Source organism: Halictus rubicundus, chromosome 2 (genome assembly GCF_050948215.1).
Source record: "Halictus rubicundus isolate RS-2024b chromosome 2, iyHalRubi1_principal, whole genome shotgun sequence".
NCBI lineage: Eukaryota > Metazoa > Arthropoda > Insecta > Hymenoptera > Halictidae > Halictus > Halictus rubicundus.
Genome location: NC_135150.1, coordinates 15,440,644 through 15,512,732, shown reverse-complemented (window position 1 = coordinate 15,512,732; position 72,089 = coordinate 15,440,644). Strand labels below are relative to the sequence as shown.

General features: G+C 46.4%; 1 protein-coding gene across 2 annotated transcripts; it reads left to right on the top strand.

Moving 5' to 3' along the window:
• Window positions 1-20,973: 20,973 nt before the first annotated feature.
• Window positions 20,974-66,778, top strand: LOC143365396 (uncharacterized). 2 transcript variants are annotated; one of them, XM_076805522.1, is made up of 3 exons: window positions 20,974-21,658; window positions 35,267-35,344; window positions 64,138-66,778. In XM_076805522.1, the coding sequence occupies exons 2-3, from the start codon at window positions 35,267-35,269 to the stop codon at window positions 65,326-65,328; spliced, it is 1,269 nt and encodes a 422-aa protein (XP_076661637.1). In that variant the 5' UTR covers window positions 20,974-21,658; the 3' UTR covers window positions 65,329-66,778. The 2 variants fall into 2 exon arrangements, with proteins under 2 accessions (XP_076661637.1, XP_076661638.1); XM_076805523.1 differs by lacking the exons at window positions 20,974-21,658; window positions 35,267-35,344 and adding an exon at window positions 53,443-54,604.
• The last annotated feature ends 5,311 nt before the right edge of the window (window positions 66,779-72,089 follow it).

Sequence of the window (72,089 nt, the reverse complement as noted above, 5' to 3'; positions counted from 1 at the left end):
AGACACCTTGAGTCATATGTTGCTTGACGAACCCAGGATTTCTATAAGAGGGGTATTGAAAATTTGCAGGAAAGATGGCAAACTATCCTTGAAAATGATGGAGATTATATAATAAATTAAGAAATAAAAACTTGTATTTACTACAAAGTTTGTTTTAGATTTCAAAATAATTGATTACATATAGGTTCCCGTAATAATTCCGCCAACCGGAACAAGCCGCCGTGCGAACGAGTGCCAGCGACGCGATCGTTATAATTTTAGAGATGAAACGACGCAGAGGCTGACGTAATTACTCCCGCGCAGTAAAATTGACGAGACAAGGAGACTCTCGACGCTCGAACAGTCGATTCAAGACCACGAAGCACCGGCGTGATTTATAGTCGAGCAGTCGAACGCAGTCACTCCGAGGATCGAGCATCGTTTCCGAATCGAATTGTGCGATCGCTACCGCAGACGACGACAATGGAAATTCGAGAAAGTGCTGGTCAAGTCGCAGGCAGGAGGTGCGGATTAGCACGGTCTCGAGGGAAAATGGCAATAACTGGATTTCCCTATTCAGCCGTTCGGCTAATCCGCTTAGAGCATTCCCGCCGACTTGTGGGAGGAACATTTTCACGCGGAACTGGTTCACACCGATTACGCAATATGGAGGCACGGACGACTTTATACTACGTTAATCGGATAAGCCGGAAGGGTTTAATGAAGATGTTTGCCAACAGTAATCATTTGACACGCGCTCGCAGAACCCCAGCCTATTTCCGGCGAAATGTTTCATTCAACTCCTAGAGACACTGAAATCAGTTAACGAGAAGCAATCAACATGGGCTCAGGAATTTATCCGAATCATCGTTCGTGTATCAGATGGGACATTCGTGTAGGCCAACATTTATTTTTAACAGGACGATCATCGTATTTCTCGGTATTCTACTTTCGAAAGTAATCCGGTTGTCCTGAAATCTGATTTGAACGGATGAATAATTTTCGAATTTCCGCAAACGTTGGTCAGGCCCCGTTTGAACCTGGGAATCGTACGACTTGTACTCCGTAATATTAACAACTCGCTAGAAAATATTAGACAATTACCAGATATACTGTCTGATAGCTTGTTATTCGTTGTTCCTTAATTAGTTGGGTGTGTATTCCGGAGCCGAGTGGAATTTTTTAAATAGATGATAATCTGCTTAGATTTATTAGAAGTTTGTGGGATCGCTAGTTTTGATAGATCGGATTAGCCAAAATGATTTCTCCACCTTTCGGCCTGGCTGATTTGCAAATGCCTGGTTTAGTTTATTACGGCACGCGAATGAAGTATAGTCCAAGAGATGTTTTTGGACAACCTTGTGGCTATTAATGTGGCTCTTTCACTTTGTCTAATTAAAATGTGGAAGCTCTTCTAAAATGTGGAGAATTTGTAATGGACAATTTTGAATAGATGTCTACGAAAGAAATGAATGCCTAATCGAGAATTATTAAAGTTGCTTTTTCATGTTCAGAACAAAAGTGAAGTTTTGCTGTTTAAAGATAGAAAATTAGGAATATGGGAAGCCATTAAGGTAATCAAGAAATCAATAAAGAATTATATAAAAGAAATAAAACGACAGAAATAAAAATTAATTTTCATTTGGCGTTCGAATCAAATAAATTATATTCATGTAATAAAATAGCAAATGATTTCACCTCAAGAAAAGGTTATCGAAGTAACTACAATATTTATTAAATTTACATATGCTAATTTCTGTAGCTTAACGATTAAGCCTTAACTGCATTCGCTTTTAAAATTGTTAACGCATTTGCCGAAGTCGGCACAAAACTAATAGAACTCCGGAGATTAGGAATGATTTGATCAAACGAAAGACGAGATGGAAAAATTATTTGAATGTCATTTGAAATTCAAATAATGAAATAATTTCGAAAAAATTATTTGCCTGTTCACATAAATTAGCATATGATTATTTCACATGATATGTAGCCAAATAAGAGAATATATTATCTTAACGATTATTTTCCAAACAATTTATTTGGATAATGTCCAAGCCTGCGATGTAGGTATAAATTGGAATAATTTGTGCTCGAGCTTCGTTCGAGGATATACGTGTCTATAAGGAAACTGGATGTCCAATTGAGGACTATTAAAATTCCCAAAATCTATTAAAACCGTTTCCAAATCTGTCGAAAATAGGTCACAACTTTATAATTCGAGGATAGAAAATTGAGGTCATGGGAACCCATCGAAGTAATCGAGAAGTGGACGACCTACAGTTTCGAATAGTTCGAACCCGTCGAGTCCAAAGAAATACGTGTCTACAAGGGGACTAGGTGTCCAATCGAGGCCTTCTAAAACCCCTAAAATCTACTAAAATAGTTTTTTAATTATTCTGAGAAAGAGTAAAGGAATTCACAATCGCAGACTTTGGAATAATTGGTCGAGTCGGAACAAATCGGTGTCTACAAGGGGACTAGGTGTCCAATCGAGGTCTTCTAAAACCCCTAAGATCTACTGAAATAATTTCTTAATTATTCTGAGAAAGAGAAAAAGAATTCGTCGAAGTTTTCAAGGAGTGGACAACACAGAGTAATTAAAAGAATAATTGGAGCTGTTGGAGCCGGAAGAAACCGGTGTCTCGAAGGGTTCTAGATGTCCAATTGAGTTCTTCTAAAACCCCTAAAATTTACTGAAATAATTTTTTAATTATTTCGTGAAAGAGTAAACATGTACAATTTAAAGGTAGAAAATTGAGAGCACAAAGTTGTGCACTTTGCAGTCGCAAAGTGGACAACACAGAGTTTGGAATAATTCAAGCTCGCCGAGTCCGAAGAAATAAGCGTCTACAAGGGTTCTAGATGTCCAATTGAGGTCTTCTAAAACCCCTAAAATCTGCAGAAATAATTTCGTAATTATTCTGAGAAAGAGTGAATAAATTCACGATCACAGAATTTTTGAATAATTGAAGTCGGTCAAGTCCGAAGCGATAAGCCTCTACAAGGGTTCTAGATGTTTTCTAAACTCTCTAAAATTTACTGGAATAGATTCCTAATTATTCTGAGAAAGAGTAAAGTCTTACAGATTCATGCTAGAGTTCGCCGAAGTTGTCGAGGAGTGGACAACACGGAGTTTGGAATAATTCGAGCTGGTCGAGTCGGAAGAAATCGGTGTCTACAAGGGGACTAGGTGTCCAATTGAAGTCAAGGGGGCCCATTCACCTTGAGAAAACACGGGCCCGACACGGCGTCTACATAACCGCTCATACCCTATCGCCGAGAGGAATGCGTTCACATCGTCCATCTTCCGTCCAGTTTCTCCCGTTCCCGCGTGACCATCTTTGGCGTGGAATTCGTCGCGTGAAAAGAGAGCCACCGGATACAAATGACCGCGGCCTGAGAGACGGGGCCCGGCAGTCTCCTAAAGGGAACCACGCGCTCGTTGCGACACTCTCGCATCCGAACCCCACTTCCAACCTATCGATACGATCTCGAGATTAATCGAGAGCTAGGAGCGTTTCTCCGACACCTAGCGAAAATACATCTTCGCGAAGACGAAGAGGAGGAGGAGGAAGAAGTAGAAGAAGAAGAAGAGGTATCAATGCTTGAGCAATTCACGCACACAGGTGCGTCCCGTTAACGCGATTCCCTCGGCCTCCTCACGGCTGTTCCTCGAAGCGATACGTCCTGGGCCTGGTGTCTTCCTCGGGCGTCTGTCGTAAGCTGGCCCAATTTCTATGGTGGCTCGCCTTATAAATCGCCGTGCCTTTTTTACGACCTTCGCATAAAGCGCCTGGACGAGTCCTCTCTCGCCAGAGGTAACGAGCGCTCTTCTCCATCTTCTCTTTTCACCTCTGCCCGTCCATCTTCCGCCCCCCTAACCCCGCCTCGACCTGTCCCGGTCGATCCGAACGAATTCGTGTGTTCCAGCTAGCGATGGGTCCAAAAACATCGCAAACGGTATCGGCACCACGTGCGCCTCGATGAGCTTGTTCCTGTGAAAGTGGACGAGCACCGTTCCGCTATGTTCATGCAAATTCCGTGCCTAAATAAGCACGGGAGACGTACAAACATTTATTCGTTTCGTCTTTCGGTTCTTCCACGAGTGCAATACTTTGTCGAGTTTACTCGGGCCTTTTGTACGCGTATGCTTACTTTCTGCTCACTGATTTTTAATTGGACTCCAACACTTTTTGTACGCGCGGTTCGTGCTTATGGATTGTGCCAGCATTATGACAAACTTATTTCAAGATGCTCTCAATCGATCTTCCTGTTAACGAACACTGTCGTACGTATTTTTATCATAATTTCATTCTAGTCAGGATGAAGTCTCAAAGTTCATCGAAGTCTTAAATGTTATTTAAAACGACTCTGATAGTACAGGATATGTGTTATTAAAATTAGAAAAATTGGGTCTATTCAGAACGGAAATGAGTTTGTATGTCACTCCAGTTTGTTGCAATTTAGGTGGAATGATTTTTATTTTGCATATAAATCCGAAGACTGCTTATTGTGACTAAACAAAATGCAAGATTCAAGCAATCCGACGAACCATTGCGGTATTTAAGTCAATTATTTTAGAAAAAAAAATTTTTTTCTTCTCTCGTAAGAAACTCACAGCAAGTGACGATGATTTTATTCGACGACTGAAAATGCACTGCCGATTGTATCCATCGGATTAAGTCCGACTCCAACAATTCAGTATACAAGCCGTCCGAAGAAACATTGCATCATTCAAGTCAATATCTGTCGGAAAGAGTTTCTCTCGGAATAATGGGAAAAAGTTGATAGTCCAAGTACCTAATAAAAATGATTTTGATGAAGAAAACTTCGTTTGGAGTATTCGAGGTCAAATCGGAGGCCAGAGAAGAAAACGTTGGAGTTGGTCCCATCGCTAGTCGACGGGGCCCGATTCCCCAGAGTTCGACGATGTCGTTAAAACCGTTTCGGCCAGTCGCGAGGACACTCCCCGGCATTTTTATGATTTCCATCGTGTCCGTATAAAACGCCGGGAACAACGGCCTGTCACTATTAAACACCGGGACGCGCGCCGGGCCCCAGTGTTTTCGTTTTCAGACGGAAATCGTATTTAACAGTTTTCAGGAGGAGGGAGAGAGGTGAGGGGGAGGGGGATCTCGGCGCTTGTACCTCGTAAAAGTGGTTCTGGATGTTCCGTTAATTATCTGCTCGGTGTACTCGCAATCGTAAAAGCAATTATATTACTCGGGTCCAACGCGTGTTGATTCATTTTTCTCTTAATTTCTCCTCGCCCGCCCGTCTCAACCCCCTCCCCGCCGCACCCCCGTTTCGCCACCGGTGGATTTTTTTGTGTACACGCCGTTCGTGTTTTAACTCGCGAGTTTTATTGATAAGCAGGTGTCGGATTTATCGCCTAACGCAAACGATTTATGGGACAGTTGTTGCCTTCGGGATTATCCAGGTATTATTTAAATTTATGCGGGCTTGTAGTGTTGCTCGGCTGTTAAATAACGATAGCAACGGCTACCGACGCTCCGGGCTTTTGTTCGTCAGTTGTCGCGGGCCGGCCGTTTAGTATCAATAGTTGATAGAGATAGATATTAATTGATATATGTCGTAGCTAATGCCGTTGTAAATCTACCGGGAAACAAGGCAGCCACGTCTGCGAACGGTTTCTCACGTATTCAGAGATCCTGCGTCGTTCAGCAATTTTTCAACTTCATAATATATTCAATCACATCCTGAAAAGTGGAACTCCTGACTCTTCGCATACATTTTGTGATGCCATCGGCAACTCCAGTTCTTGAAGCGACGGTCTAAAGAACCATAAATTTGATTCTCGTATGAAAAAATTCGAAATGAATTTACTTTGATATTTTTGATTAGTTTCCTCTGTTCTAATCTAAATAGAAATAGTATTACTACTATTGCCATTAGGCACCGGATTACGAATATCACTATGCCAATCAAGTGCGAAGCGTTAAAATCAATATTTTATGAAACCCACAAACAAAACGAGTTCACGCATCCAAAAATTAAATTACCCACAGGCGACTGTAAGGCACCACTAAAAATTGCTGTATCACTATCCAAAATATTTTTTACATTATTAAATTTATTTGTATTTAATAAATTACTAAACATCTCAATATTGTACGAGTAAATTGTACCATTTTCGTATGTATAACATGAAAAAAAAATATATAGAAGGGAAATATTCTAGGTTGGAAGAAATGTTTCGTTTTAGAGTTAAAATAGCTTCGAGTGTAAAGGGTTAAAGTAACACAGTAAGCTGTACATTGCAACCCCGAGGCATCAAACGTTCCAGCAATGATGAGGGTACCGAATGCGGGTCAAAATTGATCGCAACACGAGATCACAGATCTTCGACATACGCGCATATAAAACAAACCGTTTGCATTGGATTCGTTCCTAATTGCTAAAAACGTTGCACGCGAATTAAGCGGAATTTTATTCATACAGGTTGCAATTTGGAACGATTGCTAACTCTATCATGATGGCTACAATCGCCTCACCTTACTGCGAACAAGGGTTGTTAGCAACAGCTGCAGCTGGTAGCAATCGTTTCTCGATAAACATTTAAATTTAGAAATTAAAAAATGGAGGATGTAGTTATCCTCACGTTGAGTCTACTAAAACTTGTTAGAGTACGTGTGCCTCGTCGCTATCTTGGAAATAAATTGCTCGAAAATAAGTGATACATCTACTAACAAACTCCTACACATTTGGATAAATGAAAAATTTAGAAAATAGTATATTAATAATAACAACGCTGAGAACAATTGCCATATCCTCTTCCCACAAGAATAAAATGGTGCACGAATTACTCTGACCTTACATAGGTTTAGAATTGTCGCAACTTCACAATAGTATACCTAGCAAACTGAGATTGACCAACGTCCCTAATCGACAATAAGCACGTTAAGGCTTCTTTCGGCGTTCGCCGATCAAACAGCAGATAAAGCTTCCCAGAATTTTGGAAACGGTCCTCGAGGGAGCAGACTCTCGAGGAATCGGGTGTTCACTCGTGAAAGCTGCCGCTGGTCCGATAGCGAATTGTGAAAAAAAAAAGTAAAATAGGGAGGAAGAGAAGGAGATCCAAAGGGCCGGGCAACTCCCCCAATATTTTGACTACCGTGTCAACGAGCCGGCGTACCCGCATTCAGCATGCTCGTCGGCCCGTAACGCCATTCATTCGGCCGCGTTAGCGTCCTCGAAGCAGATTTATCGAACGACGTGTCGCCGGTTCAACGCCGGCGCGTCCATGCGGTTAGATTTGTGGCTGTTGCGGTTTTGTCCCGCGGGATGAAAAGGGCCCTGCGCGCCAAAAGCCATGGCAATTACCGAGCACGGGCCACCGTGGCACAACGTGCTCCCCACGACTCGATAATTTCCTCGGATTACCGTTGCTGGGAATCTGTTCGCGCTGCCATCGATGCCACTTTACGGATTGTATACGACGAGCTGCCAGCCGGCTTATGAACACGCGTACGACTCAACTTCGCGATCGATCCACCGGCTTCGACCGGTTCTTCTCTTTACTCCGCGGCTTAAGTCCTCTGCACCATTAACGGACGTTACGTCCCTCGAGAAACCTCGGGATTTTTTGGCAGTTTCTTAAAATGTGCCTTGATCATATTCCCTGAGAGCTAATGCAAGTAAGGATCTTTCCATCTTTCAATCCCTAAAAATTCATTTCGTCTATGAGCAAATAGAATTTCATTGGAGTTTGTAGGATTTCTTCCAACTTAAAAGAACAAGTATAAAAATCAGCTTATACTTCGCTTTTCTAGGAAAAGGAGGCACTGTGATCATACTTTTTATTTTACGATGTAATTAACACTAGGTGCATAATGAATGAGGTACAGCATAACTTAAAAAACAGACACCTTTAACCCTTTGCACTCGAGTGGTGACTCTGAAGCACCACTAGAAATTATTGTGGCATTATTTCAAAGAAATTACGAGAAAGTTTACAAAATATTTGTTACATTACAAAATTTGTATTTAATAGATTACTAAACATTCAAATATTGTATGTGGAAATCGGATCAGTTTCGTATGAATAAAATGGAAATATTCTAAGACGGAAGAAAAATTTAGTTTTAGAATGAATATAAGCGCCGAGTGCAAGAGGTTAATAATCCTCTTGATAAGGGGCATAAAAAGTAGAAGAAAGGTACGTTAGCACGTGTAAATACGATTCTGTTCGAACTTTCTAACCCATCGTAAACGGTCAACGTATCGGAAGACGAAGTGTCCGCGAGAGCGTGCTCCAAAATATATGTCAACGACGCGACAGTACGATCGAAGGAGAAATGATCGGAAGATTTGCTCTGGGAACGAGATCGCCGCGATAAAATCAGGATCGACCGTCGATCCGACGTGTACGCCGGTCTCGCCGATCGAAAGCGGTAATTATCGATTCGTTCGCGTTCGGTGATCCTTTACGGGAATTCATTAAGCCTCTTTGTTCGCGACGGGGTTCACGGACAGCGGATTCTGAAAGATGGTTCACGGGCAAGCATAAACCCATAGACGCGTGGGGAGGTCCGAGCGCGAAGGTCGAGCGATTTTCTGTAATTAAATATGCCGGGCCCCGCGAGTGGGCGGTAGGCGGTGGGCAGTCGATTTATCGCGAAAACCGCGAGGACGCGATATTAAATTTCAGATAGGGTCTGGTAGTCCCCTGAACACCGGCGGATTGCATTTCAAGACTCGTGCCGGTCCCACCGCGATTCTGTATCGACGCTCTTGTTTTCAGCCTGGTACCGTCCCGTAAATCTTCATCGATCCGCCATGATCGTAACGTTGGGAACGATTGCTCTTCGTTGCGATTTTCTATCGTGCTTCGTTCACGGATGAATTTTCTTGCGCCATTTTGAGAGCTGCTTCTATGTAAGAATATGGACAGAAAAGTTTTTCAACGTTTAACGTTAGGGGCACCCATAAGTAATCAATTATTTGCAAAGAATTTGTTTTGTCTTTAGTTCTCATAAACCGTACTCATTGCTCCCTCTGACTATCATCTTTTCAGATCTCTAGAGAGGCACCTTGAGTCACATATTTTGCTTGACGAACTTCTGTAAGAGGGGGATTGAAAATTTGCGGGAAAGATGGCAAACTGTCCTTGATAACGATGGAGATTATATAATAAATTAGGAAATAAAAACTTGAATTTACTACAAAGTTTTTCTTTACATTTCAAAATAATTGATTACTTATGGGTCCCTCTAATATTTTATGAAGACGGTGTTCCAGTCTTGTGAAAGATTTTTATTGATTGAAGAGCAGCTCCAGTCTTGCGGAAAATTTGTATTCAATATAAAAATGGGCAGGTAACTATTTCATGAAGGTGCAGCTCGAGTCTTGTAGAAAATGTGTAGTAATAGATTAAATAGTTTGGCAACTATTTCACGAAGCAACTATTTCATAAATAATTTAAAGATTTGTCTTATATAATGTTGAGGATTGTGTCAATTAAGAGTGACAACTCAATTTCTCTGAGACCTGCATTTAATAAAGTTCTCACCGTGTCGAAAGATAAAAATCGAGGTCTCTCTGGAACAACTCACTTCAGAAGATATTCGCAGCCGCGGTGTATATAGTAATTTTTCTTCTCTAGGAGGATGATGTATCCTATCATTTTTGCGTGACCAACGCGATCACCGTCGAGACAGTGTCGGTTGCACCGTGGATGGGCCTCGTTATCGCCGGGAAAATATTCATGACGATGCAGCGTGGTTGCACGGAGGGTCGCTAGGAAGCCGCTACAGGGTGCATTTTGTACCGAGAAGAAACAATGGGGGAGCGAAATGATAGCGGAGAGAGGCTGATCGGTTGAAAGCGAAGGAGCACCGTGGGGCCCCCCTTCGTACCGGAGGAACGTTCAATCGTGCGGAACGATATTCACCGTGTGGTTCCGTGTTATGTACTGGCGCGGCAGTTTATAGTTGTCATCCATTAAGCGTATTTAGACGCAGGGGTTTCTCGTCACCGGCAGGACGGGTCATTGCTTCCTGTCGTCAGGAAAGCGGGCCGCTCGCTACACTGTCCTCGGCGGTCGTGAATCTCGTTGGATCGATCAAAATAGTCGGCGCTTATAAATCACATCGTTTGCCCGCTGCAAAAGGTCCTGCGACCGTGAACCGAAAGCTGCCACGGTGAAATCGGAAACCGTTGTCGGATGTTTCTTTTATTTTCGAGCACGATCGAGAAGATCCTCTGCGTCCCGAATACCGAGCTAGAAGATTTTGGAGAATTACTGCAGATACGGCGGTAGTGCAAGACTTTCCTACAGTGTAATTGTCCGACTACGAACTCGATGCCTTTACGATGAAAATGGCTAGGTGAAATCTAACACAAGCGTGCACAACGATCAAAGGGGGTGAATTGCAATTCCGTCCGGATTCATCGGCTTGCACCCTCGCCGACCATAAATATCCGCTGATTAGGGGCGCAATACACACCGGTGAAGCGAGTAGTTACGCGTATCGAAACGATCGAATCCCCGGTTACCCAAACAGTGTTCTCACGAGCGCAAGCAGTCCGCCGATTCGATGCAAGACGCGCGCCGATTCGACGCGCTTTGAGAGCGCATCGCGCGTCTCTCGCCACTAGACTCTCATTAGCGGTATTCAACAATTATTCACAGAGGCGACCTCGGAGGACGGCTGCGCGCCGCGGGCCGATCCACTGCACGGAAAACCGTCCCGTGACAAATCGAACAGATGTCGGGGGGCCCTAGTTAGGCCCCGGGCCACTTTGTCACCGACACTCCACTGTCACGATCGATGTTAATCATCGCTGATCATTGTTGATTCGTCATCTGAACGCGGGGAATCGATACCCTGCGAGTCATCCCGCGTCGAGTGCCACTTCGTTCCGCGCCGGGAAAATGGCATCCGCCCGTTCGACTCGGTTCGTCAACAATACATTTTTCCGGTCCTTCGTTGTGTTGGATCTTCATCCCTCTTGTGCGAATTTTTCAGAGTATTTTTTAAAGAAAATTAAGGAAGTTTCCGGTTTACTCGATTCCTGAATCATTGTTAAAATTGGTCTGTCGAAATAGAAATCCGTAATTTAGTAAAAAATTTAGTGATTTAATTGGTTTGAACTGCCTCAGGACGAAATACTAGTTGAATTGAGAAGAAATGATACATTTACCACTTCTATTATGTTATACATTAATTTACAAGCACAAATATTGAAATCACAATTAGTAGATATTTTACTTTACGTGTTTCTAACAAATGAAAAGTAAAGAAATCGCCTGGCGAACACCTCGAATGAAGCCCTCGAGTAAGGTCCGTAGAGAACGCGGAGTTTATTCCTAAGCGTTCGCCAGCTGGGCAAGAAATAATCCCGGTAATCGCAATTAATTTAATCCACATCGTCAGGGGCGCGAGGTCCCGAATCAATCACGGTTTAATCGGTATCCATCATCGCGGTTAAGAGAAACAAAATCCCGGCACGGCTCCGAGTCGGTTGTGGCCGAAAGCCGGGGTGTCTGCGGGATATCGGTAAAAGGATTCAGCGAGTCCACGGAATCCTGCACGGTTTCAGCGAGAGGATTCGATCCAGCCGTGCCGTAGATCATTGAAACGTATATCCCACGGATCGCGCGCGGGGTGTATAGTACCTGTGCCCACCTTCTCTCCTGCTTCTTCGGCGTGCCCGTTGGAAGGACACAAAGTAGATTCGAGATACCGGCACACGGTGCACTCCCAGTTCCCGTGGGGTCGTACCGGTCGTATATGGCCGCCGGTTGACTTCCAGTTGCTTTCGAGATCGAAGATTCGCCTACGCCCTTTCCCGCGGAAGGATCCTCGCCGAAGGACACGCGTACGTTCGAGATCCTGTTTCCAGCGGATCACTCGAAATAATTCGTCGTTGTCCACCGTGAAATCGATACCAAGCCGATGCACGACGCCCGCTAACGTTAGGCTCCCCTTCGTTCGTCCTTTTTCCCCCGGTGACAGAAGAATTATTCCTCAGGGGGTGCAACGGTGACCGATAACTCTGCCGATCGCGCACTGTCCCCGGTTGATAGCGATGCTCGCGCTGCTGGGAACGGGCACCCAGGCATTACTATACCAAGCATTACTATCGCCGTCTTCTTGCTCCTTTTAGCATGCGCGCTGATACGAGCCGATAGAAACCGGAGCTCTGCTATCGAGGTAATTGCGCGATCGGGTAGCCACGGCATTTTCAAATTTACCACTGTCTTTCGCACCTGTTGGAACGACACTGCTATTCCAAAATGGTACTGCCTTGGAAAATCTTCTGAGAGGCTGCTGTCTCTCTAAACTCCTTTGTGCTTGAGGTTTGGGTGATCCAGGTTGTGCAACCTACGGCACAATTATCGCAATCATTCCGGAATGATCCGTAGAGTTAGCAGGAAAGTGTCTTTCAGTATACTGACTTTGAGACTTTACATAAAAATGAATTGTGACTCGTATTCTGAAAACTGAGACCAAGTTTCATTCTGTTCGTATAGTAGATATATTTAAAACGTTTTACCATTTCTTGATAAATTGCCAACCATGTCAAAGAGGAGACACTGTCTTCACCAGTCCAACATTTTCTCTTCCATTAAATGAACATCAAGAAATAAATTGTACACTTTACAGGACAAACTTGAGCAAACTAAGCATCTGCTAAAAAGTCGCAACCAAGGACGCACTCTTCGCTAAGTCACCCAGCGCACAGATTACTGGCCTAGCAGATTAAACAAATTTCACCGAGCATAAGCCGCCCCCGAAGAAAAGCAAATCTCGAGGCGGCACCGAGAGAGCAACAGCACAACACAGGAAAGATTTGCCACGAAAGAAGATCAGTAGTTCGCAACGAATTCTAAGCCACCGCCGCGCCGCCCCTCGCTCACAGTCGGTAAGCCAAAGTATCCGTTACGCGGCGATTTGCGAGGACGTTTCGCACAGAGAACGCTGTCAACTGACAGCGCGACGAAAAAGACGCTTTAACGAGTCCTAATAGGATTCGTACTGGCACGGAGTTCCTTGAAGAACTCGGAGGGGATAACGGCGAAAACGTCGTTAGTCGAGATCGAGCATACAGCACGGCCATTTTTCGAGACTGGACTCGTGACCCGGTGGAAAAGGGTCCTTTCGCGCAGGACCTCCGCAACGGTAGGTGTCCTGCGTGAATGGTCACTCGAGAGCCGGCCTGTTCGGTGACTAAACGATGTTTGCCCACAATATGATAAACGCGTTTCGACGTTGCCCGGGCATCCCTTTCTGGGGAAACGGACCATTACCGCAGGACCATTTTTCATCCCGGACCACTTGCCGCTTTTGTTTCTGCCTGCTCCGGATGTGTTCCGATCTTTTCTGTGGAATGATCTGCACTCATATTTCGTCGATTAGTTCGCAATAATGATTACATTACCATTTTTAACAGATTTTTATTGCCACAATTTTTACTTCAGCAGACACGCAGAGGGGCACTGACCTTTGCTCTCCGATTTTGGGCGTTGATTGTTCAATCATCAAATATAAAAATTTTACGCAGACAAGATAGTTAATGAAATAAAGATTTTTCTTATTATATATTAGAAGTATTATAAGTATACATATACTAAGTATTATGTATTAGAGTTCCCTTTGATCCTTTCAATTATTAAATGCAACGAGCCTCCTTTATCACTTTGACTGCCAAACTAGGAACCTGAAAAATTCCATAAAATCAGTGAGTCATTTAAAGAAATACAAATTGAAGAAAATTAAATGTATGATATTGAGTGGTCCTCCAACGTCCTTGTACTTTACAGATCCTAATAAAATTTGTTACAATGAACATATTAATGTAAAAATTCACTTTAAAACCTGGACAAATCCGTCACCCAGATATGGGTGACATGGCAGTCAAGGTCTTATGAAATATTAAAACAACACGGTACGGTACGCTGTGACCATAAGTATCAAAGTGCATAAAACTTACCCCTCGCACTATACCTTATTGAGTCAGACCCACGTTGTATTCAAATACCAGATTCTGGACACATGTGTGACGGCGGTAATGAACGCATTGAGGGTTCAGGATCTGAATTTTCACACAGGATTAGCGGATTTTAAAATTGTTGGGGGGATCGCCCGGAGCGTCAAAGCAGACAATCGACACCCGAGTCGATCTCTCACGACTCCGCCATCAATCTTCGCGGGGGGATTACAGTCCGTTGAAATTCAGGCTATCCGCGAAACTGAATTATGACGTTCGATCGTGGGTCGAGCGGGGATCGCTTAGGTATTCGCGAGGTTTCAGGAACGCGGGGACGATTAATTGAATTCCGCGAGCCGATCCGCCGGCAGCGCTGAAAACTGGCACTCAATCTCATTAATCGAAAGCGCAGCGGAATGTCGTAAGAGCCGGCGGTGCAAGCGGCGCGAACGGTGTTTCTCAGTGCGAATCGTCCTCGTCGTCGTCGTCTTCGTCGTCGGCCGCGTGTGTATATGCGAAACGCCGCCGCCGCCGCCGACGCCGTCGCGACGTCCGGTCGTCGTCACCGGTAATCGATTACCACGGCCGGATTATTAAGCGTCCAGCTACCCACGAGCGAAGAAAACGCATCGCACTCGCGAGGAGGTCAAAGGGACACGGGACGAGACGCGACTTCTCGCTGCGAAAACTCTGCGAAAGATCTCACGGCCTGAACCAGGCACCGTCCGTGTTGCAGTTCAAGCTTCCAGCCAGACGAATCCGCTCGGCTGTCTAGACAGCTTCGTGGAAAATTTAAATCTAAATTTTCTTCCGGCTGCTAGAAACATCAGCCACTTGCCATTTCCTTCTTTCTCTCATTATTTTATTCAGTTGAAATTAATGCGGGGTGCACCTGGATCAGCTAAAATGTCTCTGGGCACAGTCTGACCCACAGTTATAAACTATCTACATTCTAATTTTTTAGTAACCAGTTCAAATCATTGCCTAATCATGACTAGGTCCAATAAATCAACGTTGATCATAAAGTAGTGGGTTTAAAAATGTTAGTCGAAGAATTGACGAGGGTTTGAATAGAATAGTATTGCGAGGATTGCGAGGTGAGTTTTTGATGGCAGAAAAAATGTTTTCTGTGCCTTGTATATACTGCATTCATATTTGTTATGGATGTATAAAATCCGCAGTTTAATAATTCGTAATACTAAGAAAGTTCTCAATTAGAACGTAATTACATTTAGAATATTGTTTTTAAAAAGAAACTATTCACGAAGAACAAACAAAACACACTGCCTATTTAAAACGTTACACAAAAATGGTATTAATCAGTGTGTTTCGACATTTCATTTAATTGGTCCAACGTCAGCTGGTTATACGTACAATTACAGTGTATCCCAAAAAAATGTAGACTCAGTTTCAATCATTATGACTTAATATTTAAATTGCAAAAGAACCTGCATTAAACAGTGTATACGTTTTTTCAGGACACTCTGTATGTACAAACATTTCAGTTGGAAATGCTCAAACACTGACCTCATTTTCGCTTTTTCCATAAAAATTCCAACGACCCCTCTGTCCAAAATCAACCAACCCTGTATGTAAAATCCTCATCAACACTGTTCCCATTCCAGTGTCTGCAAAAAATGTCCAGCTTGAACCCTGCATAATCCAGCGTCGTGCGGTCCAGCTGAGACTATGACAATGCCCTGAATGTTTCATTAGCAAAATTACAATGGGGAAGAAAAGTTCGCGTTGACAACTGCAACGACCCGGCCACTCGAGGATCGTTGGAAGAAGCCGTTTGACACCGTATAAGTAGGAGAGAGAGAGAGAGGTGACCGTTCACCGTCGAGAGGACGATAAATCTTGTTTCCTTCCGTGTCGATGGGCAGACACCTTCGTGCACTCGAAAGAATGAGTTCATATCTTCGGGGGCAGAATCGAGTTCATATTAGCCCCATCTGCCTCCTCGGCGGAGGGTTTCTGCACGAACGAGCGCGCACACAAGGACGACACGGCGACAGACAAAAACGAGGAGGACCAGCGGGATCGACGGACGGCGCGAAAGTAAATAGATCCGGATTACGTTCGGCCAATTGATCACGAATCTGACGACGCTTGCCGCGCCTCTCTTGTTTGCTACACGTCGACGGACACACCGTCGAGTTTGCAGGACTTTTTCACGTCCTGCCGATAGACGGAGAAATTATTTACGACCGCGGGAAACATGGACGAACTGTCGATATTTTCTGGCGCGATGGACGAAGTGAGCATTAAAATATATTAGGTCGTCCCATAAATTCGTGCCGTTTACTCTTGTACCATTTAAATTCCAAAAATAAAATCACCCTTTCATTTCACGACCTCTTCTGACCTTTTTGGCAAAGACATCATACCGTCACTATAAAATGTCTGCGGTTTTTCATTAAAATACTTTTCAATGGTGAATAATATAAACATATCCACGGCACGAACTTATGGGACGACCTAATATTAACGCTAAATCTACCAGATTAACAGCATTAACACATTGTTGACCGGCAATTTTACGCATAATCTCATGTCGTCAGCTATTATTTCGTAATTGAATGTGGATGTGAAACAATTTAAATAAACTGCAATAAACTTTATTTATCTTTTATGTAACATTTCATATTCTTTTTTGGTACGATATTGTCCCGACAACGTTTCGGCACGAAAACGCGAGTTAACTCGTGACCGGTTAACAATGTGTTAACAGCATCTGGTAAATATTGCCTTATAAAAATGGCAACTCTAAACTCATTGAGATTGCCTGACATTTTCAATATAATAAATACTTGGACAAGAAAATTTATTCCATTATTTTCCATAAATGTATCTTTATAGTTTCAATAATTGGAAAATAGAAAACCGGTCGTTTTGACCGTGGTAGGTTTAGTGTTAAAATAGTTGAAAATATTTTTGGATGAACAGCGGGATGTCCCGGAAAAAGTCGGAAAAACGAAGGGGTCATCCTGAGGTGATTCTAGGCAACATTTTCCTTAAATGAATGGAGCCGATTTAGGCCTTTTTTATCAAAATCCTTGCTTCTGTGATCCATTAACTTTTTAATTAAAATATACAACACGGTAAACGTACAGCTAAGTAGATTCCGGATTTTATGAACTCGATACAAAAATGAATGAAAGAAACACTAAATGGAGGAAACATCAGAAGAAAGGACTATTATATTATTTTAAACGTATTCAAATTCTTACAAGAAGAAACACATTTTCATCTGACCTTGCTGCATCTCATTGATGCAAACTGGGAGTTTTATATGTTTATGACAAAGACAAATGATGCGAACACAAAACAGATAAACCACCAGGAAGAGTACTACCACGTTATTCCCGACTTACTAAAATTATTCAGAGAAGGAATACATATTTATTTGAACCCTGCTGCTTCCCGTCGCTGCAGACAATTTTAATTTTGCATAAATATCCGCAGTCTGATCACAATCGTACATCAATCGACGATATTAATTGACTCTAGAATCGGACAGACTGAAACAAAGAACGTAGAATTTAAGGAAAAAATGACGAAGCAATAGCTGGGCAGAAAAAGCGGGAGAAGAAGCGCATAAATAAACGCGAGAGGTGAGATGAAACACCGTGATCGGCGAGTTAATGCAACAATTAAACTAAATCCGGCGAGTTCGAAATGAAAAACACGTTTAAACGAATACACGCGAACAAAAAAGAAAAAAACAAACAAAAAGAAAACAGAAAAGGAATGATCGATGCGACGATATCAATTCGGTTTCTCGACCCGCATTTTTTGTCGCGAATAAAACGAGGACGGCGGCGCGCCGCAATATGAATTAGCGATGTAGAAACATTAGTGTTTATTTAGAGGAGGTTACTCAACCCGATTTTTTATCAGCCGCCTGGACATAAATTTACATGAACCTTTAATAGAATAAATTTCGCCGCGCTGGAACAAGGTTCCGATCGCCTTTACGATCCATTACGAGCCGGACGACGGTTTCGATCGATGACGACCGGCCGAGGAGGATCGGAGGATCGAGCGTTAGAGTGACGCAATTCTTACGATTCCCGATTCCAAGGTGTGCGTACCGTATACCGTGCCGGGTCAACCGACACCATCATCATCGGCTATCTGGCTCGTAAAAAACCAGCGAAAGAGAGGGAGAGAAAGAAAGAATGAAAAGAGAGAAAAGAACCGTAGGATCGGGTCGAACGTAGCGGACTTTCCCAGATTTGTAGCCGCTTCTTCACCGGGCATTATCTCGATAAAATGAAATCGGTCGTTAAACGAGGAAGCGAGAGAGGAGCCGAGAGAGAAAGAGTAGACGCGCCACCACACCACAGAAAGCACCGGGCTCCGGGAGGATTCATAGGGTCACGGGGGCTGGGTGGGGACACGAAATCAAACGAAACGAAACGAAAAGCAAGGTGGTGGCCTGGCGGGGTGACGGGGGCGAGAGAAGGATCGGGAGCAGGAGGAGAAGAAGCGTTTTACGTTCGAAACCAGTTTCTATGGTTTAATTTTTACGGGTGGACATCTTCTTTAATTTATGGCGCCGTCCAACCCCGTCCTTCCTGCCCTCCTACTCTGCTCTGCGGACGCCTTTCGACATTTTATTGGGTCGACCAGTTTCTCTAACTCGTCGGAATCCGCTCGGAAACGTCGCTCCGGCTGGGAATTAGACGCGATCCAATCGACGGACATCATCTCTACCCCACCTCCCTTCGAAATCGCGTCCCCCACTCAACCTCGCGGATAGCTTTGTCTAATTACTCGCGATTTCGCAAGATCGAATCCCCGTTCCCAGCGTCCGTCAGGGGAAGCGACAAGATCGACGGTTCCGCGCCTCCGTCCGACTCGGTTTCCCCGCGCCGCGTGTTTATCGGATCTGTACGTTAATTGAACCAGCGAGCGGGTAATAGCTATCATTACCAGCGCTTACGTCTTCCAGGCCAGCAACTAAATTATATGGGCGAGCCCCGGTACGCCTGGACGATGCGCCACGGACTTTGGCGTGCGCGTGCAGACTGTTGTCGGGCCCAGGATTTATTTGTTCCGCAGGATTCGGGCCCGAGATGCTCGGGAAAATTCGGAAAATATATTTGGGCTGACGAGGTTAGGGTATATTGGGAGGCTTGATAGAAAAGTTTACTCGATATATGTCCAAAACACGGATCTGGCCTGGGACATATATCGGCCAGGAGATAGTATTCTTTAATCTACAATTTTTTCTTCTCTCGAGCTTCGTGACCCCTCACTGGGTATACCCCGCGGCAGTGGGGACAGTTCTGGGACAGTTCTGGGACATATATTTCTACATATGAGTGTGTTTATTCTAACACTGTATTGAGAATCACGATCTTTTTAATTACGCACTTCAGTAATTTTAGGATAGTTGTAAATGCCCTTTAGACATTAATGCTAGTGGTCGTTATTAAGTTTACGCAAAGGTCTAGTCTCTCCTTCAATTTTCTTCCATTTATACTCGACACACGAGATATGTTACCAGTCGCTAATTAAGTTAGATGATTAGACAGAACGATAGTAAACAAACTATTGCGAAGGCCGAAGATTGTAATTATAAACACTATAATCGTATGTCATTATTAGACTGCTGCACTTTTTGCATTTATGGCTTATAAAAACTTTCGAAAAATCCGGGAACATAAAATACGATAGAATTTAGTACGATTTTTACGCATTTCGGATCTGCGAAGGCTATTCCCACTAAAAATAAAATTTCATGTGATTCAACTTTCTTAAAACTTGTCTACAAAATTTGAAAAGTACATAAACTTCACAGTCTTGTCATTATGCACGAACGATTACAGAAGATTAGACCCTCTGCATACACCTGATAGTTTCAGAAATATATATGTGGTACTTCACACTTAAGTCTGTTATGAATACGACTGTAAGTAAAAAAAGCTCTAAATTCGTCGATCATGTAATCTAATAATTTATTCTGCGATTCTGGACGTGTTGTGGAAGGGCATGTGTACACAGAATCGCGTATTCGCGAATTGAGTACAAGTGTTCTTAATACGCGTTCAATTACGCATTCTATTCTCCGCGTACACGGATATAGTGATCCGTGTATATTTTAGTATTGTCTCGTAACGCGGTACTCGCAAGGAATGCGACAGGAATTCGCGAAGAAACCATCCGATTGGTCCGACGCACACAGTCGAGTCGCACGCCTCTCGCTATTCGCCGAGAAGATCACCACTACTGTTTCAGGTGTATCAACCGTGACGGTGAACTTCGCTCTCCACGTCCCTCCACCGCCCCGAGTACCGCGTTATGAGACTCGGACTGTTGCGTTTGTGTTTTTCGATCGGACTCGTGTCGATTGTTGATGTTAGACGCAAGCGAGACAGGAATAAATTCGCTCTCAACTGTCCGACGGTATATGACCTTGCATCGCAATACACGCGTAACGTAAACACACGAATATCGTTGAAATTAAAATACACGGGTACCCGTCGCTTCCAGTAACCAAGAATTCCTACCTGAAAATCAATATTCAATGTTTCGAGATACACAAACTGTTTAAAAAAAAGGATCCAGATAGAGAAGGTAAAAAAAAAATAGAATAACTAGGGTCAACAGAAAATTGAATACACTTCGGGATCCATCGAAGAAGGCTGTTAAATATTCGTCAAAAACGGAGCAGGGAACAATAGGAACGACAGATAAACAGAGGTTCCCGGGATCATCGCGAGAATTCGAGGTTTCTCAGGGAAGATCGGCAACGATCGAGCCGGCGATCGGCTCGCAACGGGAGCTTCGCCGGTACAGAATCTATCTAGAGATACACGAGGAACGGTAGACAGCGCGAAGTGGAGGAGCGAGTAGTCGGCGAGAGTGGGGGACGAATGGGTGGCACTTGTCTGTCCAGCGTTCTGGGACCGAATGTCGCGCGATTGGTCGAGCGGTCGGGCCCGATCGGTACTGATTGGCTGTCGGGCAGGCAGGCGTGCACCGATGGGAAGTACCTGGTGGCTCCCTGCCACACGGCGGAAAATCGGATCCCGTCGGTAAGCCGTGGCTCTCCTTAGGCGCCTTCGATGCAGTCGAACAGGTCGCAGCGATCGCGAAGCGCCAGTCCTCTCCCGTCCATCGACGTGGCCGCACCGTGACTCGTGGATGTTCGACAGAGACAGACAGACAGATAAATAGACAGTTGGTCGGTCAGTTGAAGGCTGAGGAAAATTTAGTCGGGGAACGGCTCTGGTTGGAGAGATAGAGAAAGAGCACCGCACGAACAGATAGAAGAGGGACACAGCTTCTGCCGGGACTCGCGCGGATCGTCGATAGTGATCGAACCGCTCGCGGGGGATCTGCGTCGAAGGGAACGGGTCCACCAGTGTCCTTCGAGGGGTTGAGATCGGCCCAGTCGAGACCGAGGTGAACGATATTCCGCGACTGCGTTGACATTTCCGGGTATGCGCGAGGTCGCGGTGCACCACGCCACGTGACCACGCAACAGGACCGATCTACTCGAACAGTGTGTGCCGGGGATCGGACGATTTCTTACGATCGAAGTTCTCGCTCGCCGAGGCAGCAGAAACAGTTGGGCATGGTGTGTTGTAACGTGTGACAGAGGACTTGGACGATCAGTTTGTTCCGGAGCCGAAGGTTAATAATAAGTTTGTTGTGCGGACGGGACACCGGTTGGCCAGTTTGATTTGGATATCGTCTGATTACGAAGGTGAGTGAACGCGTTTTGTAAATTACCTTCCCGACGACCTTTCTTGTTCGGGTATCGACGTCCCCCGACGTCAACGCCACCGAATCGTTGATCGAGCATCGTTGACAGTGTCGTTGACCCCTCGGACCGACGTGCACTTCTTCGCGCGCGCGCTCGCGCGAGCTTCTGTGACGCAAGCGAAGGAAAGCGACGGAAATTCTGGTCACAATGCGCCGCGTTCGCCGGCAGCTCGCGTGAAAGGATCGAGGGGATGAAAAAGACCAGGCGGCTAATGATGGTTATAAAAACTAGAGAATAAATCACTCGCGTTCAGGCGGTAATCAACGGCGTTTCGTCAATCTTACAGCCCATTCACCGCTCCATTTATCCCTCGTAAATTAATGTCTACATCCGAAGTGGCCGCGTTTGCTCGCGATTATACTCGCGGCGTGAAATTGATAATGCGTGGTAATTGCGGCGCGGGGCCCCGCGTGCCCATTAAAAATGCCCAGCCGGCTGGTGAATTTCGATTGGAATATAATTACGCGGTCGTTGCACCGTTGTTGTTGGCCCGTTGCCGGGAAAGTCCCTGTCCCCGGTGGGAGGCTGCGACAAAATCTGTCACCCTGCATTCTTCGGCTTCGTCCGAGACCCCATTAGCGATTCAAACGGCCTCGCGAGATCGGCGTTTCCATTATACGATTAACACGGGATTAGCTTTTTACGCCGAAGTTCGACGCTTTCACGAATTCCTCCGGAGAAAAGGCTCTTCCCGCGACGACGAAAAAGAAGAAGAAGCGTCCGCGAGAATCGTGTCTTCTCCCCGGCCGATATGAGATCGGCGACCGCGATTCGCGTTTTCCCCCCCGGTGTCACAAGCTATTCCAGGCGTGTTTTTGTTCGCGACTCTCGAGTACAGCTAGGCGACCCTACGCGAGTGGAGCGGTCGGTCGTGGGGTCGCTCGCAAATGAAAACATTACCGTCACCCCTCGCGGCCGCCTGTTGCTATAATATTTGCCTACTGGCAGACAGTGCCGTAATTCGGGCCGCACAAAGGCCCGCACTTTTGTCGTCGCGTCGCATAAAGGCGAGCAAGAGTCACGGAAGCCAGAGAGCATACACACGCACGTGTGCGACACGGAAGGAGCGAGAGAGAGAGAGAGAGGAGAGAGGAAGGGAGAGGAGATAGACGGGACGAAGCGTTACAATTATTATGCATAGCTGCCCGACCGGATTCTCCCATGTCAAAATATATTTATTGCCCCCCACCTCTCACCCCGTCACCTCTCTCTTTTTTCGCCTGGTTGCGGTGTGTCAGCCACCATTGTTGCCCTTTCATACGGTTATTACCCACTTGTACGTCGTCGGAGGCCCCGAGGTCCCTTTCCCGACGTGTAAAATGGTAGCAGACTTGCTCGTCCCCGCGGCGATTTCTCCGTCAGAGGATAAATCTATTCCCCGTGGATCCGGCCCGAACGGCAATTTCGAGGATGACACGGTCTATTAACTAATTTTAGGAGAAAGTCGACGAAAATCCACAACGTCCGCGCGCGAGCCAACCTCGAAAAGGATTACTTTGTAGGAGAAAGCGTGGGCACGAAGAATAGGTTCGAATTAGCATCGATAAGAGGAGGACGCGTCTCCTGGAGAATCGACGGCCGTTTAATTAACCTTCGCTCGTACTTAGGAGAGTACAGTTTCGAAACTCTCGTTTGTATCTGTCGAACAATCAACGGCCTAGGAACCCTTCGTCCCCACTCGGTTTCTCCGGGCGAGCCGGCCCGGAGAATCGTCGGTTCCCGATTTGCATATTAACCCTCGCGGTCCTCCCCGGGGCCCCGGGGACTCACTCTGACTTAACGCCTTTTTGCTGTTTCACCCTTCGACGCGCGGGGCCCTACGAATCGTAAAACTCCCGGCAAATACGCGCATTATCTCGGCTTTTACGATACCTGGCGCGGGAAACGGAAGCGTCGTCGGTTGAGCGGTCCCCGCGATGGGGGCCTGTCGGGCCCATCGGGTCACGCCGGGTCGAGACCTGTTCCACGGCCGAGTTCCAATCGACGTCCGCGAAAAACGGTGCTCGCGGAGACGCCAGGTTTTCCAGCCGAGCTTTATCTCGATGCAACGTCCCGCGAGACATGCATTTAACGGTACACGGGCCCCCACGGACCCGTTACTTTTCTAATCGGAACCGATGCGAGCCGCTTCGGGCCCCGATTACCCGCGAAATACAAGGAACCACACTCCGACATGCATCCTTCCGGTCGCAGTTTCCGGGGAAACGACATGGTTCGCCGATCGAAGCTCTTTACACTATCTTGTCCCCCTTCAGGGATATCTTCATCTTCTTCTTCTTCGTCAGTCAGATATTACATTTTAATTGCGGATTTCTATGCAATTTCCAGTGTTTACTGGTTGCCTCTTAAAAAAAAAAATAGTTAAATCGAGCTCATAAAACCGTTTTCTTGTATTAATCTGATTTGCAATGCATAAAGATTCGAAGCCTGTATCGTTGTCATTTCTGCTTTGTCAGAACGATTCAGCCTTTCGATAATATCAAATTGTATTTCTCTGTGCAGTTAAATATTGTTCTGTTAGCGTCGAACATTTGGTTTTCTACAATGTTCACGTAGCGCGACGCAATCTGTTTTGTAGTCAATTGTCATTTGCAGTGCTCACGTCTTTTGTCGTTCTAGATAGTAGTCGCGCCACTGATTTGGAAAATAACTCTTGACATTTTATTGCAATCAGGAAGCACACGAGTTACATTTTTGTTCATCGAACGCTCCTCCGTTTTACCAAGAATCGTCCAGACAAAAAGTATTCGTTACGCCGTCAGCATACTGCATGAGCCAGCGTGGCAATTATCATTCTAGAAGAGAACATTCGCTTCATCTCGCTGCAAGAAACGAGGAATTAACGTCGCAAGAACTAGAATTTCCATATGCTTGACCCCTTCGCCTTATGATTTGTTTGGTAATCACGCTCGCGAGAGTTGCATTATTGTTAATAAATTCTCCGCCGGACAGAGAAATCGCGGGTCCAATTTTAGGTATAAATTTTCTGCGATAGGTGCGCGAAGATCACTATTCGCTCACAGTTAAACAAAATTCGATCGAACAAGGGGTTGACAAATGACAGTTCAACTTTTTTTATTTATTCGGATACTGCAAGTGGTGCGGTGATTACTGATATTACGAAGTATAGGACTAAAATTCTGTATAATTATTCTCAGATACTTTCAACCCCTTGGAGCTACTTTAATTCCAGAACCAAATATTTCTTCGGACTTTGAATATTTCCATTTTCTATTTCTTTCAATTTATAGATATTAAACGTATGTAATATCTTATACAGCACTGTAATGTTCACTAATTTATTATATGCAAACGAATTTGATATTGTGAAGAAAGGGTATAATAATTTTTAGTAGCGCCCCAGAGTCGTCACTCGAGTGTCAAGGGTTAAATATACAATTTAAGACTAATGCAAATATTCTAAAGAAATTAATGAAATTTGCGATTATTGTATAGTTCAGAAGCGAAAGTTAGTGTGCAGTAATTTTGTAGGGGTCAAGACCCGAGTATAGCAGTTAAGGGGTTAAGAGTGTGCGCCATATTCTGCAGACACGAGCGCCAGGAGAAAAATGAGAGACTGGTCGGCAATTTTGACGCTGCCGGTCTTGAAGAGCGAGGGATTCGAAGACGACAGGCCGGAAGATATACGGCGGCTTAAGGGGTTCTTTTATTTCCGAATTCCCCGGCCGATTTGAATGAGAACATGAAACCGAGAGTCCGATTCTCGCCGGTCGATATCGCCGCGGGTTTACGATATTATAAATCTACGGTGGCGCATTTAATCGTCGTCTAAATGGAGATTAAATCGCGCGACGCGACGCGACGCGACGCGACGCGACGTCTCGCGACGGCGACTCGGTTGCGCCGGCGGAAAATAAGCGCGCGCATAAAATCCGCGCGACTCTCCCTCGCGGGAACAACGCGCGATGGCATATAAATCGGCGCGGCGGGGCGGTCGGAACCGTCGAATTGTAAATCACCGGAACGCGTAATTAAAGCGGAATTAACGACGGTGAATTATCGGAACAGGGCAATTTATTCGTGCATAAAATACGACCGGGTATTTCCCAAATCGCGATACACGCGTCCACGAATCGTCGGGATACGTCCGCCGCGGAGAGTTACGATGTTAACCCTTGCCGCCCGTAAAAAGGCATGCGAGAAAACCCACTTTTTGCGAACGATGCGCTCGTAATACAGTGAATAGTTATTAGTGTTTTGCGACGGTGGACGCTGCAAACGAGGCCGCGACGCGTTCGCCACCTCGATCTAACCGATCGAGCAAAAACCGCGCTTGTCGTTCTAGATTACGTGTAATTTATGATCGATGCTCGATATTGTCCGGTTTTATTTTTCGTGCCACCTCACCGCTGGGTGAATAATAAAACTTTGCACCGGCGCGACTGCCAGTCGGAAACGCGGATTCGAGCGACCTCGCAGCGTTTCGCATACTCTCCCGGACTGAAGCGGACTCGGCAATTCGGGCGACACGCGCGCGATTCTCTTGGAAGTTTTCGAGGTACGGTTGATTAAAAAATTCGTGGCTGTAGAAACAATTGCAAGACATAGGTTGAGTTTCAATTTCAAGGATACGTTGGAACTGAATCTTTGATTTCTTCATCGCCAGTAACTCGAGGAGCGTTTCTTCCCCTAAGTGTTCGCGGGCATAGCGAATCCCGCGGCGGATTCCCACAAGTGGCAAGGGTTGCCGTTGGTCGACCTCGATTAACTTGGAGTGGCTGAGGAAAATGGTGCGTGCAGAAGGGGGGAGGGGATCGTCACAGTTAAAAATCGGATCGGTCACGGGCCGAGGAGCCGAACAATGCCGGAGATCGGTTCGCCGGAGGACGATCGCGCGCGGGGTCAGGTGGTGCGTGTATGCGCGCCGAGCGTGTGTGCGTGCGCGTGTGTGAAGGCGCGGCGAGAAACCTGGTTCGCCTTCGTGGGGCTAAACTGTCGCGATAAATGATCCTACGGAGGGTTATTAATTGTCTTTGACTCCCAACCGGGCGCTTTGTGGATCGCGAAAACATATTAACCGAAAAGGAGCTGCCGTGGTCTACCCCCGGGCGCATATGCCCCGTCGAATCGTCGGTGTTGCGAGATCGGTCCCGACCGTGACGCCCGACCATACTCTCGAGTGTCTGCCGTATACAACGATCTGGAGCATCATTTTTCAAGGTCTCGATCGACGCGCCGGGCCGCGCCACGCCGCGCCTCGCCAGGCCATCATCCATCAAACCGATCGTTAAAAACGCATCCAGACCCGATACAAATTGCGCGACCTGCATACCCAGCCGCATTCTCGAAACAGCACTCCAGTTTCCCTTTCGAGCTTTCCCGAAATCTTTGCCCCCTCCCCCCTCTCTCGCGCTCTCTCTCTCTCTCTCTCACCCCTGCCCGACTCGCTCGCTTTTGCCGGGTTGACGACGACCCGCGGCGACCGGCAACGAGCGGGCGTCTCGGGTCCTCGGCGACAGAGAGACAGCCTCGCTGTCTCGCTTTTTAGACCCCATGGCGGGAAATGGATCACAAAGGAATTCGCAAGTAACCGTGGCTGTCTAGCCGGGTCACCTTTTTACCGGTGTCCCCCGACGTCCTGCGATCCTCTTTTTACCTTGTCCCGGGAGACCGTGCTCTCGAACGATTCACGCCGATTTTCTTCCACCGGTCACTTTGGTCGAAAATATATTGGCTTCTATATTTCATTCCTCCGAGTGGCCTGGACAATGCCTCCGCGTTTTCTCCGTCGATGTGCTGCGCAAACATAGAATGGTCGGTAGGCTGCGACAAATTTATTTCAAATTTAGAGAACAGTACCGGCAGGTGTTACAATTTTATCGACAGGAATTCAATAAAATTCGATTAGGTGTTTCATTGATGAGGGTTTCGTAGTGGTTGCTCTTGGAAGGAGCATAATGCCTGGCCTCAAAGTTGTCAATCATAGATTGCAGAATATTGTGATTAAGTCGTCAAAATATTTCAGGATTTCGTGTACGTAATAATTACAACTAGACTACGTATTGTACACATTTACAGCAAGAACTATGCACTATTTGATGCTATACTCCGCCCAACGGGACGAGGCAGTGGTGCACTAACATGCGTCTTTTGCTAACTATCTAAGAAGGGTAAATTCAACTCTGTTATACTTGAGTGATATCGTGATTAACTCGTCAAAATACTTCAGGAATTGATTTACGTAATAATTATAACTGGACTACGGATTGTACGCATTTATAGCAAAAGCTGTGCATTGCACTATTTGATGCTATAGTCGAGACATGTCCAACATGCGTCTTTTGCTAACTATCTGAGAAGTATAAATTCAACTCTGTCATACTTGAGTGATATTCATGTTTCCTGCCTCCTCTCGTAGGATGGACTGCATAGATATATAAAATTGAACCCAAATGGTGCAACAAAATTTCTTCTTTCTGAAATTAAGTCGTATTGTGGCTTACACAAATACTCTGCTCACTAAAAAAATTAAATTATCAATTACTGTAACTTGTTCCAACATAGCCTCTTGCACAATCTAATAAGTTAATGCACTCGTATCTTATTAAAATCTTGAGTACACCATACAAAGCACAGTCTAACCTAACCAAAGTGAGCCCGCTTTCTTCTCATTTTATTGGCCGCGATTATCCACGAAAGGAACAGAATACGAATCAAGTTTCTCTAAACACGCTCATAAAAACGTAACATTGCATAAATTTTCGCGTTCTACCAATAGCAGGCTGCTTTCGCAATTCCTAGACCCGAGACATTGATATCGCAGGTATTAAAAGTGAACGTGAAAAGAAAAATCATCGGTAAACAATTCTACCAGTCGTCGGTAGCTCTATAATGTTTACCGTTCGCCTCGATGGTGAAATTGCCGAAGGATCTGCTCGCAGCCGAGTCAATATTTACGAAACAAGTCTGCCATGAGGATCCGCGAGGTTCTCGGATGGTCGACATTGACACCGTTTTCCACCCTCGATCGAAGACTGGCGCGCGTCGATCGCGTCAAACGATCGTCAGATTATCGTTCCATCGGAAAATAGCGGACCGGTTTCGTTCATGTCGGGCTGCTCGATTAATTAATCGCGAGACGAAGCGAGATGAGGCGCTCGCGCGCGACAACCGTGGACGATCCCTTTCATAGGACGTCCCGTGAACCTTCGGGACGAAAAACCGAGCGCGAGATAATCGGCCAATTAAACGGTTCGAATAATCTTTCGTCGATGGAGAGTTTCCGCCGCGAGCGGGCCGGTGCAAAACGAGTTCTCCGCCTCGCTCGGCGGCGATTCACGAGCGCGTTAACTGCAATTACTCGGTTGACAGGGCAAGTCCGGCAGCGATTGTTACAATTCCCCCGGACCCCCCTCCCCCCGACCTCGTCTGGTCACCCGACTGGGTCTCCCGGCTTCGCTTCTCAGCGCTAGAGAAAGCGTTGCGCGATTTAATTAATTGGCGGTATATTAATTCGCGAATTTATGGCCGCATTAAGAATGACCGCTTGATTACCCGGCCGGGAACCCCCGTGATATACGGCCGACGATTTTTCTGGCTAAGTTAATGAGTTAATGAATCTACTCGAAAGAGGGAGTCGATATATCACCGGTGTGTAACGCCGCGTCAAGGGAATTTCTTCGCACGAAAGTTAACCGACCACCGGTCGCGATCTTATCGTCGCGTAGTTACGCGTTCGGACTCGCGCGAGCGCGCGCGCACTGCCGCGTTTCGCCTGTAACAGGGCTTAAAATATACGGACGATTACAACCGTTTATCGCCAATTAGAGAAAATGAACGGACCGCGCGAGAGGGCACCTCGTCCCGATTGTAATTGTGCCCCGCGCGCGCTCGCGCCAGCCAGCCTGCGTGCAACACGATCGCTCGCCGATCTTCGGATTATATTATTCCGGGGGTGTGGAAACTACTTGGGGATTCCTACGCGTAACTGGCTCTCTTAAAACCCACCTGATTTATACCAGTTCTTGCCGTCTTTGAGGATTCTCCAGCGGGAAAAGATTATTCTGTGATACTTTCTTCGGGGCCTGTAGACTGGACTGGTCACTCTTCTGCTTTTATGGTTTGCGAAAATACGCGAGGAATGCGAGCCGGGTTCGGTCAAAATCAAACTTTCATTTTCTTGGATCTTTAGGTTATCAGATTTCTGGGTTTCAAATTTACTAACTTTCAAGTTTTAAAAGTTTCCGATTTACTAGGCTTCGAGTGTTAAAGGTTTCAAATTTATGGAGCTTCCAAGATCCAAACTTTTAAATTTAATATGTTCGAAGATTCAAACTTTCAAAATTTCAAATATTAGAATATACTAACTTGGAAGTTAACTAACTTGGAACCTGGAGGTTTCAAACTTTCAAATTTCCTATGTCCGAAGATTGAAACTCGAATTTGCTAGCTCGCAAGTTTCCAACTTTCAGACATATCATCTTAAAAATTTCAAATATTCAAATGTACTAACTTACAAGCTCCAAACTTTCAAATTGACTATGTCCGAAGGTTGAAACTTTCAAATTTGCTAGCTCCCAAGTTTCCAACTTTCAAATACCCTGGCTTCCAAATTTCGGATATTCAAATATACTAGCTTCCAGGTTTCCAACTTTCAAATCTACTAGCCTCCAAGTATCAAACTTTCAAATATACGAAATTTCTGATATTCTATATTTCAAACTGTTAAACATACAAAATGGAGGTTTACCTTGTAAAATCTTTCGGATATGTGAAAAACGAATCAAACTTTCAAATGTACGAAATTGCAGGTATTCTAGATTTCAAACTGTAAAACATATAAAATGGTGGGTTACTTACTAAAATCTTTCGGATATGCGAAAAAAGAATCAAACTTTCAAATGTACGAAATTTCAGATATTCTAGATTTCAAACTGTTAAACATACAAAATGTTGGTTTACCTTCTAAAATCTTTCGAATATGGGAAAAGTGAATGAAACATTCAAATATACGAAAAATGAATCAAACTTTCAAATGTACGAGATTTCAAACAGTTCAATCTACAAAATGGTTACCTTCTGAAAAATTTGAAGCTCCCGAATTCCTCAAAGCTGTACTCTCGAGAACCGAATCAGGTACGTCCGACTACATCATCAACATCGTGCCCGAGTCGATTTCTTTCTCACTACTCTAGGCCTTTTTAACGCCTGTCCCACATTCTCCGGCAGGCCGGGTTCACAATGCGGTCCTGTATCTTCCCGAAATCTTCCTCGGACCTCGCTGCGCACCCTGTGATCTCGATCGTTTCTGCCCCCTCCCCGTTGGAACAGGAAGGGTTCCTAAGAAGTCGCCGGTAGGAAAAGGGTTGCCGGGGTGCCGTGGTACAATGGCCGTGGCAGCCGGTGGGGATCTCGGTAAAAAACGCTCATAAAGGGATAAACGTCAGACGGGACTCGAGTTTAATGGCGCGTAAAGTTCGACGTGCCCCTGGACCCGGTGAACACGCGCGCGCTACGAAGGAGCGGGACGATGACAGGAGGGGTTTACGGGGGCCTTATGGTCCCCCATCAGCCGATCCTTGTCTGTGCTGGTCGTTTTGGCCGGGCCGAGGCGTCGGAGCGGTGTAAGCCGATATTTGGAGCAGGTCGATCGACTTCATTAACGCGTCCCGTGGCAAATATTGACTCTGGAAACTGGGGTACGAGGTGCACGCGTGTACACGAGGCTGCCCTGTGCCCTCTCCACCTCTGGTCTCTCTCTCTCTCTCTCTCTCTCTCTCTCTCTCTCTCTCGGCCCGCTATCCTCATGAGCAGATTATAGAGAGCCGAGGAGCTCCGTTGTTCAGGCTTCACAGGCATTTTTTGCATATCAATGGAAGAGCTGCGCTGCCGCGGCTGCCGGTCTGGTAGTCGCCGCGTTATCTGATGCTTCGTGCCCCGTGATAAGCGTCTCGGTTGCGGTGAAACTGCAATGGCCGCCGCTCGAGAACCGTGTCTAAGCCCGCTTGGGAACGGGAATTCGGTGCTCGGCTGGAATGTCCCGTGAGACGGGCACTCCGATCATCGGAAACGGTCGAATGATCTAACGAGGCTCTTTACACGCTCCCCGATAATGCGAGTCTTTCCCGAGCGAGTCCGACACGCGGTGGCAGCGCACGCCTTCTCGGTTTCATGAACGGATCGAATTCCTATCGTCGAATTGGAAACGCCACGAGCCCGTTGCCGTAACACGAACCACTCTATCCCCGGCCGGTCGAGGCGCATGAATATTCAGAGAGCGCTATTAATCACCGGGGGGGGGGGAGGGTTCTTATCGAAATCCGATTAGGGAAACCAGAAACGATTGTGAGCGTGTGTTCCTCGAAATAATCGATCGGGGGGGGGGGGAAGAGAGACGAGAGGGGGACACATCTGAACGGCCACACGAGTTAAAAGATTCCGATTAGCGGTGAAACCGCGGCGGAAACGGCGGCAACCGATTTCACGGATCGGAGGACAGTTTAGGGCAGAGAAATCGATCTCTCGCCGCGGCGGTGCAGCCGAGATGCAGCCTTGGCCCGAATTAACCTTCGTGGGATAGCATCCGATATCAGTCTCCTTTAGCCGCACGTCTAACCCGATCCTTTGTAAAATCAATAGGCTCGGCTACTTAAATGGTACCGTTCGCTGGTTATAGTCACCGGTCGCGAGATCGGCTACGGCCCCGCGGATACGGTTACGAAGGTTGAATCGATGCGCTCCGTGATTTACTGTTAATCGCGAGACCACTCTTAATCAACGTCGACCCGCGTGCCGCGCCGCGCCGCTCGCCAACCCGGTCTCGAACATACGCGTTCCGCCGGGGTTTCCGACCATGTGCATCGATGGAAACAACGTCCCGATATTAGCTCTCCGCGCCCCGTTTTTACGCCGATTAACCTTTCCTACGGCCGCGTCCTTTCCGGCCAGAACCTCCCGCTCGATTCTCACGCGACCGAACCCTCGCTTTTAGGTGAATTTTCACGATTCCGCACCGGTGTACGACTAGCCGAGCACTGTTTTCGTCGACTGCACCCTCCGACATTTTTTCGCGACGATTTCCTGGGAAAGATTACCGTGCGAATATTTTTAACGTTGTTTCGCTTGATTTCATTGTCACGTTCGTGTTATTCTCGAATAGGTGCCACGATGATTTACTAGACATTGTTAACGATGATCACGATTCGGTTTTAGTGTGTTGGGACCGTGATTTTTGGTTCTGGAGATTTTTTTGAGATTGGTTATGTCTGTTCAATGTTGTGTTAATATTATGAGGATAAATGTCTCGACGTATTGGCGAAACCATGTACTTTTGAAAAGTCGTTGAGAAATAGTAATTTATTTTCTTCCTTCAAAGTTCTCCAAACTTTATTATACGATCTTGTTTTTTGAAGAAAATCTTTTCAATATCATCACTAAACCTACCACAGTCAAAATGACCGGTTCTCTGTTTCACAATTATTGAAATTATAGAAACGTTTTCGTAGGAAATTACTGAATTGACTTCTTTATTTAAGCACACGTTATAATGAAAATAGTACTAAATGTAAATAAATTCAATCTTCTCCCTCCTACAAGTCGTTTCACTTTTATATGTTTTGTGCTTGGTAGGTTCAGTGTTGTCAAAAAATCCACTTCCACAAAGAATTAAGCATACATTCTTTGTAATTATAAATTTTTCTGCGACCAATTTTCTGTTAGGATTGCTTAGTAAATTCTACCTTTGAGAATAGAAACTAGAAAGTCTACAATAAACTGCACTCGAAGAGAAAATGAATAAATTGTTTAAAAAATAATCTGCAACTGTTCACCCGTTTATGGAATATTCCATAACGTAAAGTACAGTGAAAAAAAAATTCTAACAAAACTTCCCCGACGAAAAACAAATTGGAGTCACTGTAGTATAGTTTCACGAGCACCGTCTATGCGAGCGTTGAAGTCTCCACCGAAGCAAACGAGAAGTTCCTCGAAAATCTGTAGAAAAGACGGCTGTGTCATTGTACGGAGGTCGGTTGGTCGGAAAGGGAGTCGGACGAAGGTGAAAGAAGGAGTGTAGATACCTGTTGTCCGGTTCTTCGGAGGGAAAAGAGGATGGTCCGTGGCCTCATAAGCAAGCGGAATGAAAGAAAGAGCGGGCGTCAAACAACTGTGTCGAGAAAAAAGTTGGAAACCCTAACGAACTTGCGGTCTCTTTCGTCTCTGTTGTGTTGGCTTCTCTTCTGTCTCCGTCCCCGTCAGATCGTTTCCTTTTCAAGAACAATCGCGAGGGAACGATTAGAAGGGCTCGCGCTCAATCGCGACATAATTATACTCGCTTTAAATTCTCGTTAAGGCGTTAATGGCGCCTCAACACGAGGATCTATATGCGGTGGCTGGCACCCTCGCACGGTACATTGAACTCCGTATTTAACGGCATTGGTTGCGAGGCAGGTTTTTAAATCGACGTTCGAAAGCGATCGAAACTGGAGCAAGCGTGAATCATTTCGAGAGAAAGAAATGATCGAGCTGCGGTTCTTTGTGCAGCGATTTATCAGAGATCTCGTTGGAGTAAATTGGACGCGACAGTAATCGGTGAGGACGACGTCTGACCGGGTGTCTTCCGCTTCGATGATCTTTGAATATATTAAATTACAAAAGAACAGTTTAATTCTTGTCTTTGTTCAGCTATATTTTAAGTTTCCGAGCCTCTCTTATGCTTCGCTATATTTGTTCGTATTTATTTCGTTTTTCCTGTTCAAGTCTAATTACAATCGTTACCACTATAAACGCTTTTATCGTTTCAAAAGGATCTCCGAGCTGTCACGCGTCCTAACGACCACGTATAATTAATATTCGTACCGTTCGCTCGTGCGAACGTCACTACTACAGACGACCCGTTTTATCAGATCGCCGATGGTCTAATTTCATTCCCGTTTACCGGAGAAAAGCCGTTTCCCCGACACCGCCCTCCGTCAGATGGTGGTTTTTCCGTAGATAGCGTTGATTTACGGTTCCCTTGTTCGGGACGGACCCTAGAACAGAAAAAGACACTTGGCCACGTCCGGAAAGGGCTTAATGGTCTGTCGGAGCCTCGGGCGGACGACATTAATTTATTAATTGGCCACGACGCGACGGGGGGAAAAACAAAGGGGAAACGGGTCGCAGCCTGGACAAATCTGTTCCCGGAGTTAACGATCGAGACGAGAGGTCGGATACGGCGGCGAGAAACGAACGGAATCGATCGGGTTCCGATGCTCTCGGATGCCTGAAGCATTACTACACGCCGGTGAACCGTGTCAGGGGCGATAATGGCCGTAAAAAAAAAAAAGAAAAATAAAAAGACGAGGAATAATTTTTCAAGCTCTACCCATTCCCGGTAATCCAAATAGCATTCGAACATCCGTAAGATATTGTGGGAGGAATAAAAATCGAAGCGAACACCGGGAAACCGGTTCGTCACTCCCCCTCCGCGTCGCTCCACCCGCGCCAAGAGACCGCTCCGCTCCGTCTCCTTTATCTTTCCAAGGATGAGCCGGACTAAACTGACGCATCCGCTATCCGTCTCGAATAACATAATTTCTATAATTGCAGATGAACCAACAGTGCAAGGTCTGCGGCGAGCCGGCGGCTGGTTTTCATTTCGGAGCGTTCACGTGCGAGGGCTGCAAGGTAAGGAATCCGTTTAATCGTCCCTTGGATACGTAGCACTTGACCCCTTTAACCGCTGCGATTTTTTTTACGGCGCCTGAAGGTGTGTGTGTATGAGGAGAAAAAGGAAAGAGAACGTTTCGTCCTGGGCCTGCTAGAGGACTCGTCGGTGAAGACTATCTAGCAGACCCTGCCATAGATGCCGGGATATCGGGAAGCGGTTAAGGACGATAAAAAGAAATGTCCCAGAAATGTACGTCCTTGAAGGGACCGATTCCCGAGACAATTAGAAGTAACTTTTTCCTTTGCAAAAATCTTCTCCGCGGATTTGTTAAGGAGTTATTAACCGAAAACACGAACCAATCAGATTGCGAGTAGGATTACGGCTCCGCAACAGGTCCCGCTGAGCGTGGCGTTCGCATTGGCCGAGCCGGAAACCGTCCACTGTAGCCGCGCCCTGATTGGTCCCTGTTTTTCGTTAATAACTCCTTAACGAAGCCGCGGAGAACATTTTTGTAAAGGAGAAAGTTACTTCAAATGACTTCAAGGATCACACGGGTCAAGAAAATACAACATTTTTGGGGTACCTTGGGGTGACAAATTAGGTGATAGCAAAATCTGCAGTGTAATGAGTCGGATTCGCGACGGAGATTTCAAACATTTTCTTAAATTCAAGTTAAATTGTATTTCCCTTTTAGGAATATTGAAGTTCTAAAGTAAATGTATACGAGACACGAAGACAATGAACATGGACCTTCTGTTTCTATTAGCGAAAATATTAAAGGCAAAGAAGTTGCAGTCGTTGTATCCACGAAGTAAATAATACTGCACAGAGTTATGGAAAGCTTAGTATACCTTAACACTAGCTTTGCGGAGCACTTAAAGTGAGTATTTAACATTACTACTTTATAAGTAAGTTATCAGCCAATTTTTAAGTAATATGTACCTAAAGAAATAAATTTGATGATTAATTCCGCGCGGAACGACGGATTTTCACGATCCCAATAAAGTCGTAAATTGAAAATATCAGAGCCCGTAAACCTAGTGTTAAAATTGCACTGTACAATAACAATTACCAATGGAACCGATTTCCTCAGACTCAACTGAGCAGTAACGATGACTTCATCAAGATCCGCAACGTTTTCCGCGTACGGCGTTCCTCAACAAGAAAATCGTTTTCGTGTTTGACAGGATATTCCGTTCCGCATTGCTACGCGCGACAACTACAAGATAGCGTCGCCAGACCCGTTCGCGTAAATCATGTATCAACGAATTAATTAAGGCCGTGTGTTGCGCGCGTGTAGTTCCCCTTTCCCGCGACGACCACGCTGCTTTTTACACGCGTTGAAATCACCGGCCGAAACTCGGAGGCGATCGCGATCCACGTGCGAGAGCTCGCCGCAGTCCGAAACGAATCCGCGTTGTCTGCTCCGGTTTGAAGGAAAGAGAAAGATAGAGAGAGAGAGAAGAGAAGAGAGAGAGAGAGGGGGTTAATAAGCCATGACGAATCGCGAACAGAAACGACCGGCACGTACAATCGATGAAGAAGGCGAGGAAGTCCGGTCTTGATGGACTGACGAGCGGAGCGTGCAAGGAAAAAAGCTCGCCCGATGCGAATCCGTAAGTGGATGGAAAAATCGAGCGAGACGGATCGATCGTCACGGATCGTCCTCCCGCAGGGATGGATTCGTTGCCGATGCGATCGAGTTGAAAATCGGGAGAAACCTGATTTGGAAGTTCCATCTGCGATGCGGGGATCATTAACAGATAATTTGTACAAATTCTGCAGCCCTCCTTCGCATTGAATCATCGAGAATTACAGACCGATCGATCGTCTCGGATCCGCGAGCTGAAAATCGGGTGAAAGCTGACGCGGAAGTTTCATCTTCTAGATCATTGACAGACAATTACTCAAATTCTACAGTTCTGGTAAAATCGCTTCTTCAGTTTAAAAGTAACACACATGTTGTCTTACAAAAATGGGGAGATTGAATTTATTTGGATTTTGTGCGGTTAATCATTTCCAGAAAAAATCTGGAACCGGTCATTTTGACCGGCGGTGGAAGATTTAGTGTTAAACGAGCTCTTCATTGGATAAATTCACATCACCTAAATTCTATAAATCTGTAACTATAATGCAACAGTCTCGTATGTGAAGCTGATAGATCTCCCCAAATAAATTCTCACTCTCCCACGCCCACGCAAATGCCGCTTCGAGCAAGTTCACGTAATCTGTAGTTCTCTGAATCTCGAAGAAAACAACTCATTAAAACTGCGCGCGTTACCACAGATATCCTGAAGGATGTATGCGAGGCGGCTTGCGCGCGCGGAGCTAATAATTTTCGTTAAATAAATTCTCGGAGGGTTCGCGCATCGAAAACCGCCTATTCGCGTATGAAATAGGCATCCGACCGGGAAGTCTGGCATTTGTGGCGTTACGATCTGAAATTATGGCCCATATCTCGGCTCGAACAATGTTTCCCAAGACGCGTGCAAGTGCGCAGAGGCTCCGGTGTGCCCCGGGGAACCGTCCTTTCATCTTCGACGCCGGATTCGTAGCGTCGCGGCGATCGCGTGTGTTTCGCGGGGACAGCAAAGCGGGGACCGCGCTTTCATCGCGATGTCCTTCGCCGGTTCGCCGGTCGCGGGATCGATCGATAAGGACGCAAATAATATTCAATCGGCGGGCTTTCCGCGGGCCGCACGCGAGCTCTTGGCGGAACGCGTACACAACTCGGTCCCGACAGGACGATCCCCGAGTCTCGTTAGGCCGCGTTTAGTTGGCCGAAGGGTGTTGACCCTTGCTCTCGTCTCTCGTCCCACTAATGTGGTACACCGTGGAATATCGGTACCGCATACTAAGTGACCCATCCGATAGTAATTGGACCTCATTAAGGCAACAACGGGGCCCACGGGGCTGTCTCTGTTCTGCCGCGTGCGTTCGTTCATTCCTTCGTTCGTTCGTTCGTTCGGTTTCTCGGAGAGACCGAGCCGCCAGATAACGCGTTTTAGGTAAATTAGACTCTCTCTTTGTGGACTAGGATCGGCTCCGGGGAAAATACGGCCGCGGGTCTACGCCATACAGATTTATGTCCGTATATCTTCGCTGCCTTCGAAGGCATCCTCCTCCGAGACCGGATTTTCTATCGTCCTCCAAAGCCCCCGCGCCTTTTCCCGTCGTTGCCCCACTGTTCTGAGTACCTTGGACGATAAGGGACCGTACTCGTGAGTTTATTAAGGTCGGGGGGGAGACAGAACGTCGATTTAAACCGGATGATTTGTAACGGAGCTCCTCCGAACGCACGGAGTGGTGAAAGTGCTCAAAACTTCTTCGAAAGCGATCTAAACGATCTAGAAACAGTTTTTTTCCATCCGTTGGTGGTTACCAAAGATTTCAATGTACCGTAAGAAAATTGCTAGAAAATGCTGTTACAATTTTTCTGTCGGTAATCGCAGATCCAGAAAGGATTCACATTTTATTATTCTTCATTCATATCGAGTACAAAATAAATCTATCAAAAATAATGATGCAATTACACACGGAGATTGTAGTCCCCACTTTTCCGAGCTGGATGTGATATTAAATTTTTAAATATACAACCCGTGAGCCATATCAAAGTCTGAAGTAACCTCCGTTACCTCCGTACCTGCGAACGTTGTTATTTGCTCCTTAGGTATGCCTGGTTTAGAACGTATATGCATTTAATACATTTTTAGAATCTTAGAAAGTCATTAAAAGTCATTTGAGTAGAATTTCATTCTTGTTTGCATCACTCCGCAGCAATCGAACTACCAGCACGGAGAGCAACATTCTTCGCCGAGTCTAGTTCCACTGAAGTAGAAAAATTCGTGTAGGTACATAGTTCATGATAATTACCCGTTGGTTACACAAGGTTCACCCTGGTTCACCGAGCTAATGCCTGTCGGAGCGGTCCTCCGGATAAGGTGTTCCGTTCAATAAGCGGAGGAGCGAAGCGGATTTTTTGAGGCGTTCGTCAGGGATCTGTGCTGGTGCGTGTCGGTGTGGGATGAGAGATCGGTCGCCGGGTCGAGCGGCTTTAATTCTCACCTCTGGACTTTCGTGCGGCTCTCGATATCAAGACCCGATGCGATGGCGCCGTTATATATCCCGCGATAACATCGAAACGCCGTGAGAGCAACGTACCGGGCCCTCTCAGGGCCCCGCGAGCACATAGTTACGCCGCGGAGCGACGTGTACACGGCCACGGAGATGATAATATTAATTCCCGTGGCCAGCCGTATCGTCTTTCATCCGATCCCGTCGCGTCGCGGCGATCCCCGATCATTAATTAAACATTCAATTCGTATGAGAAATTTTGCGTTACGCTCCGCACCGTTTCAGCTCGCCAGGCGTGCTGCTGCTTGATCGATGCAGGATCAGGGGCGGGAAAAAGGTCCCGGGAACATCTCGGCAGAACAGTTCGCCGCTTCGGGTCTCGCTAACGGTTCGTCGTTCTCGCAAAAATCGTTTGCTCGACCGTGCGATGATGTAATTGGACGCGCGAGCGAACGGGCGCGTTTCTATGCCGATGAACGAGAGGAAGAGGGAAAGAGAGAGAGATCGTGCCAGGGGAAAGAGTGTTGTTCGGAAAGTGAGAAGAATGCTAGGAGTTATGATACCAGTCGAAAGAATCCCGTGTAAGCGGTTCCCTGAGTTTTACTGCGACTCGATTCGGTCCTCGGACCGGAGACTCGATTCTCACGGACGCTCCTCGCCGTTCGAAGATGGTCCGGCGCGCAGCAGACGTTCGGGAAATATTCGAAATAATTCAACCGGGCCGTGCATTACGGGAGCGGGCCGAGAGGCCGAGGACGCTCATTAGCATACTAACGACTGCCTCGAATTCCCCGCGTAACATTCAGGAGGAGCCATCCCGCTCTGCCCACCCTCCCCACCCCCTGTCCTTCCTGTCCCCCTTTGTCGTTCGAACTTCATTCCATTTCTGGCGACACCGCGTTCCTTGGAAACCTGTCTTCAATCTCGACTCGATTGACAATCCCCGGAATTCGCGAAATGCTAAACGCTGTTTTCCCGTTGAAAATCCGGCACTGTGAAGTCTCACTCTGCGCCAGTCGGTCTGGCGAATTCCCGCCACGTGGCCGAATAATTTTATTCCGAAAAATCCGCGCGCAGAAAAGTTGTTCTCGTTCGTGTCACGGTCGCTGACAAATGGCTTTAGTAAAAGTGCGTACTGAATGTGTTATATAATAAAATTATTTCCTAATGATAAGATGTAGATTGACTCAATACTGATTTAGTGAACAGAATGCATTTCCAATAGAAAAAATAATGGCACCTCTGAAAGAAACATGATCCTACGAATGTAGTACTCTTTGTCCCATGACATTTCTCTGTAGCTGGACAGAAACTTTGTGATGACGTGTCGCTGATATTCGAAGCAACTTTGGGCAACTTTGAGCCAGCATTCTGGCAATTGAAACCCCGAGTCTTAGGTTGATCAACATTTCGGGCGCAGCCGGTCGCGCAGGCTCTTTTTGCAAACTAGTTCCCGTGGTCCAAAAATAGAAGTCTAACACTAGCATGTAGGAATCCAGGCCCTCCACCCTCTTTTACGATTCCTCTTCTAGCAGCGGTTGAATTCCAGCGGCCGCTAGGTGGCAAAATGAGCGAAAAAAAGGCGGGAATGGTCGCTCGAAGGCCGATCGAAGAGATCCAACGTTGGATCCTGCTGCGCCTGACGTATGAATATTAACGTGACCCGGGCTCTGCCGCCCCCCCCCCCCCCTTCTCCGTTGCACCAATTTGCAAGGCTCGACGCGCTCGTTATGCGAACTGGTCGTCTCAAAAGGAGCAAGGGGGAGCGAGGATTTCGTGGATTCGCGGCGCGTTGCGATGCAAATGGCCCCGCCGAGGACCATTGTCTTCCGCGAGGCGATTATGCGCGACCGACATCGCGAACATTTTTCGGGGACCGGCATGATTCACGGGGCGAGTTATTCATCGCGCGAAAATGATGTCAAACGAATCGAGGACACGGTGGTGAAGAAAGAAAGCAACCCGGGTCTCCTCGAATTTCGCGCCTCCTCGACCCGGTCTTGTCTCGCGGGGAACAGCCTCAGCATGGAATCCGGGCTACTTCCGGCGGGCGAATCTGAAAAGGCACTTAGCCCCGATGGAAGTGTCGGGTTTTCCGGTCCGGTGCCGTTGCATCAGGAGCTGGAAGTGCAGCTCCGAGCTTGTCGGAAGTGCTGGGGCGCACGTGCCGGAAAAGTTGGAACACGCTCGCTCAGGAACAATTGGCTTTGTCCGCGATAGGAGCTGCTAACACTGTTTCCTCCGATAAGACGCCGATTTTCTGGTCGAACTGCGCGCGGGAAAGCGTGAAGATAAATAATACACGCGGTAATTGTGCTCGGTTCTGTGAGGATTCCTTAATGGATACAAGGCACGTCCTTTTCATTTCTCCTGAAAGAACATGTGGCTCCCGAGAATTTGTATACATCGTGATACACTTTGTGTCCCTATATTAACGCTACCAGTGTTCGTCTCAGACGGCGGCTTTACAGCTCCAACACCCTGGAAAAAGATACTGTCTCGGTGAAGTCATAAAATATCCTGAATAACACGGGTCACGGATTTAAGTAACCGCCTGCATAAAATTAATTTCATTTTGTTACATGAAATCGCGACATTCGTTGAAATGATTCAGAAAAACGACGGTTCGAAATGTCGTCTACAGCGTTCCCGGCGCGTACAAATGATGCTCCAAATGAGGACGCGTAAAAACTGTCTCGGCGCACTAAGGAAATATGGAAGTAACGATTGAGATAGTAATTCTGAAAGATAGAGGTGAAGCATTTTCCATATTAAACCGTTGAGATTTTGGACGGTGCGAGCGCAATTGCAATTGCTTGGCGGCTAAGAGGCTCGATGAGTGGAACTTCCTCGAAGACGATCGAAGCACGCAGGTGTAATCGGCCATTTTGTGATGGCAGTGGCGCTGGCTCTCGTCGATCGTTATGTCAGAAGTGGGAAGCCGCGGAATATCGATGTATATTACCGGAGCACTTTACGCAACGCGTCGAAGCACGCGTCCGCGCATCGAGAACGCTTGTTCCGTCGAGCTGGACAAAGGTGCGCTCGCGAGACGCACAATGCCACGGGGACCACGGCGAGGAGGAAGAGGAGAGAGAGAGAGAGAGAGACGCACAGACGCTCGAAGACCGTTTTAGAGAAACCGTTTAGGCCGATTTCCACAAACGGCCGGACGATTTCGCGAGCGTCGATTACCGTTTCCCGTCACGATCGACAGATTAGTCGACCGGTTCGTTTTTTGCCGCGGCGCTTTATTGGCTTCGCTGGGAGTGTCCAGTCCGACTCGCGGCAGAATATATCGACTACGGAGAGTCCCTTAGACAGAACTGTCACGTCCCGTATTTTATACGAGCCACCGCACCGCGGCGAGCGTGCGCTCGCGCGAGCACTGCACGGCACGGAATCGGTCTCCTTTCGTTACGCTGGCGAACTCGTCGCAAATCGTAACGATTCCGCGGGCAACACACGCGAGAGGCAACGGCGCGGTTACGCAAAACCTGGAACGCCGGCGACTTTCGACGAACCGCGGCGAACCCATTGCAATTGTATCGTCGACGACTGCGGAGCGGTTTGCGAAACCGCCGGTGGCCTCGCGGACGGACGTAAATGAATTGCCGGCGACGACGCGTCTCCAACGTCCAGCCTTTTCGTTTTCGTCTCGTTCGATTACTCTTACTCCTCCAGCCACTGCGGTGCACGGTTAAATTTACATCGGTTCAGCGGTTCGACTCTCGCGGGCAAGATATCTCCTCCGAGAACCAACTCCGAGAGAAACACAATGTCCGCAGCATCGGTGTTCCAGATGATAATTTCGTAAAGGATTATTTAACAACACACAATATTATTTTAAATAAAAACGCGGTGAAATCATTGATACTTTGTCGATGCTACAGCGCGAAACGTTTCTCTTAAAATCACTAATATTACTTTACTAAATTGAAACTGTCAGCTTGATAAAGCCATCACGAGTGAATACGAGTGATTGCTGAAGATAATTTTATTTTTCCGATCTTGTTACGCGAAACGTTTCCTCGTTGTTAGTCCGGAATTTGGTATTCTGGCGCGGTTTCTCAAACGCGCTGGAAGTTCGGAATTCCTGGCTGACATTGGCTGTCTATCACGATCTGAAATCACCGGACTCGCGATAATAGCGCTTTCCTGATCTCGTTGCGTGGAACGTAGACACATTATTAGTCCGGGATTTGAAATTCTCAACTGGGTTCTCGAACATGTTGCAATTCTGGAACTGTTCTCCAACATTGCCTGTCTATCGCGAATTGAAATCACTGGAGCAGGGTTTACGTTTCTATAATGACTTTGTCGCAAGTTTGATCCAATATTATCGTTCACATTCATGTCGTCGCGTGTGGTAAAAGTTGGGAGTTTTTCTATAAACGTCTTTATAAATTGAACAGATTAACGGCGCGAATGTGTTAAACGCGGTGCAAGTTTCTACTGTGTTTAACACGTTTCTATTTGTCGAGCAGAGTCGACGATTTCGAATCGAGATTTAAGTTTACACACGGTACTTCTAATTTTAGAATTTTGTAGCTGTTCAGAAAAATCCATTCGTTCCTCGGAATTGTTTGCAATTATTTGAAAGATTTCTCAATCATTCGCTTCACTTCAGTCAAGAAAAAATAATATTGTAACCTCATTAATACCTTGATTTTTATAAAATTGTATCAGTAGCGCAGTTTTTAACTCTGGAGGAAAGGTAATTAAAGTAGCTTATAAATTTCTTATGAAAATTACAAGAGTACATTTAATAGTATTCAATGAGGAATTTGTGTAGAAAGTTTGTCAAATAAAAAATGGTAAAATGGATCAATCTGATCTGAACGCTATTAGAGTGGATAGACAATTTTCCTCTTATCACTACTGAACAATAAATATAAAATCTGTTCTTTATGCTACTAGAGTGAAGTGTGCGCAATAAGGGCGACCCTTTTAGAGTGAGTATGCATTTGGAGCAAAAACGATCGGCAGTTTCGTGGGAAAAGTGATAGCCAGTGCCATTTATTTCCCCGATTAGTCGCGAGAAAAAATGGCGAAGCGTTTTTCGAAAGGGAACAGCAAGTTCGACGCACGGCGGTCGGTTCGTTCCGCGACATCCGGCACGGTGGATCGCAGGCTCCGTTTATCGCGAGGATCTATTTGCAGCGGCGGTATTTAAATGGCCGGCAATTAGGCGACGTAATCGCAGCAGTTAAGGAGCGAGTCGCGCCGACGAAGTTGCCAACCGAATCGCCTGCGGATTGCGGCCGAGCGTAGAAAAGGAAGCCGCGGAAAAGAGCAGAGTCGATGGTGGCGGAGGAGGATGAGGCTGAAGACTGGCTGAGGAGGAGGAGGAGGAGGCGGAAGAGCGCGCCGCTGGAATCGCTCTCGGATTCTCCGCGTGTGTTAACACGCGCCACCTTATTGCCTGCCTAACGTCGGCTTTATGAGAGAGCTAATTGTGCCGGCCGGCCAGCCGCGGAGATATCGCGCGGAGATTGCCTCTATAATCGAGTTTACGGCGATGTTCGAGGCGAGCGCGCCACGGCTAAAAGCCCAAGTACTCCGATCCCGCGAGCGTAAACGTAAGCGGGCAAAGAGCGGGCACCGAGTTTCCGTGTCACCTGCGTTCGACTTCGCCGCGAGCCGGCAGGTTCGAGAGGTCGCCGCGGCGGCTGCACCGGTGCACCGGCCGTGCATCTTCCGCCGGCATTTCGGTGCCGACACCGCTGAGATATTTCCTGACGATTGCCCCTGCCTGAACTGGGAACTAGGCGAGCGCGAAATGTTCGGCGGTTTTCAGTCGTGCCTTCCATTCCCTGCTTCGCTCTTCCCGCACGCTCGCAAATAAATCCTCCATCGGCTTCTTCTCGTGCCTGCGAGTCTACACGGCGTGCGAAATTTTAGGCATCCTTGCGCTCCGATCTTCTTCCCCTAAAAGATCGCCCTTATGCTTCTAGTCTTGGTTGTAAACTCGAATTTTTGGTGGACGTACCTGTCATACTAGAATTTATTGCTCGCATTTCTTGATACCTTCAAACCCTTCGCGGACAAGAATGATTTCTACTGAACTTTTTGATGAATTTATCTATTTTCTCTGCGAAACGTGTAAGAATTAAATGAAGGAATAAATTCTGTATTTCATAAAAATTTGTGTGGTATTATTTGAGAATTCGGAGAATTCGCGTGAAGATGTATGTGCTGGATCATGCTTTAACGCGTTCACTGCCATGTCACCCGTATGTGAGTGACGGAATTATTTGCCCAGGTTTCGAAATGAATTTTTACGTTAATGTATTCATTGTACAAAATTTGATTAGGATCTGTAAAATGCAAGAAAGTTTTTAGAATTTGTGTGGTTTCTAGTTTGCCAGTCAAAGTGTTAAAGGAAAACCACGCACTTGTTCCCAAACGAAGTCCATCAGTTTGTGAAACGTTGGGAGACAATTACAGAAAATGTTGACGACCACATAATTGATTAGTAGACCTGGTATTTATAAAATGAAAATTCGCGTAACGTGTGTTTAATTTTCGAGACGGGCACGAACTTCTGCAGTCATCTACATAGCGGAATCGAAACACTTTACATCTTGAGCGGCTCGGTCTCGATTTCGCAAGAGCAGAATAGAATGCAGGTTACGAGAGTCGAATAAAAACGTCGGACAAATTCCTCGGCGACGCTTCCCATGGAACATTTGCCATGGCGAGGTTGTGCCTGGCCGACGTCTAGCCCGGAGGAGCGTAAAACGTGACGGAGGGGAGGAAACCGCGGACCACAATGCCTCGCTCGTATAAAGCCGCGATTTACGAGCGGGCAGGGTGCCCAGCGCGGAAACGCGCGACAGCGAGCACCTTGCTCGTATGTGGGCCAAATCGCGGCACCGCGACGTCCGCTTTACGCTCCGTTTTACGAGCCAATAAATCGCGATCTATCGATCCCGACGCCGCGGCCCGAACCGGCCCGCTCCGGCCTGCGCGAGCTAGGTGCACCCTTTTCTCCTGAACTGAACGGATCCACCGGCGAAACCGTAACATCCGTGACATAATTTAACGCGCGAGCATAATTTACTGCTGTTTCTCGAATTAGGATCGGTCGCCCCCTCGCGGACGACCTGGAATCCCGTTAACGGAACCTCCGATCGCTGTCGGAAACATTAGACTTTGGAACAAAGTTCTTGCCATTATTATCCTGCAATTAGTTTCCGCTAACCGCAACGCGTTTAACCAGTTGGCTGTTTTTGACGAGTATACACGTCATGAAGAAATGGCAATATTTTGTGTCATGACTAGTATACTCGTCCAAACAGCTATACGGTTTATTTTTACGACTCAATTTAGGTACACATTTTTCAAAGAGGTCGAAACAGTTAACTGGTTAATTTCTCGTGTTTGGCCATGATTCACTGTAGAATCTCGAGCGAATTGGAACGACCAAATAGAAACGCCTCAAGAAACCGTCGTATGTATAATTGACCTGTACAATTGAGACCACTTGTATAATTGAAATTACCATTCGATTCGCGTTCCCCGATCGATACAAAATTTTTTTCCTCGCGCATCGCGAACGCGCGTTCCTACCGTGTATAGGTTAGCAAGAAAGAGCACTTTGGTATCGTTTACAGACCAACGTTTTACTAATAGACTGCAGCTCTTGAACGAGGAATATAATAAAATGTTCAACAGTCACTAATGAAGCCGGTACTTAATTTTTACCAAATTATTAAATTACTGGGGGTGGCTTGGTGGTTCACAACAAAAATTGTTGCTGCCTTTTAAGGGATCTATTAAAGGATCTTTTAGACTATAGATTCTTAAAAATTATATAATGTTAATGTTGTTTAACACTAGGTTTACGGGACCCGTCAAAATGACGGGTTCTAATATTTTTAATTTACGATTATTGAGATTGCGAAGATCCATCTACGTGTAATTACTCAACGAACTTATTCCCTTAGGTATATATTATTTAAAGAATGGCTGAAAACTTGGACAGACACATTCTTCTTATTTTTATAAAGTAATGTAAAATACTCATTTTTAATGCTCCGTAAGCCTAGTGTCAAGAGAAAATAGAAGCATTGGACAAAAGCTGTAGCGAAAGGATATGGTCAAGATGGCCCAGTTCACGCCCGGAGCGATCATGTCCTCTTGCCACAGCGTCGGCGCCCTTGAGTGGAAGCGTTTAGCATTCAGAAGACGGTGGTTCCCCGTCGCAACCGTCGGACGGCGGCGGCGTCGCGACGTCTGAGCTCACGTCCGCGACCGATCTTTTCAGAACGATCGGGCTTGCGCAAACACCAGAGACACACACAGCGCCTTGACGCAACCAGGCGAATTCTCGCGAAACCGACCGCTCTTGGAATCATCCAGACCGCAACCAATTCTCGGGAAAAAGAGAGGCCCCGGGAGGTTATGAATGCGGAATTACGAGCCGCGCGTTTTCAAAGGAGATTCGTCGAAAATCGGCGCAAAAGCAGCACGCTGGAAACACAAGCGTCCGGCGTAATGAGTTGCGCGTGAAATCGGCCCAACATTTCGGCCGCTGAATATCTTAGCCAGGGGATTGCGTGGCACGTGCTCGCATTTGCATCGGCTGTCGACACTCCGGAAAATGAGGGATATTTCAGTTTTTCATCGTACGACTTTCCTTGCGAGACGTCCGTCTGGTTTTCTTCACCCATTGGCATCATTAGCGTACATATACGCTCAATTTTCTGAATTTATTTTTTCTTTTATGCTGAAATATAAAGTTTTTTTACTTGTAATAATTTTTGTACTTAGATATAATGAAAAAAAAGTTTGGTCACGAAGGCCTTCTTTTCATATTTCCTTATGATGCAAATGGGTTAGTCGTACATGACTTCACGGTTGCCCTTTAACGCTACCTTTACGGGACCCGTAAAAATAACGGGTTCTGATATTTTTAGTTTACAATTACCGAGATTGCAAAGATGCATCCATGAGAAATTATTCAACAAATTTATTTGTTTGGGTACGTGCTAGAAATGGGGTAGCTAAAAATTTCGATAGATAAGTTCTTGATATTTTTGTAAAATAATGTAGAATAGTGATTTTGAGTGGTCCGTAAACCTAGTGTTAATCATGCAAGATTTGCTGCACGAGTTATCTCGCTTGTATATCTGACGGTGTTAAGGTGCTCGAAGTATCACGGCCACACGCATGACCACGCGTTGAAGTCACCGGGCTCGATCAACTCTTAAGCAACCGGCAGTGTGTTATGCGTGGCGGCTACACGATCTACTTACAGCCTGAACTTTCATGAACCTAACAGTCTATTGTCTGCCGGGAGAAAATTGAACCCATAGGAAATGGACTGAACTCTCCGCGGACTTCGTATTTTACATGTACATTTTGCTACAATACGCCGCCCTTCGAAACTGCCGTATGACTAATGGGATTGACAGTTTCGAGATAAGACTTAGCAGTCTACCGTGTCTGATTGCGTTATCTGTGTCATTTCTGAGTTGATAGAGCCTGTTATCCTTAACCACATTAAACCTCATTCGTATCATTCTTTTTGGGAAGGCAACACAATGATACGATAAAATATTTCTAAGCAGTGTGTGCACTGAATGAAACTCCTGGCGATCTTAAATATTTATAAATATTTCTGGCGACTGTTTACGACAAGACTTTGTTAGCTAGTCTACCAACTTGAGATATTTAACTTCACGATTTCTCCGTGCAAATACCCATAAATAACAAAATTGTTTAAATGTTATGGGTGGACTTACCTGACTCTTAAATATTAAATTACAAGTAAACTATATGTTACACAAAAAGTTGTTCTATACAAAAGTTGTAGCTAAACAAGCTACAGTTACGTGCCAGTAATTAGTTTTCCGCTGCCTGGCTTCTCGCTCGAGTAATGGAGGTTTCAATGAAAGAGGAACCTAGCATCTCGTTTTAATTCTCACTTACCCAGAATCCCTCGGTCACTGGATCCAACTCCACAGCTTCTTCGAGCGATCCAGAGGGAACTCACAGGGAACTTGAAATATTTAACTTTACAATTTCTCCATGCAAATACCCATAAATAACAAAATTGTTTAAATGTTATCAATGCACAGGGAGGGTTTACCTGGCTCTTAAATATTAAATTACAAGTAAACTATTTGTTACACAAAAAATTGTTCTATACAAAAGTTGTAGCTAACCAAGCTACAGTTACGTGCGAGTAATTAGTTTTCCGCTGCCTGGCTTCTCGCTCGAGGAATGGAGGTTTCAACGAAAGAGGAACCTAGCATCTCGTTTTAATTCTCACTTGCCCAGAATCCCTCGGTCACTGGATCCAACTCCACAGCTTCTTCGAGCGATCCAGAGGGAATTCGAGTCTCCGACAAATGGGTTCTGGCATGATCGAAAATTCGTGTTGGCCAGCTTTCTCCGGAAAGCAGGCGCGTGTCTGCCGTTCGTCAGGCTCGTAAATAAGCGGTGCGCGCGTCTCTCGGGGTGTCTACGTTGGCGGCGCGGGGTCCGTTGTCTGGTAAATCTGTCTGTCTGTCCGCGAGACAATCGTCGTCGTTCCTGGTTCGCAAACGAGGCGGCCGGGGCCACAGTTAGTCACGCGAGCCGGCCCGGGATGAAATATCGAACGCGAGGCAGCCGTGGAAAGCGTTCGTCGAACAGATTATCACGCGGGAATCGGATTCACGTGACCCGTCTTCTTGCAGGCCTCCGTAGAGATCCCATGGCGGAGACGCGAGGCAAGGCAGCACGGGACGATGGTGGTGCGGTGGCGTGCATCGCGGATGATCTTTCGGATTGAGTAAGGTCGCGAAGGAACGCTCCCGCTGCCTCGTGCCCGGCCTCTCTCGCGTAACGAGGAAACGCGGTATTGTTTTCTCGGTACTTCGCGTATCGCGACACGTTATCGTCGGCGCGGCGCGGCGCGGCGCGGCCGCTGCAGCCATCTCTCGATTCTCGAAAATTAGCGCGCTCCGCCAGGTGCTCGTCGTCGTCGCGTTCATCTTGCTCGGCGAGGAGTGAAAGCAGCGAATTTATTATCCGAGCCGGGGACCGAGGATCCTTCTAATAATATTCATGTTTGTTTTACGACAAAGTTAGCTATTCTCCGGCATCATTCTCCGCCGGTGTCCGTCCGTTCAATCAAGAAATTTGATCCGCGGGAGATTCTTTTCCCCGGGGACATAATAGGGAACGTAGGCAGCGACCGATCGCAGATTACGCTTCGATTAAGCAACGGTTCGGTAGCGGTTCGATAAACAATCGGTGGCAGTCGCCGAACAATTTATCGACTGCTTGCGAAACCAAGGCTCTCCGTCGATCGTTCGACATTTTCCCTCCGCGTCGCATCCCCCTTTCCCCTCTTTTTATTTTTCTTTCCTGTCCCCCCCTCCGTTTTCCCTCCCTTTCTCCGCGTTCGAATATGATCGAGCAATTAAATCCATCTCGCGGCGGCTAAATGGTATGCGCGGCCTTTGCGCGGCGACATCCACGCGGCAAGACATTTTCCCGGCGCACGCAACGAATAAATCACCGGTCCTAAGCGATCGATCACGCTCGATCCTCGATCCACGCGGCGAGAGCGACCTCTCTTTCTCCGGTGCTGCAGCATCAGAGGTGCTCTCGGCCCGTTTCGGGGGACGAGCAGCACTTTTCCGACGAGCCTGAACGGTTTCCTCGTCCCGACTTTGGTAATACCGAGAGGCCACGAAACACCGGGTACACAGGTGAAACTCTCGAGCATCGTGATCATCGGCCGAGATGCCCGATTGTATCCAATTGAATCGGTCTCACCGCGAGAATAGATTCGACCGGCCGATTGCGCGCCACAGGGAAAAGGACGAGCGGCTGAGTGAAACGCGCACGTACACACCGGTCTGTACACACGCACACCGCAAGATCGCTCGTGTCCGACCATAACTTTTCCATCCGAGGCCCCCTCGTCCAACCGGCAGCATTTTCTCGCAGACCGATAACCAACCCGAAGAAATAATTCTTCGGTATCCGCCGATCGATCCGACGGTTTCTTCTCTTGTCCCGCGCTTTTCTCACGTACCGACGCACATACATACGTACCCTTTTCCGCGAGGAACACCTGTACACTATCGCCGGAAAGTTTTGGAAACTGCTCACGGAGATATGGAACTTTCCTGCAGATTTTATTTACTGTAACACATCGCATACCGGAAGCCTGTTACAGCGAATTCTCGATATATGTCAACAACACGTCTGACAAGCATCGTCCAGGGGACATACCCGAGCCGTGTTATGTTTACCGAGGCCTCTCGATCTTCGTGGCTCCTCACGGAGTATACCCCGCGGTAGTGGGCGACATATAAAGAGAAATCACTGTAATAGAATTTTCAGTACTATTTCAAAAGAAAGCTTAGAAATCTCATTTTACATTATCCTCTGAAACGAAATTCTTCGATGACGTTGCTGGAGCACACGATGGAGCATTGTTTTTACGTCTTGTAAATTTTACAAAATGTAACGTATGCGCTTTGGACAACCATTCGTTTATGCTTTGAGTCTAGTTACCTTGGAGAAGACAAATTTTTAGAACAATGTTGCCAGGGGTACAAACCAATTGCGAGTTATAAATTAGCTCCAGCTCAGGAGGGTTCAGCTTCATCAACGCTTGCTTTAAAATTTGATCATCCATCTCGCCATTTTGTTCAAATACCCTTGACCCTTTATTGACCCTTAGCACTCAAGTGGCGAATCTGAGACTAAATCTAATATTTTACATTATTGAGTTTGTTTGTATCTAATAAATTCCTAAAAATGGAAGTACATATGCATAAACTAAAGAAAATTATATAGAATGGAAGTATTCCCGGAAGAAACGTCTGGTGTTCGAGTTAAAATACTTTCGAGTGCAAAGGGTTCATTTTAAAGCGAAATTTCTGTAAATTAAAATAAAATTTAACATAATTAAGTATAATAATTTAATATAATATAATTTAATATAATAATATAATCAATACCATAATTTAATATAACTTATTTGATGAATTTTAACAAGAACCGCAAGCTCCCTTCGAAATCGGAACTTCGAGCGGCCAGCGGATGCGCCGGGCGTGCAGCTTGTCTATCGTCCGGCTCGCATCTTCGAGCGTGAATCCTCAGCCGCGCATCAATCCCGGCATGCTAGGCTATCCGGGGAAGGATCCACGGAACACGTAGTTCGTCGTACGGTGTCCCTTCGAGATAGACTGAGCGGCTCCTCCGCGGCGCGGATCGCGACCGACTAATGTAAGCAAATAGCTCGCGCGCAGACAAATTCCCCGCGACCATATCGGGCCGCCGGAAAAATCGCTGACGTACGATCTTGTCCGCGACCATAAAGCGCCAGTCAGACGCAAGCGGAGGACTAGAGCTTGCGGCACGCCGACTGGAACACGGGCTCGTCTCGCCGCGAGAAGATCGATGACTTCCTGATCGGGACGCTCGAACCCGCTCCTCGAAAATATTTGGATGGGGCATTAGTGGACACGCGCGAGCCGGCAAAATCAAGACCGTCTCGAACGCCAGAAAAATTCTCGAATTCCATGTTTTCGAACGTGTTGTCGGTCAGTGGAAGATAAACATTGATTGGACTTGACGAGGATGCGTTTAGAGGCTGTTAAAAATCCCTCGCTTTCTTGTGGCACGAGAAGAATAATTCCACGTGGTGCTAGGTAGTGGAAACTAAACATTCCTCGACAGAAGCACGCTTAATTATCCAGAAGCTTATTCCACCGCGTTCCCCAAGTGATTCGAGCGATGACATAGTCCGGCGGTTTCCGTCGAGGGCGAAAACGAAAATCGATTTCACCGAGCGTCAAACACCGTTTCCCCGCACGTAGCGCCGGAGAAACGAACTTACAAAATCGCGATGGCGGAATCAGCATACAATGACCGTCGTTCATTGTTCCCGCAGTTAGGAGCTGTCCCCGCCGCGATCTGCAATTCAATCGGCGGCGTACGCAGAACATGGAAGCATCCCGCGTCATAAAAGTGCGTTAAACCGCGCGAACTCGAATGACACGGCACTAAAGCGCGAGCCTCGGGGGACCACCGGTGAACTCTCCGCGTGCTCCGTCGACGCGACGTGCTGCCAGTTAGAATCGTGGACAATTAAGTTCAGAAAGTTCTCCGGATTACACATACGTCGAGCGAGAGAAGGCACGGTTCTACAAAGGCAGCACACGTAGCACGGTTAAAAATCCGAAACGAAAACGAGAGTGGCTCGGTTCTCTTCTGTTCGGCATGCAGGCCGCGCATCAGCCAAGGTCTCCGCGTCGCGGTGACGTCACCGCGTCGGTTTTCAGCGATACCGTTTCAGCAGAGTTCCCTTGGATCGCGGCCAAATGTTCCCCGTTCGCGGCGAACGGATCGCAGAAATCATCTCTTTCCACCGGTTCCAGCACTTTCCATTTCCGAGAGGGTAGTGACCCCGCCGTGGAGGCCGAACACGACCGGCTGCGATCTCGGTCTCGATGTCCGAAGGAAAAGGTGTACCGCGGAAAAAGGAACTGCCTTGGGCGTTTTCTAGTGAATCGGGTGAATATCGATCATACCTGGCGGCCAGTCATGCGCGGCGCCACGGGATCGTGAAAACCCGAGTAAAATCGCGAGACTGGAACGTGCTGGTCTCGCGCGGTGGCCGCCAGCGACAGTCTAGAAATAGCCCCGGCGGATCTAGATAAGTCATTACGTGGAACGGCTCGTTAACGATTCACACTCGTCCCGTCCTCCCATCGCGCGTCTATCGCCGCGGATAGCCGCGACGGGCATGGCAGCGCGCACCGGGAAAACGATTTCCCGGCAGAGACGTCACGAAAACCGGCGTGACCGATTATTACCGCGAGCGGAGCAGCTGGTACCACGTTGTGCCAAGACACGGAATTCAGATCTCCGAGCATCGCCGAGTCATCCCCGATGGGAAAGTCACCGGAGGAAGGAAACGCGAGCGACGAGCCAGCCAGCTAGCGGATTCGCTGGAACGAGGATGATGACGCGCGCGTTCCGCGAACATCGGCGAGCCTGAATCGCGCGCGTATCAGGGTCATGACGCGCCGACGAGCGTCCTAGTCACGCGCTTCGCGGACCACCGTCCGGGAAATTGGTGGGCAACGTCGGTTGACGCATCCACGAGACCGGTTCTCCCATCCCCGGTGCAACAACTGCACCACGCACCTTGCATTCTGGGCCTTCCCGGCGAATTTTGAACGGTACCAGCTTAATTTGCATTTTATTTACCGGTTTCTAGTCAATAAATTCGAAACGCTTTTGCGATTCACAGATGACGATTTCTTTAAAAAATGGTAATTTTCAGCGTGAACCAATAAATCAGGAACGCGAACGTATCATTCTTTTCAAGATTGCCATTTAATCAAAGAGCTTTAATTGCCATTTAATTTAAAGAGAATTTTGAAAATCCTCTTTCGGTGTAGCTCACTCGTGTACTAATAGGAAATTGCATAAACATCCGCAGTCCAGTGATTAGACTTACGATCTAGCTTATCGGGATCTTCAAAGTTGGAAAGATAAAGCATTCTTCTGTGAAATCCTCAGCCAAGAAAACGAAGATCCAGTTACTTCGAATTCCACTAAATCTGCTTAAAAAAAAATGTAATTTCCATCAACAACTGCAGTGAGATCATAGAGGTAGATAATAAACTGATTCTCATTTGCATGGAACACAGAAAGGAAATGTTTGTCTAAAAGATTATAACACGCTCGACAAGGTGCAGGGGAGTTAACAACAAAATGGGCATCGACGAAACCGGTTCGTTGTTGTTAGACACATTCTTCGAACAAAAACACGAAACTATATGCACTGACTTCTGTGTGCGAAACATAGAAAGAAAATGTTTATTTAAAACTTTGTAACACATTCGTCAAGATGGGACGTTAACAACGAATTTATGACCGTCGATAAAATCAGTTTGTTGTTGTTGGATACGTTTGCATTGTTCTCCGAGCGTAACGATTTTCTGGAAAAAATTGCCGGCACCCTGTATATTCTGGTTTGTGAACCTGCACCGTAATCGCGACGCCAGCGTACTCGTTTATGGCTCGAAACAGTTGCAGGATACAGGGCGCTTTTAGTGTTAAGTATATTGCCTGGTAAAATGAATTTAAGCACTGGTGCCTTGGCTGTGAGTAATGATACTACTGCCACGCGTTGAAATCTCCGGGGCGATACCACTTCCAGGCATTGGAATCGCCCAGCGCTGGACTATTAACTCGCGGCTAACATTTCAATTTTTCCATTTCAAAATTGATGACTCCAAGCCGGTTATTTATCTCAACTTGTGTCTAATTTGTGGCGCTAATTGCCTGTCTTTAAAAAATTGCTACGCGAAAACGTTCTACATTCCTGCATTGTTTCCTCATATCGGTGCCAATTTCTGGATAGAATATTCGAATTAAAATCTCGCATCTAAGTGGCACTGCTTGTTGGTAAAGAGTCGTCACTTACGTAAAAACGTTCTACATTCTTGTCTCTTTGTATCAGTCTCGTCCTGTTCAAACTCGGAAGTATCGAATCCGCCATGGCTGCTTTACGAATGTCTTCAATGCTATTAATATATTACCTCTTTCATCGTGAGGAAGTACAATTTTTCACTGCTATTGTCCCTTTAAAAATAGCGAACAGAACACGTTCCCCGGTTCCATGCTGTTTCCACACAATCAGCCGAGACACCTGTGAGACCAGTGCCCTCGCTGTCGCACCCACGTTACCACGTCTCTCTCTTTCTTTCTTTCTCTCTCTCTCTCTCTCTCTCTCTCTCTCGCTCTGTTCTCTATCTCTTTCCAGTCCCGCAGCCTTTATCCATCCGTTTTCGTTTATTCTCGCCAGTGGCCTCCTTCTATCTCTCGGAACGGTCTTCCTCGTATCCTCGTCCTTTTCATTTACCTTTCGCGTCCTTGTTCCGCGCGCCTCTTACTCGCTCGCGTATCAAGAATCTATATTAAGGACGTGGGAATGTGAAATGACCTGTCCAGCTAGACTGTAGAAGCCCGCGGTACGGTCTCGGGAGAGCAACATTGTGTGTCAAACCCGTCTGTTGCGCGCCGCGCAGCTGACTTTGAGCTAATTATTCCTTCATCCTGATTCAATCAGCTATCTCAACAAGAAACACGCCGATTCATTTTTCCTGCAAAATGCATCTCCGAAGACGCAGCGAAAGATTTCTCACTTCTTGTGGTCCCATTTCGATCAAATAAACCGGATCGTGGCTTCATTTAACGCTAGCTTTACACAAAATGGCTTCTTCTGCATCTCAATTCTTACGATTCTAAAAAGTATCTGTAAGCACATCTTACATCATGTGTCACCCTGCTTTCAAAAGTTTCCAACAATAAACGTCTTTCGACTTTCTCAAATTAAAGTACAGAACATCTTAATTAAAAACGACTGCAATTTTGTTGTTTGCGAGCAACGATCAAACTCTGATTCACTTCGAGGAACCTCGCGTTCGCGGAGTTTCCCTCAAAATTTCACGCGGGCTGCGCAATCGCGATCCTCAATTAGAAGCGGACAGGCCGACATCCGATCGGCGTGTTTCCCGTTTTACGTAATCGCGAGGCGTGTTCGCGGCGCACGCGGCTCCCATTGTTCGGCGGGAGCGCGTCCGCGGGTTTCTGCGATTGTCACGGGTGAAAATTATTTCAGCCTCGAGGCGGTTGTCCCGTCTAATCGCGTTAACTCGCAACGTCATCCGCGTCTGTCGGCCGCGGAACGCGTGTTTGCCGGAGCATTTAGCCGGTGTCGCGCGGACAAAAGGTCGCGGCGCGAATTCGCGGAATCGGCGCGGGCCCGACGAAAATTTCGCTCTCGCTCGTCGACGATCGAGGCTCGGCGGTTCACGTTTTCCCGGAACGAAGCGTGCGCCGATCCGCGGCCAACCGATCGCGTTGACCATTTACAATCCGTTTCAGCTCGCTTGAGACAGCGCCGATTGCCCGCGCCTCGAATTCCTGTCACGTGCGGGAAACTATCGGCGAGCTCGGGTTTTTTTCTGCTCTACCTCTCTCCCACCCCCTCTCTCCTTCTCTCTCTCTCTCTCTCTCACTCTCTGGACCTCTCTCTCTCTCGCTCGCTCTTTACACGAGGAAATTGTTCCCGCAACGCGCGCGAGCTTAGCAAACGCCGTGCCAATCGCATTCCCGACGCCGGGTCGAAGAAATGACCGTGTTCGGCGCTGTGACCCCGTCCGCGCGAAATTAATTGATTCCTCGAACGCCCATTCCGACTTTTGCTTCTCTCGCTTCTCGGGGCAACCGCAACGATACGCAACAGATTTTCATTCATTTTTGCCGGGTGTTATTCCGTCGCGAGTTAACACGCTGCGAATGACGACATTTCGCGGTTTCGCTTGCTTAATTAGACGCGAACGGTAGTTTGATTTATCTCGATGTTCCGAGAAGACATTGTATCTATTAATACGATCTGATGTTACAGTAATTTGTTTCGAGAAATAGCTGTCAATTATGCAGAACCAAGTAATAAGGAAAAGAGTCCGAACGTACTCCTGGAAATGGATCTTTAAATACGATCTGATGTTACAGTAATATCGATCGGAGAAGTGGCTGTCAATTATGCAGGAGCAAGTAATGAGGAAAAGAGATGAAATGTGTATCTTTCTTTAAAGTTAAAGTCTTATATTTTCTATCTTAATAATTTTTAGTAGAAATCAATTTGAAAATTTTAATATATTATTTCCAAGTTATTACGATTATTCAAGACAGAAAGAAGCTCCTATCTGATTTCTGTTGCTTGCAATTGATGCAGATAATTTTTAAAGTTCTTCCTTCAGAGTTGAAGTCTCCTCCTCTTTTTATGTTAACAATTTCTAGCATAAATGAATGTGAAAACTTTAATATATTATTTCCAACTTATGAAAATTATTCAAGGCAGAAAGAAGCTCCCATATGATTTCTGTTGCTTGCAATTGATGCAGATAATATTTAAAGTTCTTTCCTTGAAGTTGAAGTCTTTTCCCTCTTTCTATCTTAATAATGTTTAGCAGAAATGAATTTCAAAACTTTAATAGATTATTTCCAACTTATAAAAATTATTCAAGGCAGAAAGAAGCTCCCATATGATTTCTGTAGCTTGCAATTGACGCAGATAATTTTTATTTTGCAAAAATATCCGCGGTCTAGTGACTACAATGAAACACAAGGTCAGATAGCAAGTGAAATACCCGAGCCAGCAAAGCCGATAAAATTATGCAATCTAAAACGAAAATGCTGAAATCGTGCACGGTGAAATAGACGGTCGAAGTCGGAAGGATACGGTATGAATTTTCACGAGCGGTTTTTGCGCGGCCTAACTATGGCACGGTGTGTTCTTGTACAACCGCCGTCGACAATTTGTCAAACTTTCCCGCGGCGATTGCCGCTTCACGATCACGGACAACGATTTCCCCGCTGGCGTTTTATATGGCGTTGCAAATCAGTCCGGGATTCCGGGCATGCCGGCTGATTTGTGATAATCTCCGGCGTCCATGACGGATTTGTCGCAGCCGGCCGGCCCTAAATGGCTCGCGTTTCAGCCGCTGAGAATTTTCTGCTCGCGACGAGACGCGACGCGAGGCGAGGCGGTTCGATCCCGTGCGCTGCTGCCGGTACGTGATTCGCGACCGGACGAGGACCGGCAAAAACTTGAAAACCCGTGGAACACGCGCTCGCACGCTCTTACGCAATCACGCGAATCCCGTTGTCCACCTTGTTTTCTGTCTACGGTCAAGATACGCACAGCTGACCGACTCCGGCGACGCAATCGCGAACGCGAACCCGATTGTAACGCGCGGCAGCTTCGCGTTCCGTCGGCGCGTTTCGCTTCGGAAACGATATCTTTCCCAACCATTTTGATAACACTGTCCCAACCCCGTCTACTGCGATTTATTTTACGATCGCAGTGATTAGAACTTCTTCGTTATTCGTAATTTCGTGTTGATTCTACACCTATGTATTCTCCAATGGCTATATATTGACAGTAAGAATATAGAACTTTATTTCGATCTAAAAGAAATTAATAGAAGAAGTGGTACAGTTGACAAAAGTATGACCTGATTTTTGGGAAAAATTATCACGCAGGAATTCAGAAATTTTCTGTTCTGTTACTCTCATTTGTCTCCTCTAAAGATAAAAGGTTTAAGTAATCATTGACAAACGGTGCGTATTAAAAATATCTAATGACGGTACTCACCACGCATTGAAATCGTTGAAAGATAGCTCTTACCGATAATTAACATTGCCAGGCATAGAAATCACTGAAAGATAACTTTTATCGCGCATTGAATTCAGTGAAGGATAGCTCTTACCATGCATTAAGGTCTCCAAAGAATGTCGCTTGCGACGCATTGAAGTTTCCGAAAAATTGCTTTTACCACGCATTGAAGTCTCTACAGGATACCTTTCACCATGCATTGAAGTCTCCGAAAGATAGCTCTTACCGTGCGGTGAAGTCTCCGAAAGTCATCTCTTGCCACGCATTGAAATCTTCGAAAGACACAACACCGTTCGAGTCTCCAAGAAACATCTTTTCCACGCATTGAAGTCTCGGAAACATGGTTCTCACCGTGGACTAAAATATTTGAAAGATACCACTCGTCACGCATTGAACTCTCCGGAACATGGTTCTTACCGTGGATTAAAATATTTAAATGATACCACTCGTCACGTATTGAACTCACCGAAAGACAGCTCTTTCCACGCATTGAAATCTCTAAAAGATGTCTCTTGCCATGCGTTGAAGTCTTCGAAAGACACACCGTGCTTATTGAAGTCCCCAAGAAACATCTTATTCCACGCATTGAACTCTCGGAAACATGGTTCTCACCGTGGATTAAAATGTTTAAAAAATACCTCTCGTCACTCATTGAACTCTCCGAATGATAGCTCTTTCCACGCATTGAAATCTCTAAAAGATGTCTCTTGCCATGCGTTGAAGTCTTCAAAAGACACGCTGTACATATTGAAGTCTCCAAGAAACATCTTTTCCACGCATTGAACTCTCCGGAACATGGTTCTTACCGTGGGTTAAAATATTTAAAAGATATCTCTCGTCACGCATTGAAATCTCTAAAAGACAGCTGATTTCACGCATTGAAATCTCTAAAAGGTGTCTCTTGCCACGCGTTGAAGTCTCCAAAAGTGTTCGCAGCTACCGGAAAACGCAGTCCCGAAATCCCCGGAATAAATAATATATCATCGTATGAACATTTCCTCGAAGCAGAATTAAACTGCGATCTGGACTCCCATTGACGCAGATCGGCTCGGAACGGGTTCGAGTGAAATTCAGGTTCATAAGTTCAATAGCTGGGCCCATAAAACTCGGCGTTTTCCGCGGGAGCGTGCAGCCCCGGCGGGAACTATCGGCGTCTCGGGATCTCCCATTGAAGCATTAATCAAAATAATCAATCTAGCCGGGCCGCTCACGAGTCCCATAGCAGAGTTTCTCCATAAAACCAGAAACCGGGTATCGGTAGGATTTAAACCATCGCGGCGATTCCGATCGCAAAGAAAACGCTTTCTAACGGAACGCTCTTGGACTCACGCTGTCCGCCTCTGCTTCCCTCCATCCCCGACAGACTGCTGCAGAAGTATATATATATACGTACGGCAACGGACACACAAGGCGAGCCTATATAATATTCCGTACACCGCGAAAGTCCCGCTCTCGCGGCCGGACCGCCGCGCCGCCGATGGTATAAGCCGACACGCGTGTACACTAGATCATATTGCAGCGCGGACAATGAGCGTTTCGTAGGCGGAAGCGATCGGGTCTCGAGGCCGTGCCGGTTTTCGCGTGCGGCATAGACGGCACCGTGACCTCTTTCACACAGTCGCGGTGACAGCCAAGGATCATCTGGCGTACGGGAGCCATTTCCAACGCGTCCGACCGAGCGCGCAGATCTGAGATCGTTGCCGGGAGATTATCGCCGCCGCCGCTGGTCCAGCGATCCGAGCTCGCATCTCGCGATCATTACCAGTTTGTCAACCTTCCGGCGCTATTTCTCAGGTACCCGTGACATCGATTAATCAACGCCACCGTGCTCCCTGCCTGACGCTCGAATCTCCGCGTTCAAGCTTCCCCCCGGTTCCACCGGGACGCGCACCGCTAATAAACAAGTGTATCCCCGTGGACCGTCCGGCCATTCTAATTGCCGAGCAACGAGCCAGTTTCTCACGACTGCCCTGCGCATTAGCCGATTCGAATCGCCGCGCAATTATTTGCATGCCGACCAACAATCGAAATCTTCATCGCGTTACGTAGTCAATTGTTTTACTGGGGAGCCTCTCCGTACTCCAGAATTGATAATGGTAAAATAAAACAATAATTTGATAATTGTAAAATGGTAGAACATTGTTTTTAAATTCTCTGATCATTTTACTGTTTTGCAATCGATGTCTATTCAGCATAAGTGCATCGCGGAATGATTGACTGTAAACTAAGTAACTCTTCTCTTATTCGAACGTTTCTCTACTTAGTTCGGATAATCCAGGTTCTACTGTGTCCGAGACGCAGCGAAATAACAGAGAAACAGTTATTAACATACGGTATGGGACATCCTTTGATTATCATTATAGAAAACATTCTTCGCGTTAAGCACCTACGTGATTAATTATCGTGACAGCCTCGCGATGTGATTGATCGATTATTTTTTCGAATTTGCCGGATGATTTGCCTCTCGCGTTTCAGGTACACCTTTAGCCATTCTTCGGAAGGTTCGGACCGTTATCGAGCCACCCACGCGGACGCGTCAGGTGAAATTCAGAATCCGAGCGTTTCCGGTGCGCGATGAAATATGGTCGCACGGGGAATGACTCGTGGGTTTCGTGTTCTATGGTCTCTGCGTTCGAAGCGCCCGATAATATCGATCGAGATATGCTAGAGTCCATTTAAATTCAGTTCACGTCGATTTGATTCGAAATCTTACGGACAGCGATGACTCTCTAATTAATATTAACTGAGGCACGCATTGCTATGCATTGCTTATAACAAAAATTCATTAATAATTTTAATAGATCCTCTCGATCTTTTCATAATCTTAAATTATGTCTACAAATTGTTGCTATATACGCATAAAATCCACAGTCTACTTGCAACATTGAAAATATATCTTCGGTTGTGAATAAATTTCGGAATCCCCGCTGTCATTCGAGTTCAAATTTATTCTTGACAGATTCGGGAAAGAGAAACGAGGTGTAGCATAACAGCGCTAACGCGGGAAATTGAATAGACACAGTTTGGTGACGGCGTGCTCGACAAAGTCACTTGAAAAGAATCTGACGAACGTACGCGATACTTTATATGCTCCCCGGCCGCGATGAAAGAAGTTGATCGCCACGTTGAACATCCTCGAAAGAATAAAATGGTTCCCAAGACGCGGGAGAGTATCGTCGTAAATTAGAACTCGATGCTCGTCGGTTTCGAGGCGGTTTTATTGTCGGCCGACAGGCGTCTAACTTTACGAGCGGCCGTGTGCTCAATCTCCATGCGCTACCCTGCCACCCCCTCGTCGTTGCCTCTTCTTCTAGGCATGCTAATTCTCGTGACGTGCGTAACATTAACCTCTGACGTTTAATCCGGTAGAAAACGCGGTCTGCGCGCGGTCGGCCCTTTACACCGAGCGGCCGATCCTTCGTCCTAGATATACACAGTGTCTAGTAAAACCTCTTTGATAAAACGAAACTTGATTGTTGAACTCTTGAAGACTGTAGAACATTGGAATATCAAAGTCTCCCGTGGGAAAAATTGTATGGTTCATTTTAAGCGTAGTTCCCGGCACTGGCATTCTGCCATTGGTTTCGTGACACCTTGTATAGCCGGGCAGAGTCCTCGACGAAAAGAACGGCGGATTCTGTGCCGCGCGATTCGCTATTTGCTTCCACTCGCTGTCCCCGTAAGGAAGTTACCGGGATGACTTGCCTTTCGCAGAAACCGTGGCAAAAATTTGTGGCAATAACTCACCACGCCGTTGATCTCCGGAGGAAATGTATTGTCATCGGTGGAGCCGCTTCTGCCGAGGCTTTTTTACCGTTTTAGGTAAACGATTTCGGAATTTGCAGCCTTATCTCCACTACCGCCGGGTATTACACGGCTCGGGCGTGTCTACCGGTGTCGGTGACATATATCGAGAATTCGCTGTACGACGATATTCCTGAAATATTTTATGCACTCGGATAAAATGCATTCGCGAGACGGTTCCTCGAGTGTGAAATTTCTCGCAGGAAACGAGGGATTTCCGCGGCGCAGCTGGTAATTAGCTAAAACGAAGATGATATTATCATAATCACGGAACAGCAGCCTCGTTACACGGCACCGGCGCGGCGGTAACCATTAATGAACGCAACGCGATTGGAGGTCATAAACGGCACCGGGCTTCCCAGAAGCACGCCCGGCCGGTCTATTAGTGGCGAGTAGAAGAAATCATTCGGTATGCGTCGAATGATAAGAGGCGGGCTATGAAAAACTTGATTAGCAAGGCGGTAAATCACTGTCCAAACGATCGAACCACCGGGCAATAAGAATTTCCTTCGATCGTGCCTCGCGGTGCGTTGCGGCGGTTCGAAAAAGTCGCTATGAATTTTACGTTCAATAAACAAAGAAATACCACCCGGGAGAACGTCGAGGTGAATTGGCGTGCGTTTACGACACCCGGCCAGAGACAGATATCCACGATTCTCCGCGTATCTACAACGTTCGCAGCGCGACTCACCGATCTTGTCTCTCTTCTGATTACAGTCGTTCTTCGGGCGGACCTACAACAACCTGAGCAGCATCTCGGAATGCAAGAACGGCGGTGTGTGCGTGATCAACAAGAAGAACCGCACCGCGTGCAAAGCGTGCCGGCTGCGGAAGTGCCTGATGGTCGGGATGTCGAAGAGCGGATCGCGATACGGCCGCAGGTCGAATTGGTTCAAGATCCATTGCCTCCTGCAGGAGCAGACCAACGGGAACCAGAACGTGAGCGTGACACCCGGCGCGGGATCGCCGTTCGGTCCGGGATTCTTGCCTGGCTTCCTGCCTCAGGCTCAAGGACAGCAGGGCAGCGGGGTGTACAAGAACGAGAAGGACCGTGCTTCACCTAGTCAGGAGGACATAGCCCTCCAATCGCACCTCCTACACGTGGCGATGCTGAAGCAAGAGCGCGAGCGTAGCAACAAATCGCCCCACCCGGACGACGTCGCCCTGCAGAACCATCTACGCCTTCTAGCCTGGCAGAAGGAGCGCGAGAGGATCGGCAGCAATCCCCAACAACCCCCTACAACACCCCCGAGGGACACCACACCCCCACCTTTCTACAAACAGCAACAACACCCGTCCTCGCCGATGTTCCCCATGAACTTTGCTCAAAAGGACGTCTGCGTGCCGTCCAGCCCTTCGGACGTCTTCAGACCGTTCCTCCCGACGTACAAGAGGGCGGCGGACACCCCCAGCGACAGCGGAGCGTCGTCGGTCGACGGCGGTGACGGACAGGACACCGAATCCAGGAGCAATTCGGCGCTGAGCTACTTCAAGGCCAGCGCAGCGTCCCCGACCCTCTCCGAGAGAGACTTCCCGGCCAGGAAGATCAACGCCACCGTTACCCTGACGACAGGGTATCATCCTCATCATACTCTAGGCCTGGTCTATCCACCGCCCGGCCTGGTGACCCCAGCAGCGTCGCAACACTCGCCTAGAGGCGGCGATCTATTGTTAGTTAGCCCCAGTCCGGGCGGCCTGGCCGTCGAGCAGGACGAACCGATCGATCTCAGCGTCAGATCGAGCAGAAGCTCCCCGAGACCCAGTCAGTCGTCCGAGGAGGACAACAGGTCGATCGAGAACGTCTGCGAGCGCGACAGCCCGGCGAAAGAGGAGGCGACCACGAAGAGCAAACCGTTGGACCTGACCCTGGGAGTGAAGAGGCCGACGGAGCTGCCTCTGTCGTTGTGAAGATCCCGGTGTCCTTGCAGGCCCGAGACGGGCTGGTCCCGAGTTCTGACGCACCCTCGGGTGCGGGTGAATCCTCCTTGAACATGAGGAGGATCACGGTTGGACTGATGACGGCTTCGAGAGAATCGATGGGGACGCGTCTCTCCGGGAAAACGAGAGACCGATGGGACTGACGACGACCACGAAGAGTCCGCTCCACGGCGGATCAACGTGTTCCGAGAGCAACGGCGTCGAACCGCGAGAATGTGTTCAAATCTGTACATAGGTGTCCGTCGAACCGATCCAAGAGTCGAGATTAATTTATTGCGGCAGCGGCTAGAAATCGAGCGAGACAGTCGACCTAATCGTTGATTTCGCTTAACTCTCCTTAATTCTGACATGTAGAGGTTTTTTCCGTCCCGAGTCGTGCCGCCTCTATATACGCACGGACAACGACAAATACGCGAGCATGCGAGCCCTGTGTAAAGAAACCCGGGAGAGTCGCGGATATACCGGCCAGTAGTGGAGTGCCTTAACATAATATATTTATAGAAATATTCTTTATGCATATGTACGTAGAATGCCGGCCCGTTTTAGGACAGCCGCGTCCTCGATCGGCGCGCGATCTCTCGCGTGATCCTCTTTCACGGTAGTGCTCGGTTAAATTTACATCCGTGTTCGGCTACTAAATTCTCGCGACTGGAACTTTCGTTTCGCACCGCCTTCGACGACTTCGTCGAGCTCAAAGCACCGACAATAAACGAATTTGTGGGAGAAGAGCGGTAAATCACTCGTGTAAATTTAACCGTGCACTACTGTAGTACAGTAGAACCTCGCTCGTCGCAATTAAATTGGGATTCCCACCAAGTTCTGGAATTCGTGGTGGGGATTGCGCCGGCTAAAGAAGTGTCGGGAGTGGGGGAATACGGAGTCGAAAAGTGGGAGAACAGAGCGCGCGATTGGCTACCACCTTTCGCTGCACGGAATCCCATCTTTGCACGTATTTTCGGTCCAGTTTCGTTCGACTAGCGAGGTAATACCGTACATCTGTTTTGTTAGGCGAGGCGTGCGTGTCGAAGACGCGGAAACGGCGTTCCTCGCGTACCCGTGACTCCGTCGCCGACGAATAGAGGCCAGTAAACAAAACGCACGGAAGAAGTGACGTCAGTTCGACGCAGAGAACGACCGTGCACCCAGAGTAAATTCTCAACGGGAGAGGGGGCAGGACTTCGCCTGCGAATCAGAATGCTGCTTCTGTATTTCCGCTTGGTGTACGACCTCTCGGCTGGCGTGTCAGGCGAATGTATATTTCTGTTTTCTCTGTTTTGTTTTTTCTCCGTTTTCTCTCTTCCATACTGTTCTATCGACGGAGCTTCTTTCCTTTCCATTTTGTACATAATAGCATGTAAGCGGTGAACCCGAGCGGCCAGTACCTACACATAACGCGGAATTAAATATTTTTGTTTAATCTACTCCGCATTGTCTCTGTTATTGTCGTACCCTACCTTCTACGTCCGGCTGGCGACGTGTTGCAAACAGGAGATTCGAAGAATCGGTAAGTATGCAGCTGGTGAGTATAGTCTTTGGTAAGTATTCGGGTCACCGTTGACACTAAACCTACCACGGTTGAAATGACCGGTTCCAGATTTTTTTATTTTACTATTACTGAAGTTATAAAAATGCTTTCGTGGGAAATGAAATAAATATATTGAGTGGAGCATGTATTTTAACACTGAACCTACCACGGTCAAAATGACCGGTTTCCTATTTCACAATTATTGAAACTATAAAAACGATTTCATAGGAAATTACTGAATTAACTTCTTCATTTAAGCACATATTCTAATGAAAATCGCAGTAATAAATTCAATCTTCGCCCTTCTATAAGACGTTTCACTTTTATATGTTTTGTGCTTGGCAGACTTAAAATCCAAATAAATTCAATCTCGTCATTTTTATAAAACAACATGTATCAGTTATTTTTAATACTCGGTGGGTTTAGTGTTAAGGATTTTGGGTTTAGTTTTCTGCGAATCAAGCAGGATTGAAGTACCCATAAAGGGTTAACCAAACAGAATGAAGACAGTGGTCATTCGAAGGGCTAAACAAATAGAATGAAGTCAGTCTTCATCCAAAGATTAATCCAACAAAATTGAGTAAATATTTGTCCAAAAGATTAATAAATAACCAATGTTCAAATCGAATGAAACGGAATCAACACAGTAGCCACACAGAAGCCACACAGGATTAACCAAATAGAATGAAGACAATGGTCATTCAAAAGGCTAACCAAATAGAATGAAGTCAGTCTCCATCCAAAGATTAATCCAACAGTATTAGGTAAATGTTTGTTCAAAATATTAATAAGAAACGAATGAAATGGAATCAATGCTCATCCAAAGTCAAGGTTCATGTAAAAAATCAATCAAACAGAACAAAGTTAGTCCTCAACCAAAGAATTTATCAAATAAAATGAGGACAATGTTCATCCAAAGGTTTAATGAAATAGAACGAAGTCAACGTTCATTTCTTCAGCATGTTGAAATAAATCTCATGAGATTTTCTATAATTAAAAAAAAGCTGAACGTTCATTCAAAGGTGTAATCAAATAGGATCAAGTCAACGTTCATCAAAGGTGTAATCAAACAGAATCAAGTCAACGTTCATTCAAAGGTGTAATCAAACAGAATCAAGTCAACGTCCATTCAAAGGTGTAATCAAACAGAATCAAGTCAACGTTCGTTCAAAGGTGTAATCAAATAGGATAAAGTCAACGTTCATTAAAAACAATTGATCAACAACATTGCGGCAGTAATACCCATAAAAATGAGCACATCCACAAGAAAATACCAGAATAAACCAGAAAAATCAACACCGCCCATAAAGGAAGACTATCGCCAAACTTTACACCCTTTCAAGCCCGAATCAGATCTCGGAGGATCGGTTTACTTAAAAGTCGGGAACACGTCAGAGATGCTAATGCAATCGGTGCATCCCGCACACGACGAGAGGTCCCCGGCAGCCGGGATTAATCGCACCAGGAAGCGCGAGAACGTCGTAAAATCGTTAAGCTCCATAACTCCGGTGCCCGATCATCCCACCCGGTTAACCTTGACAAGTCGATCGTTCTTTCCACGTCCGGATCATGGCGGGAACGATGACACGTCCCGTGGCTGTTGTTCCGTGCCGGGTCCACGTGACTCGTCTTCCCGGCGATTATCGATGCTAATCGCGCGTGATATTATTCGCGGCGCGATAATAACTTTACGTAAGCTCCGCGAGAGACCGGAGGAGACTCTTCGTCGGATTCCCCGGCGTAAATCGCGATCAACGATCCGGCCATGTGCCTCGAAACTCTCATCGGGACCCCGGGTTTTATTGCCGGCCATCATTCACCGTATCAAGGCCCATATATCGAATCATTCATTTCGCCCGTAATGTATACGGGACGCGGGGCCCCCGCATATGGGGCCCCGTTTCGCGCGCGGTAGGTATCGTTCGAAAAGAAAAAAAAAACTGGTACACCCTGAAAAATCGATGCCACGAACGGCATGGATCGATTTGTCGACGCGGCCCGTGATCCTATTAGGGTATGTTTATGCTGCCGCGAGCTAGGGTTGCGCTGCTATTACAGTCGAGAGTCCAAGTTTGATCTGTTACCTGGCCTAGGCGGGTCACGCGGATGTTCATGCTGGCATAATTAACACGGTGGTTCGTGAAGTAACGTTTAATTAATATGAATCTGCTAAGAGATTTGAATCTTGCTCTCCGGTGAAAGGAGACTTTGTGTGCCGAGTTTTGTGTGAGTTCGCCTATGGATACTGACAGGAAGCTGTAGTTTGTTTATGAAATTGAGGGTTTTAGCAGGTTCGATGTGAGATTCGAATTGCAGCGGTGTTGTGGTTTTTAGCGGGATGGAATCTACGGAATTGATTTAGGCTTCGAAAGTGTAGGAATAATTCATGAATACGAAGCTTTCTAGCAAGATTGTAACGTTTTTACAAAAGTTGTTTAACCTTTGCATGGTAGACACTTCTGAAGATTTCCTGGAACACGTAGGTACATGAATTTTTATGAATTTTTGTGAATTTGTTCTTTCATGTAACAATTCTTTACACGTTCTTGAACTGATTTCTTGGAGGTCAACATTCATTCTCTTGATGAATCCAAGTTAGTGGAAAGGATTACTTAATTGGAGTTTAGACAGTCTTCATTCAAAGACTAATCAAATAAAATGAAGTGAATATTCAATCAAAAGATTAAATGATATAGAACGAAATCAATGCTTGTTCAAAAGGTGAATAAAATGAAGTCAATGTTACTATAAAACAATGTCAATGTTACTGTAAAAGTTCATTCAAAGAATTAATCAAATAGAACCAAGTCGATGTTAAGTCAAAGAATTAATCAAATAGAAAGTAGTCAGCCTTCGTGCAAAGGATGTGTAAAATAAAAGTATGCAAATGTTCATGCAAATAATACATTGAAGAACGAATTCAATTCCCATCCAATGTATTTGACACATAAAATGAACTTAATGTTACTATAAAACAATGTCAATGTTACTGTAAAAGTTCATTCAAAGAATTAATCAAATAGAACCAAGTCGATGTTAAGTCAAAGAATTAATAAAATAGAAAGTAGTCAGCCTTCGTGCAAAGGATATGTAAAATAAAATTATGCAAATGTTCATGCAAATAATACATTGAAGAACGAAGTCAATTCTCATCCAATGTATTTGGATGTTCTATCTATAAAACAATGTTAATGTTACTGTAAAAGCTCATTCAAAGAATTAATCAAATAGAACCAAGTCGATGTTAAGTCAAAGGATTACTCAAGCAGACTAAAGTCAATCCAAAGGATTAGCAAAATTGAATGCAGGCAGTCTCCGATCAGAGGATGAGTTACAAAGTGAGGTCAGTCATAATCCAAAGAATTAATCAAGTAGAAATAAGTCAGTCTTCATGCAAATGATACGTGAAATGAAATTACGCCAATGTTCATCCAAACAAAACATTGAAGAACGAAGGCAATTCTCATGCAATGTATCTGACAAATAAAATGAAGTCAAGGTTGATCCAGTGGATTGGTAAAACAGTGTAGAGTTAATGATCATCCAAAGGATAAAACAAATAGAACCAAGTCAATGTTAAATCAAAGGATTAACCAAGCAGACTAAAGTCAATCCAAAGGATTAGTAAAATTGAATGCAGGCAGTCTCCGATCAGACGAGGTCAGTCATAATCCAAAGAATTAATCAAGTAGAAATAAGTCAAAGGACAGATGAAATAAAAATGTTCCTCCAAACAAAACATTGAAGAACGAAATCAATTCTCTTCCAATGTATATGACAAATAAAATGAAGTCAAAGTTGATCCAAGGGATTTGTAAAACAGTGTAGAGTTAATGTTCATCCAAAGGACAAATCAAATAGAATAAAATTAATGTCGACCCAAAAGATCGCAGAAATGGATCGAAGTCAACGTTAATCCCAATTCCTCCAAAAATCGCGTTCGCGACGCGAACGACGGAGGATCGCAGTCCCCCACCATGGCGGCAGTAAGTTATAATTCTCTGCGGCGGGTTGGTTCATTAAAATCATCCCTTTCCTGTCGGCCGGTCGTTACGGAGGATCGTAGCCGGTGTAAAGGTGCCCTTAAGCGAGTCTCCGCGGAGTACGGGCACGTACATGGACCGAACGCGGATCGCATTCGCCGAGCGGAAAAGAGAGGTACGCTCGCGGAGGCTCACGTACCGGCTCCTTGGTATCGTGTGTACACGGTTACACAGTCGATCCAGGATAACAAACGGGCGAGACTCGGACCAATGCGTCAGTCCGCGGCGACTGGTTGCACCACCCGAGCAATAAGCAATCGCTTAGACTCGTCATGACTCTATGCATGAGTTGGGCAACGCTCGAGTACGATACACTCGTGTACACCCGTGTAGTATAGCTCGGTACGCAGGACGCGATTTTGCCCGGCAAGCGTTCCCTCGGCCTCTCGCCGAGTGAAATATCGCCGGGCCCGGGGTTACCGGTTAGGGTTCGAGAGATCGACGTCGGCCGCTTGATCCGCTCTGCGGGAGAAACTGGAGCGATCTCGATCGAGCGGACCTCCTTCGACGAGAGCTCCTTCGCGATTCCTTCCCGGTCGCGCACCGATCGATCCGCCGATCTGGATCGGATGACTCGTTGAATCCGCATGAATACGCTCACTGAATTCAAAAGCGCCATCGACTTATGCGGGATCCAATAAGTCAAATGCACCTAATATCGCTTACCAAATTTTAAATCGTTCGTCCTTCACGGTAAGAGACGTTTTTGTATTAACCTCACACAAAAGAAGCATTATCTCCGTTTAATGGATACCAAGTGAACACTTTAGGGATTACGTCCATGCATCGTATATCGCGTATTAAATCTTGATTAATTTATACATTTCCGTCGAGCGATTTCTATTAATGCTGTATTTAATAAATGTTTCCATTTGCGCGCACGTTGCTGAATCCTTTAATCTTGTTAATGGCCGCGCACGTCCCGGAGCGATTTTTTCATTTCGCCGGGTCATTAAGGTGTCTCGTACAATAGCATTAAGAGCAGTAAAACGGCTCTTAATTCATCCGTACGTAAAATTAATTTATTCCGCTCATAATCTGTCCTGAAGCGTTGGATCATTTATGCGTCGTTCGAACGAGAATTAGAAGCGGTTCAATGGCTATATCTCGCGTTTAATACGCGATTCGAGGTATTACCCGTTCTCATGTTACGGGCGTTTCAA

What these genes read in the sequence shown, in the direction of transcription:
- LOC143365396 (XM_076805522.1), top strand. Translation starts at nt 35,267, where the DNA reads ATGAACCAACAGTGCAAGGTCTGCGGCGAGCCGGCGGCTGGTTTTCAT. An exon ending in TCACGTGCGAGGGCTGCAAG is followed by an intron (nt 35,345 to 64,137) that starts GTAAGGAATCCG and finishes TTCTGATTACAG; the next exon opens with TCGTTCTTCGGGCGGACCTA.